Source organism: Ipomoea triloba, chromosome 15 (genome assembly GCF_003576645.1).
Source record: "Ipomoea triloba cultivar NCNSP0323 chromosome 15, ASM357664v1".
In the NCBI taxonomy this organism is placed as follows: domain Eukaryota; kingdom Viridiplantae; phylum Streptophyta; class Magnoliopsida; order Solanales; family Convolvulaceae; genus Ipomoea; species Ipomoea triloba.
In genome coordinates this window covers 26,675,547-26,747,635 of record NC_044930.1, presented here as the reverse complement: position 1 = coordinate 26,747,635, position 72,089 = coordinate 26,675,547, and the positions used below count along the sequence as shown (strand labels likewise).

Here is a 72,089-nt window from a genome sequence, read left to right as displayed (position 1 = left end):
AAATTACGCAAAATTTGTTTCCATTATTCTCAGAATTATAATGGTTTAATTATTATCAGAATTTGGTAAATATGTGAATATAGAAACAATATTACCAATTAATAGATATTAGTTAATTTCCATTTTACATTTTCTCACCAAATAAGCTTTATTAATTATTTGACCAATAAAATATTTAATTAATTGACTACAAAAGTTTGGCGGGAAAATAAAATATGAGGATTTTACTTTTATATATAGTATAGATTATGATCTTTTTATATTTTCAATCAATTAGTAATATAAGTTTTTCTTTTCCAATTTATCTTTAATATTGTTTGGGCGGGAATTTCAGAAATGATGATTTTATTTTTATTAATAGTAGTATAGATATAGAAATATAGATAAATATTTGAATTATTATTATTGGTGTAAATAATAATTAATTAATTAATTTATTTTCTTATAAAATTACGCAGAATTTATTTCCATTATTCTCATAATTATAGTGGTTTAATTATTCTCAGAATTTTGTAAATAAAATTTTATTACCAATTAAACTTCATTAATTTTTTACCAATTAATTAATAATATTAGTTTGTGCGGGAAAGTTGAAGGTGAAGATTTTACTTTTATTAACAGTATTGATAGTTGATACGTGAATATAGAAATTAAACAATATTATCAATTAATAGATATTAGTTAATTTTCATTTTTACATTTTCTTACCAAATACGCTTTATTATTTATTTGACCAATAAAATATTTAATTAATTGAATACAAAAGTTTGAGCGGGAAAATGAAATAGGAGATTTTACTTTTATATATAGTATAGATTTACTTGAAAATTATATGTTTAATTTCTTATATGGGCAGAAAAATTTATAATAAATCCCAATATAAATAAGGTCGCTTTATTATGATTAGTATATGGTAATTAAAGAGTATATATAATCTAGATAATTATGGTAATTAAGGAGTATAATTATTTTTAATAAAATAATATGTATATGTTTAATTTCATTTAATTATGGTTGTAATATATGTATGTTTAATTTCTTTTAATTATGTTCGTAGGAATATGTGTATGTTTAATTTTTTAATTATGTTTGTAATATGTGTACCATTAATTTTCTTAATTGATTAGATAAAATCTATATTACTAAAAATATAAAAAATTTAATAAAAGTATAATGTGTGAATTAATTTCTTAATTACCATAATTATTATGATTTTTTTTCAAAAGTAACTATTAGCGTAATTTTATGTGTAATAATATGTGAATTGGAATAATTTGTATAATTAATAATTGTATGGACGTACAATTTGTATAATCTATATATATATATATATATAAACAAAATCCTCCAAAACGAAATCCTATTTCCCGCCCAAAATATTGTACATTAAACATTCTAAAAATTCCTAACAATGATATATAAAATCTCTAAAGTTACAACACCGCATGCCTACATTTACACATTAGCTATTAATTTGAGCAATTATTTACTCGAATTCAAGCAATGGTAACATCAACAAACATAAATGACCCAACTCATATTTCACTTGCACTATATAATATTTGATGTTATAATTTAAATAATTGTATATCCATTCAAATATTCTTAATATATTATAACAAACCAATTCCGTGCATCGCACGGGTGTGAATACTAGTCTATATATCTATATCTATATATATAAAAACAAAATCCTCCAAAACAAAATCCTATTTCCCACCCAAAATATTGTACATTAAAACAATTAAAACAATAAAATAATATTAAAAGTACAATAATATTAAAACACGAAATCCTATAACATCAAAACATTGTTATACATTAGGATTAGTACATTGTTATAATCTTTATCTTTATATATATAAAAACAAAATCCTCCAAAATGAAATATTCCTTCCCGCCCAAAATATTGTACATTAAAACAATTAAAATAATAGAATAATATTAAAACAATAGAATACTATTAAAACAATACAATTCCTATACTACAATTCCAATACAATTCGTATAAACAATAGAATAATATTAAAACAATACAATTCCTATACTACAATTCCAATACAATTTGTATCAAATAAATCTGCTATTAAGACACGAAATCCAATACTACAAAATGAAGTCTACTATTCTACAATTCCTATACTACAATTCCAATACAATTCGTATGCTACAATTCTTCTACAATTCATATACTACAATTCCTCCGTCTATTCGTATTATAAATACATTCATCAATTAGAAATTTTATAACAAAATCCTCCAAAACGAAATCTTCCTTCCCGCCCAAAATATTGTACATTAAAACAATTAAAATAATAGAATAATATTAAAACAATAGAATAATATTAAAACAATACAATTTCTATACTACAATTCCAATACAATTCGTATCAAATAAATCTGCTATTAAAACACGAAATCCAATACTACAAATTGAAGTCTACTATTCTATAATTCCTATACTACAATTCCAATACAATTCGTATACTACAATTCCTATACTACAATTCCTCCGTCTATTCGTATTATAAATACATTCATCAATTAGAAATTTTATAACCTGCTCACACAAATCGAAATAGTAAAACAATATTGTCACGCAAATCTTTCAACAATATTGTTCTTTCACTATCTCCCAAGACGAGAAGGAGTTGTATTAGACTCCGGCTAATGCGTTGTTATTTGTCAAGAGAATATCGACATTCCATAATCAACCAACAGACACTGGAGTGCTTACTCCATGACTCCCAGGTAAATGCTATTAAGTTTATATAAATTAGAGAGAGCAGATTGTGCCTATATCGTGGCCGGATTTTGTTCTATGAATTAGATGAAAAAAGGTTGTGTAAATTTTGCGGTGGTTAGCATTTTGTAGTGAACACTGTAGTCATATTTAATATTTGCACATGGAGAGCATTACAATATTCTTTTTTTTCTTTCTTTCTTTCTTCAGGGAACTTGTATCCATTTACAAATCCCTAAAGAGTTTGTGGTTAAATTCAAGAAACTCTTGAAAAAAGGAGAAGTCTATGATATTCACAATTTCGTTGTGCAAACGTATCGCATGAGGTTTAAGTCGTGCGAGCATAAATATATGATGAAAGCGAACCACGACACTTTGATTAGCGCTTCCGATCTAGATGAATCCGTCTTTCCCAAACATATAGTTCAAATACACAAATCAAATTTAGCATGCTTTTTCTCCACTTTTTCATTCTCTATCCTCTTGCTAATTTAGCAATTTCTTTATCTTATTGCAACACACATGACATTAAATAATAATTAAAAAAAAGGAAAATGACACTTTTTCCCCCTATGTTATGTGCATATAGCACTTTTCCCCCCTGTGTTATTAAAGTGGCAGTTTCCCCCCCTAAAATATTAAATTGACATTTTTACCCTTACAAATAATATTTCATTTATTTTTCTTCTCCAACAAATTATTACTTATATGTATGGATGATCACGATTCGATTCGAACCTAACCAAACACTGTAGCAATCATACCGGAATAGTATGGACGGTTCTGGTTACGGTTCAGAACCGAAAAAATAAAATTAAATAATTGTTGAACCGTGAACCAGAACTGAATCACAGTAATATATAGTGAAAATGATCAAACACTTATTTTGATAAGTCGGTATAGTTCGGTTCTAATTTCGATTTTGAATCGCCAATCAAAACTTATATATTTATTTATTTAATTTTATAAATTTATTTCTTATTTAAAAATAGTCTAAATTCAACAATTATTTTATTTTATTTTTTTCAGTTCTGAATCATAACCATAACCGTCCATACTATTTAAGTTTAATTGCTACAGTGTTCGATTAGGTCCGTATCAAACCGTGATCTTCCATACGTATTAGTAATAATTGGTTGAAGAATAAAAATAAATGAAAAAGTTATTTTTTAAGGACAAAAATGTCAATTTAACATTACAGGGGGGAAACTACCACTTTTAAAATAACTTAGGGGAAAAAGTTGTCACTTTAATAACACAGGGGGAAAGAGTGCTATATATATGCACATAACATAGGGGGAAAAAGTGTCATTTTCCCTTAAAAAAACTATCTTTTACCGTCTTACCACGTAAATTAGAAAGGGGGATTGACTGGGCTGAGGAAAGTGATGGGTGTCGAAACCAACAAATAATAAATACTTACTCTTATGAATTGCACTAGCGATGAGTAAGGTCGTACCCACAGAGATTGGTTAGACTTATTTTTAGCAATAAATTAAATAAATAATGAGATGGAATAGAAACTTAAATAGTACCAATAAAATGGAAAATAATATCAAATAGCAAATAATTGTCAAGTAAACGTCAATGGCAAATGGTATCCAACCCAAGGAATAATATCAGTTTAATTCTAACAAGACAGATATTGATTTGCAAGCCAAACTAACTTTACTCTTTACTAGATTGGTTATGGTTATTAACAAGCTCTAACAACCTGTCTTTCCTTACTTCGTCGGTAATCAAAACAAGCTCTTTAATTACTTCCCTAGCTAATAAACAACCCTACACAAGCTCTTAGGATTTAATTTACTAACAGCATTAAAAGAATTATAAAGACTACCAATCCTAGCCAACAAACTCACAAGCTCGGTTCATTTAAGCTAGACTATATATCTTCATAACACAAACTCAAAATCAGTTATAATCAAATTGTGCTATTTGCTACTAACATCAAAACACTTAAACAATTACGGATTCAAGGTTCTGACTAGCAATTTAATAACTTGACAATTGAACAATGGGTCATATTGCAACAATTAATCAAGCAATAATTCATATATATGAATATAACAGAAGATACATAGATAATAAAGTGCAAAAAATAATTTAGGCTAAATAAAGCTTACTGGTCTTGTAGAATCAAACTTCAATAATTCTTGAATTAGAAAAATAAGAACTCAGCAGGACATCGCAGGGAGTCTTTACAAAATAAATATAAATTGATTCTATACAAACTGATGCTTTTTACTATTGAATTCCACGCCTATTTATACTAATTTAGACTTAGATTCAGTCGTTCATAAGAGTAGATTGCGTAAAAAATTTCCGGACAGCAGCCGTTCGCGGGCGTCGCTCGCAGTTTGTGGATGGAAATCGCCGTAGTCGTCGCAGACATTCGCGAAAGTTATTTAGAAGAGGTCGTCGATTGCTGTTGTCTACGTAACAACAAAAGAAAGGGAAATGGAATTATAATTATATTAAATTGGTTGGTCTTGGCTGCTGTTAATCTACGTACTAACTAAACAAAATAAAATAAAACTAATAAAATAAAGGTTAATTCTATGTTCGTTGTTGGGCTGCTGAACTAATGAAATAATTAAAATTATTAAATGGGCCAACTAATTCTATTCCACTATCAACTTAATTTAGTCTTACACTTAATAACAAAATATCAACATACAATTCTAATGGGTCAAAATAATCATTAAACTTAATTATTAAAATAATTATTTTATTAGTACCAAATATAAAATAAAGCTCAAAATAAATATAATGTAAAATAAATGAAATTAAATTATTATAAAAATTAATCTAAATTAAATATAAAAATAGTAATTATCAGAAAGCCTTATATTTTTATTAATTTTTTTTTATATTTTTGGTATCATGATTTCAAAGTACACATGTCTCGTTAAAACCTCACTAGAAAAATCTAGTGTCAAAACATTTACTTGAGGAAAAGAGTACATGATATCATGTGTACTATGATATAGTATTGTCCCAGGAAAAGTGTTGTGAATAAATATATGTGGACATTACTATAGGTATTATACTGTGTATAATACCTCTTTATCCTTTGTAGTATTGTAGTTATGCTAGCTAGAACTCTGTATATCTTCTATTTATTATACTAAAGGATTATTAATAAAAGATTGATGATTCTCGCTATATTTCTTGTCTTCTCCATACTTTACCATATCTATTACTTTCCTTTAATCGGAATGATACAGCTGGTCATGCGAGGATACATCCAATTTCACAACAAAATGTAATTTATTATGTTTGATAACTAAAGTAATTTTTTTCCTTGAAATTTCAATTTCTAAGGAGTAAATTTCACTTTCAGTCATTGATTATGTTATGGCATTGTAACATTTAGTCATGTTCTTTTAATTTTACCATATGTATTATAACCTTAACTTCCATTTGCTTGCCATAATTAGTCAATCTTTAAAAAAAAAATCAAATTATAAACCAAATAGTTTTCTTAAAGAATGATATTCTCCCTAAAGAATTTATTAGAATACATTCTCCTAAAGACAATACATTGTATTGAAAAACACAATGACAGCATGAAAGCAATAGTCATGATAAATGATGGATGATTTCTAACTTTTTTAGTGGTAGTTTGAGCTTATCTTGAAAAGTTAAGTGCATGTATGCATGTTGGAATTGCCAATCGTTGCCTCGTTGGAAGAACTCAAGAAAGAATGAGCTTTCCTTGTCGACAACATTTTAGCGTCGTTTTAAAAGCAGGAAAACGACTTCTAAAAAATATTTTCTAGAAAATAAGTCATTTTTTAGAAAATAGTTTCATTTTTAGTGTTTGGATGTATTCTGAAAACTATCTTTGGTTCTGTTTGGCAGAGCTTATTTAGAAGCTTATAGCTTATTTTAAGCTACTAATAATCTATAAGCTCTCTTTGGTAATGTCCTAAACATAAGCTAGTAGCTTAAAATAAGAGTTTATTTTAAAAAGTTACTTTAGGTAACTTTTAAAAAATAAGCTAGTAGCATTTTAACTTTTTCCCATCTTTATTCTTATTACTAGTTTTATACGCGCATAGCGCGAATGGGTTAATGCCCAATGTTTATATTTAAATAAATATTTGAAAGTATATCAATGCAAGATTATATAGGAGAAGTTTATACATGGGTAATTGAATGTCGAACTTTTTTATTTAAATATCTAACTCAAAGTATATGAATCCAATATAATATAGAAAATTCATTATAATTATTACTAAAATAAATGTTTGCAACCTTGTAAAATCGATAGTCTAAATATTTGGTCTAAAAATGATAGTCTAAATAAATACTACTTTTAATTTGAATTTTTCTAAGTGTTTTTAATTCTCTTTTGAGTAACATTGTCATTGTCTTCATCTTTACTATTTGTTCTCTTTCTTTTTGTTGGAAGTGTGTTATTTGCAATTCGGTTATTGTTGGTAGCACAGATGACAACGTCATGCAATGAGATTATGATATAGGAGCTATGAACTTTCCTTTAGGTGTTCTGCTTGGGTTCATTTGGTTCAACCATTATTGTTGAATGAGTTATTGTGGATAAAGAAATCCCTAGTTTAAGGAAAAAGATTAAATAAATTAGAAAAAATTTGAAAATTTTAAATATGATGTATTCCAAAGATATTAAAATGTAGTTTCTAGCTTCAATTTGCTGGGTAATGGGTTATTTGAGTAGTTTCACTGTCAACAAATCCCTCAAGTAGTTAATATGATTGGTTTCAAACTATTCTTTTTTATTTTTTTCATGGTATTAAAGAAATACATATGTGACATTTTTTGGTGTAACTACTAATTTATTTAATTCAATAAGAGTAAAATAGAGTGATTCCGCGTCAATTTGTTGGGTTATTATTTGAGTACCCTCTTTGTCAACCAATCCCCAAGTAGTTAATATAATTAGCTTCAAATTATATAAAAAAAAATTTCATTGTATTAATAAAATACTTAGTAAAGAAATACATATGTATCATTTTTTGTTATAGCTACTAATTTATTTAATTTAATAAGAGTAAAATAGAGTGAGAAACTTAATTATGTCAAATTTAATTGAGATGAGGTTCGAACCTAAGACCTTTATTATATAAATTAATGGGTAAGTTAAAAGTTAACGGAATATTAACGGAGAAGAGAATATTTAACAGAAAACTTAACGGATAATCATAAAAGTAAGGTTAAATTAGGTAATCTCTATTAATAATATTAATCTGAATTATCTTAACCATCTATTTGATTAAATAATTCATCTGAACCATCCATTTGATTAATAATTTGACCGCCATTTTTTCTACCCATTTTAGGCCTAACTCTCTTTGGCTCTTATTAGTATAGTAGATTTTAAATAAATGACATCCTTTACCAATCCCAATTAAAATCATTTTGGCCTTTTCTCTTCAATATGTTTGGTTATAATTTTAATTTGACATTTGTGTTTGAACATTAATTTTTGTCTAAACTAATCTTATGAATTATAAACATTTTGTTATACTTTATATATTTTAAAATTTATGTTCTTACTTTATCTTTTATTAAAATATATTGATTTCATTATTTTATATTTTAATATATAAACAAACCTATTTAAATTTAAAACTATTTAAATTGTATGAAGATGTCCTTTTTAGTCTTTTTACATTTATCAACTTATCAAAAAACTAATTTTACCAAACACTTTTAATCATAACAGCTAGTTTAAAAGCTCTCCAGATTTCAGCTTCGAGCTTATAGCTTTTCAGTTTCAGCTACTTTTCAGCTTTCAGCTACCTTTTCAGCTAGCTTTGCCAAACATAGCCTTTATGTGTTTGATTCATTTTCTGAAAAATGGGTAGAATTATATAATTAAATATTGTAATTATTTTATTTAAAATATAAAAATTATAATAATATTATTTATTAAAAAAATAGAATTAAAAACTCAAAAATTAAAAAAAAAATGCAAAACAACATGTTTCCGGCGGAAACCTATATGGTTTCCGTCGGTTTCCGGCAGTTTCCCACCTCTTAGTCCATATTCGGTCATGGGTGATATAGGATATGGGTTGGTTTTGGTCAAGAACATGCGGAACGGTCATTTTGGAGATTCTGGAAAATGACTTACGAAAAAAAAAATTTCGTAAGTCATTTTCCGGAAAAATGAACTTATTTTCCTTGATCAACAGAAAACATTTTCCGAACGTTGCCAAACACCAAAAACTCGGTAAACATTTTTCAGAAGTCATTTTACGTGTTACCAAATACACCCTCAGTGGATTGCAGTCACTGTGGACTATGGAAGTTAAGTGACCCCACTAGACCTACTACTCTAGCAAAGCACGTAAAATCTCACTCACTTTGTCCATCTATCTTTGAACTGCCACTCAACTCTAGCAGATCTCTAAGTTTGGGGATATTTATAAATGTTATAGTCTACAAAGGACACTAATACTATTTGTTATTTATCAAAACAATAAAACACAACATATAATGTGTCATTGCTAATTATACAGTGCAACTTATTTAAAATATATTGCTAACAATAAATTTTAAAAATTAAATACGATAACTAATTAAAAGAATTATAGAATTATCCGTATTAAGAATACAATTAATAACAATTGTGACAGATATTTAAAAGATTAAAAAACATAAAAGGGACACAATGCTGTATTTCTCTTTCTTCTACGCCGTGTTTCTTTTTCTTATAATAATACCACCAATTTTTTTTTTTTTTTTTTTAGTACAATACCACCAATTTGCAAAACATATAGTAAATAAATAGAATATTAAAAGAAATAAGATGTTTTCAAAAAAAAGAAAAGAAATAAGATAAAATTAAAGTAACATACAGAGTAGTTCGTATAAAGGAAAATATTGCTTACCCCTCATGAATTTTTCTTCATGATGTGAATTTCATTCATTGAATGCCTATTAATTAGGCACCACTAATTGTAAAGAAAATTTAGTAACCAATTAACTAATTAAGCAATATCATATTATCATGATGGATGGATTGGAGGGAAAAAATAGAAGGGCCGTCTAACATTACTCTAATATAAAAAGTAGAAGAAATAATTAAGTTAAAATTATCATATTAAATAAATAAAATATCAAAATTACAAAATATTAAAATAAATATATTAAAATTGAAGTATATTAAAGTTAGCATAAGCAAAAATTAAATAAAAATTTAAACTTAATATATATAAATAGAATATCAAAATAAACATAATTTTTTTTTGAAACCAATAAACATAATTATTAAAATACGCAATTTATCAAAGTTTTAGAATATTAAAATAAACAGATTACAATTACAAAATGTAAACATTAGCATAAAAATCAAATAAAAATTTGGAAAGCAAATAAAAAATATAAAAATTAGTACAAAAGGTAAATTAAAACCTAAATACAATATGAATAGAATCTAAAAAAATTAAATTAGCAAAAATATTTAATTTAAAATTTAACATAATTTAAATAGAACATCAACATTGCATAATATTGATGTGGAATGCATTGGAATTATGTATAACTGATGAATTGGACGTATAATATTATTAATCATATCGTTGGAAGAAAGAATGAGGTTTTCTTGATTAATTTCCACAGCCAGGGCCGTATCTGAGCATGTTTAACATGTGCGGCCGCACAGGGCCCCCAAAAATTGGGGGCCCCATATTTAAAATAAATATTCGTATGTACATATAATTTACAAAAATTTAGGCTAAATGTATGAAGATCGGACCAATTTGTGACAAGATGAAATTGAGCCCAATTGACAATTGCTTTAAAAATCATATATATATATATATATATATATATATATATATATATATATTTCCTAATGCAAAAAGATTGCCAATTCCGTTCCGCAATTATATTTCATAAATCGTAATCCCACATCTCAATTAAACAATTAGCAAATTCTCAATTCCCAATCCTAAAAAATACAACAATACCGTAACGAAATTCGACGATTCAACAATTTCTAATTCACAATTCGGTAATTTCGTAGATTGCAGACCGCAACTCAACTAATTCTTCAATTCTTCTTGAAATAGATGAGTTGTTTTCCAAATGTTAGTATTGCATACCGAATATTATTGACCATCCCGATTACTATTGCCTCTGCAGAAAGGAGTTTTTCAAAGTTGAAATTTTTGAAATCTTACTAACGATCAAGTATGTTGCAAGAGAGACTCAATAGGTTAGCTTTAATTTCCATTGAAAATGAGCTTTTGGAAGAAGTTGATATCAAAAGTTTGATTGATGATTTTGCGTCTAAATGTGCACGATGCATGTCACTTTTTAAATAAAATTCTATATGTAGTTTTTAATACAATATTTATATTTTGATACAACTTTTTGAACAACTATTATTTATATATAGAAATTACTCAAAAAAGGGCCCAAATTAAGATATGGCACATGACCCCAATTTTTATTGGAACGGTCATGTCAACAGCCTAAAAATTGTTACAAGAGTACAATATGTTGTTCAACTTATTCCTTTTGTCATCTTGTTAGCTTGTCAATAATATTTAGTAAAAAACAGGACAGTAGACTATGGAAGTTAAGTGACCCCACTAAATATATATCACCAAACTCATGTTAATTTTTCCATATCATTCACGTGGTAGAATTAGTGTTGTGATATGATTTTTTTTAAAATAAAAATTTGTATCATATTGACCCTTAATTCATATTTGAAATATTAATAAACTAGGTATTCTGACTAACCTCATTAAAAATTGACAAGAAACTAAATTCTTTTCCACAATAATTGTTAAGTAGTGAATTGTCTGTTGTCACTATTAGAATGTGGCTTTTAGGTGAAGTTTTCTCTTTATTGAATCACAAGAAGGTAAATCCAATTAGTTTAGGGAAAATGACACTTTTCCCCCTATGTTATGTGCATATAGCATTTTTTTCCCCTGTGTTATTAAAGTGTCAGTTTTTCCCTCTGAAATGTTAAATTGACATTTTTGCCTTTAAAAATAACTATTTTATTTATTTTTCTTCTCCAACAAATTATTACTTATATGTATGGATGATCTCGATTAGGTTCGAATCTAACCAAACATTGTAGCAATCATACCGAAATAGTATGGACGGTTCTGGTTACGATTAAGAACCGAAAAATAAAATTAAATAATTGTTGAACCGTGAACCGGAACTGAACCACAACCATATATGGTAAAAATGATCAAACACTTATTTTGATAAATCGGTATGGTCCGGTTCCAATTTCGATTTTGAACCGCCAATCAAAACTTATTTATTTATTTATTTTTATAATTTTATTTCTTATTTAAAAATAGTCTAAATTCAATAATTATTTTATTTTATTTTTTTTCGGTTCTGAATCGTAACCGTAACCGTAACCATCTATACTATTTAGGTTCAATTATTTTAAGGGCAAAAATGTCAATTTAACATTATAGGGGAGAAAACTACCACTTTTAAAATAACTGAGGGGAAAAACTACAACTTTAAACTAAAAATTGATTAATTTAAACTAAAAAAACTCAATGGATCACATTTTTTTCAGGAGAGTAATAACGTAAAACTTGGAACTCTGTTGATTACCCCTTGTTGCATTATATCTTCATCAACGCAGCGCAACAACGTGCACTTTAATTACATATTGGAATTTATGTTTTGTGGACAACTCTTTTTTTTTAAATTTCTTTAGGAAGGGGTACACCCATAGAATACAATGTAGTTAATCCGACTGAATAGACATGTAACGCCAGCTAGGAATGCCGACGCGGTCATCTTCCAGCAATCTTTCCACCACTTCAGGTGGTTCAAGTAGGATATGAGTGCCACTAGGTAGGCCTTTGGCGAGCTTAGCCAGGGTATCTGCTACCTTATTTGATTCCCGGGTCACGGCGCCAACCTTACAGGACTCGAAGGCTTTAAACTCTTTCTTGCATGCTTCTAAAATGTTGTGTGCCGCAATGGTAGGAACTCTTGCGGTGTTCAAGTAGTTTGCGATTTCCTCCGAGTCAGACTCAATTAACACCCGTTTGTAGTTTAGGTGGTCGGCTAGCTGAGTGCCTTTGAGTGTTGCCCACGCTTCTGCTTCCAACGGCGAGCAGTTCCCTATACTATAGAGAAATCCCTGAATCCAATCACCTGAACTGTTTCTTATTACGCCACCGCAGCTTGCCTTGTTGTCTTCCAATCCAACTGATCCATCAATGTTTATCTTCACATACCCTTCTGGAGGTGGGGTCTAGCATATTTTCGTCCAGTTAGTATAATCCTGGTGAGGTCGGATGCTTCTGGCTCTTGAAAAAGCCTTTGTCGCCTCCTCAGTTTGGGTTTTGATCCATGCGAGCTTCTGTCGATGTGGTCTGTTTGTTCCTTTAAACACTGCTTCGTTCCTCCATTTCCAGATCCACCATAAGGATGTAGCGAACAAAATATTCTCGTTGTATGGACGGCGACCATCTACTTTCTTAGATATTCCTTCCTCTATCCACTTAGCGAAGGGTAAGTNAGTTTAGGGAAAATGACACTTTTCCCCCTATGTTATGTGCATATAGCATTTTTTTCCCCTGTGTTATTAAAGTGTCAGTTTTTCCCTCTGAAATGTTAAATTGACATTTTTGCCTTTAAAAATAACTATTTTATTTATTTTTCTTCTCCAACAAATTATTACTTATATGTATGGATGATCTCGATTAGGTTCGAATCTAACCAAACATTGTAGCAATCATACCGAAATAGTATGGACGGTTCTGGTTACGATTAAGAACCGAAAAATAAAATTAAATAATTGTTGAACCGTGAACCGGAACTGAACCACAACCATATATGGTAAAAATGATCAAACACTTATTTTGATAAATCGGTATGGTCCGGTTCCAATTTCGATTTTGAACCGCCAATCAAAACTTATTTATTTATTTATTTTTATAATTTTATTTCTTATTTAAAAATAGTCTAAATTCAATAATTATTTTATTTTATTTTTTTTCGGTTCTGAATCGTAACCGTAACCGTAACCATCTATACTATTTAGGTTCAATTATTTTAAGGGCAAAAATGTCAATTTAACATTATAGGGGAGAAAACTACCACTTTTAAAATAACTGAGGGGAAAAACTACAACTTTAAACTAAAAATTGATTAATTTAAACTAAAAAAACTCAATGGATCACATTTTTTTCAGGAGAGTAATAACGTAAAACTTGGAACTCTGTTGATTACCCCTTGTTGCATTATATCTTCATCAACGCAGCGCAACAACGTGCACTTTAATTACATATTGGAATTTATGTTTTGTGGACAACTCTTTTTTTTTAAATTTCTTTAGGAAGGGGTACACCCATAGAATACAATGTAGTTAATCCGACTGAATAGACATGTAACGCCAGCTAGGAATGCCGACGCGGTCATCTTCCAGCAATCTTTCCACCACTTCAGGTGGTTCAAGTAGGATATGAGTGCCACTAGGTAGGCCTTTGGCGAGCTTAGCCAGGGTATCTGCTACCTTATTTGATTCCCGGGTCACGGCGCCAACCTTACAGGACTCGAAGGCTTTAAACTCTTTCTTGCATGCTTCTAAAATGTTGTGTGCCGCAATGGTAGGAACTCTTGCGGTGTTCAAGTAGTTTGCGATTTCCTCCGAGTCAGACTCAATTAACACCCGTTTGTAGTTTAGGTGGTCGGCTAGCTGAGTGCCTTTGAGTGTTGCCCACGCTTCTGCTTCCAACGGCGAGCAGTTCCCTATACTATAGAGAAATCCCTGAATCCAATCACCTGAACTGTTTCTTATTACGCCACCGCAGCTTGCCTTGTTGTCTTCCAATCCAACTGATCCATCAATGTTTATCTTCACATACCCTTCTGGAGGTGGGGTCTAGCATATTTTCGTCCAGTTAGTATAATCCTGGTGAGGTCGGATGCTTCTGGCTCTTGAAAAAGCCTTTGTCGCCTCCTCAGTTTGGGTTTTGATCCATGCGAGCTTCTGTCGATGTGGTCTGTTTGTTCCTTTAAACACTGCTTCGTTCCTCCATTTCCAGATCCACCATAAGGATGTAGCGAACAAAATATTCTCGTTGTATGGACGGCGACCATCTACTTTCTTAGATATTCCTTCCTCTATCCACTTAGCGAAGGGTACTTTCTTAGATATTCCTTCCTCTATCCACTTAGCGAAGGGTAAGTGCTTAGATATTCCTTCCTCTATCCACTTAGCGAAGGGTAAGTGCTCCCAATGTTCATCCAAGTCTGAGAAGATTGCTTTCCATATTTCAGACGCCTCTAGACATTTCCTTAGGACGTGATCTAGGTCTTCAACTTTATCCGAACACCTCCAGCATTTATCGTCTGAAGTCATTCCCCGTCTGAATCTGTTAGAGTTTGTCATAAGTCTGCCGTGCTTGACAAGCCATAGGAATGTGCAGATACGATTAGGCACTTTCAATTTCCAAATGGCATTCCATTTGCTTGCTTCGACTGGACGATCATTCCCAAGCGCCAAGTTGTAAGCTGAGCTAACCGAGAAAAGACCGGAAGGTTCATGTTTCCAGATGATAATGTCATTTATCTCCTGGTTTTCTAATAGCACAATCGCAGAGATCTTGTGCAGTGTTTGGATCGGTAGAAACATGTCGAATTGGCTCCATTGCAAGTCTTCCTGCGTGTTCCAATAGCTGGCTACAGATCTCGTCTCATCAACCAGGGGGATCTCCCCCGTGATAACTTCAATCAAAGGTTTGTCCTCGATCCAGACATCCTTCCAGAACAAGGTTCCCATACCATTTCTCACTTGCATCTTAATTCCCTTTTCCAGAATCGGGGTGGATTTGATAATTCCCCTCTAAGCATTGGACATAGTGTTTTTAGGGCGCCATTCCGCAGGATTTGCCGATTGAGCGTTATACTTGGTTCTAATGATTTGCGCCCAGAGGCCATCGTCATCCTTTAGAAGTCTCCATCCTAGTTTTGCTAGGAAAGCCTGATTCATTTGTTCCAAGCTTCTAATCCCAAGTCCTCCCTAGGCTTTGCTTTTTGTCAATGCCTCCCAGCTAATGAGATGACATTTTATATTCCCCTCACTGCTGCCCCAAAGAAAATCTCGGATCATGCGTTCAATAGTTGATAAAACACCGGAAGGCATTAGGGTTGTTTGCATGGTGTAATAGGGAATGGTCAACAGTACGTTCTGAGCCAAGACATGCCTGCCTGCAAGGGAAAGGGTCCTTGATTTCCACCCTGCAAGTCTGGACTGGACTCTTTCAATTATTCCTGCAAACGACTCGCTCTTCAATCTCCCATGAATTGAAGGGATACCGAGGTATGTTCCCATGTTCGCGACAGCTGGGATTCCTGCTGACTCTGTGATTCTCTACTTAGTTTGCTGGTCTGTGTTCTTGGAAAAAAATAATGAGGATTTTAGGTGGTTAACTTTTTGTCCAGAGGTGGAACAGAACAGCTCCAGGCACCTCTTCATCTCCGCTACTTGCTCCAAAGAGGCTTCTCCGAACAGTACCAAGTCATCTGCGAAGAAAAGGTGAGATATATAAGGGCCTTGTCTAGATATTTTGATCCCTTTCCATCGCCCAGAATTAATAGAGTGATGTATGATATGACTTAAACGTTCAATGCATAAGACAAAGAGAAGAGGGGAAATTGAGTCTCCCTGTCTAATTCCTCTCCCTGGACTGAACCATTCTGTCCTGTTCCCATTCCATGTGACTGCCAGTCTGGCTGTGGAGATACAATTCATGATGTTTCTTCTCCAGGTTTGGTTGAAGCCGGCCTCTAGAAGTGTTTCTTCATTGAAGGACCATGATAACCTGTCGTATGCCTTTTCTAGATCAACCTTCATAATCATCCAACCTGTCTTGCCTCCTTTGCTTTTCATGGAATTCAAGACTTCTTGATAGGTGAGGATGTTGTCTGAAATTTGTCTGCCAACCACAAAACTCGTTTGATGAGGTCCAATTAGCTCCCTTGTAATGCTCTTGAGTCTGGTAGTCATGACTTTGGTTAGGAGCTTGTATGAGACGTTGCATAGACCAATTGGGCGGAATTGTTTGACACTGTCCGGGTTGTGTACTTTGGGGATAAGAGAAATGAGTGTCTCATTGCAACCATGAGGGAGTGAACCTGTTTCAAAAAAATTCAATGCAAACTTTGTTAGACAATGGCCAACATAATTCCACGATTTCTGGTAGAATCCTGCAGTGTAACCGTCTAGGCCTGATGCTTTCGTAGGTGCCATTTCAAATAGTGCTGTTTTAATTTCTTCCGGTGAAAAAGGACGGTTGATCTCTGCCCAGTCTGCTTTGGTTAGGATAGGGAACTTGTTGTGTAATGATGGTTCATGGTTGATAATAGGATCTTCTGAGAATAGACTGATGAAGTACTCCCGTACATGATTCTTGATGGCTGTTTCATTATCCAGGATCACTCCATTATCATCCTTAAGTTCCTTGATCCTATTATTACTCTTCTTGGTTGCAGTAGCTATATGATAGAATCTTGTGTTCCGATCCCCCGACACGATCCACTCCTCCCTAGAACGTTGGAACCAAATGAGCTCCTCCTAGTAGAGGGTTTCCTCGAGTTCCAAGCGTAGCCTTTTCTCCAATCTTATGAGGTCTGAGCGTGGTTTATGCGATAGACATCGTTGTATACCCCCTAATCTTGCTAGCAACCAGTTCTTTCTATGAAATATATTGCCGAAAGTGCTTGTATTCCAGTCAGTCAGAGCCTTTGCCATGATCCTCTTGTTGTCTTCCAGATCTTTACTTCTATTCCAAACTGATTGTACAAAGGCATGGAAGTTGGGGTGGGATGACCACGCCATATTGAACCTGAAGCTCTTCTCTGTTCTCTGTTCTTGTCGTGGTTGCGTGTTAATTAGTAAGGGTGAGTGATCGGAACCCATGATTGGGAGATGTTCTACTGTTGCATTGGGATAGAGCAATTTCCATTCAGCGTTGCTTAATGCTCGATCGAGGCGCGCTCCTTTGAAGCTGGAAGCATCGACCCCCTGCATCCAAGTAAATGTGGAACCAGAATACCCCAAGTCTATTAAGCTTTGTCTAGCTATCCAGGTGTTGAAATCAGCGCATCTGGAGTGGCTAAATCCCTCCTTGTTACTAACCTCTTCTTGGCAAGTTACAGAGTTGTAATCGCCAGTCGAAAGCCAAGGCATGTGCACTCTGGGATTGGGAGCAGATAAGTCAGACCACAGCTTCCTTCTGAGGTGATGGTCAGGACTGCCATACACCAATGAGAGAGACCAAGGGGCTACCTCTTCGTCGTCGATCTGTAGCGTAATGAACTGAGGATGTGTTGCAGTAACCTCGATGTTGAGAACATTCTTCCAAAATACCCAGATTCCTCCAGAGAATCCCACATCTTCTACTCTGATCCACTCGTCAAAGCCCAATTTTAAACAGATCGAATTGGCTTGACTTCCTGAAACTTTTGGTTCAATTAAACATAAAATCAAAGGTTTATGAACAAACAGAAGCTGATTCAGGGTGCGCTTGAAGGATTTAGAAGCCGCACCCTGACAATTCCAAACAAGAAAAATCATAAAACAAAAAGAAAGCACGAAGGCGCTTAAGAGCGCAGCCCATTGCCGGCAAGCGACCCATTAGGGTCGAAACCTCTCTCAGCTTCATGCATGGCAATGTCCAGGGGTTCCGCATCGTCAAGGGGTCTCCTCTCAAGGTCCGGGGGGACATGTTTGTAGGAATTTCCAAACTCGGCCAACGACGGGGATGGTGAGTGCCCTCTGTCGTGATAGACAACCGTACTAGTGATATCTTTCCCTCTGTTCGAGCCCCTAACAACGATGTGCTCAGAGTCTGCTGCTGCACGATTAGGCCCTCCACCTCTGCCACCTCTGCCTCGAAACCCACTTCTGCTTTGGGGAATCTGTCCAGGGCGGTCAGATTGCGGTTCCGTTTCCAGTTGAGGTTCCGGCCTTCTTTGATTCTGGGGGCGAGGTCCTCCTCTGGCATTGGTTCTAATTCTTGGGAGTGTATCATAAGGTGGCTGGAATCCAGAAGGAGTGAGTTGATCTTCTTGGTGTTGGTCCATTGCATATTCTTCCATTGCGTCCAAGGGTGCGAATCTTGACTGCATTCCCTGACCTCCCACTGGCATTCCGTTCACCCTGTGGTTTCCTTGTTGCCTTGTCGTCGGATATCCACCCGGTGGTCTGTTACCTCTGCTATTGTTCCTTCTTGGATTACGCGAGACTAGCATCCATGTCCCGTACTTCTCTGATGGCTTGGGACCCTTTGCTGCTGTTGGCACGGTCGGCAGGGGGATGCCTTCAGTTGCATGAGTAGTTCCGCCTTCTTTGTCGTTCTTTCCACATTGGTCTTGCCTGTGGCTGTAGATGCCGCACTTGAAGCAAACCAAGTGGATTCCCTCATATTCCACCGGCCATTCTTTGAAATCCAGGACATATTTGGACAGCAGCGGTTTGGTTATGTCGATCTCAATACACATACGGGCGAACTTACCTTTTGAAACTAGGCTGGTGGTATAATCTATTTTGATCGGGCGGCCAATTTGATTACCAATCCTCATGAGGAATTCTTCTTCGAAATATTCTACAAGAAGCGAACCCATACCAGCAGCTTTTCTGTTCTGTTGCTTCTTGGATCAAAATTAGGCTCCCATTCTTGAACGGTCACGTAATGGTCAAGGATCATCCAGGGGCCCTCGTATTTTGCGAATTCGTAATCTTTGAGTGCTTCGAACCTAGCGATATAGTAGTCCTGGGAAATGGCAATAATCTCGAATGGTGATTCGGGTTTCCACATCTTTTGGATTCTCTGATAGAGATACGCGTAACTGACAGTCCTTCCCAAGACTCGAAATATTAACGAGCGTCGCCATGGTTTCCGTAGCCTTTCTTTCTCATGCTTAGTGACCAAAATCACCGGGTAATCAAACGCTGGGGCGTTCTCGTCAAGAATGTCATCATCTGATGCGTAGTCCTCCTCCGGTGGTGGTGGTGCTTCCCTGTAACCCCGTGACTGGCTCGGGGTATCGTCTGGGGTTTTCCAGTTGGCGGATTCTGGTGTCACCGCTTCAAGGAGTTCCTTCATAGACACATCTCTAGATTGAGATGTCGCTGCTTCCAGATACGTGCGCCCTCGCTTCATTTTCTTCGTGCTCATTTCCAGAAGATCAAGATCTTCTGGTGACCGTGGCGTCGCCGCCGGTGTTGTCCCTTCAGAGAGCGTCTCCGTGACGGTTTCCATTGCACTTTCGCACATTTTTCTCGTCATTTAAAAAATATTATTTTTTGTGGACAACTCTTTGGTGGCTGTAGATATATTTCAATTATTTTGACTGATTTGTGATTAGCTATGACTAGGATTTGTGGAGCTGACTAGTATAAATATTTTGTATAAAAGGTATTTATATCTTTTAAAAACATATTGAATTTATATTTCTTAAACACTGGAAATTTTTTTTCTTGAATGTACTGACTCTATCACAATATAATATCTGCTTATAACTATTTTCTTAACCTATTGAAACACAAAGAGTCAATATATTGCCTCCACTGAGGCTCGAACCAAAAAATCTTATATGAGGATGCAACTTAGTACAACTAAAACACAAGGCCCTTGGCTTAAACACTGGAATATAATTGAAGGAAAAAGTGTCAAATTAACCCCTTAAGTAGAGTGGATAGTGCAATTGAGCCCTCTAAGTGAGAAAAGCTCCATTTAAGCCCCCTAAACCTGCAAAAAAGTACAATTGAGTCTTAAATGACTTGTTTAGCAGGTTACTACTCCTTGGGTTGAAATTAAGTGCAAAATTTTATAATTTGTATCACATTTGGCCACACTATAAAAATTTTAAAATAGTATAAAATAAAAAATAAATATATAATTAAAAAAATAATTTTGATCAGGTACATAAGATAATTGTTTAGATCAGATCTTATGCATCCATATAATATTTTTTTAATGACCACACACACCCTCCGTTCGCATACATTTAATTATTAAATATATCCCCATTTCCATCTTGGTGGCTGTAGATATTTCAATTATTTTGACAAAGTTGTGATTAGCTATGACTAGGAAGTGTGGAGCTGAGTAGTATAAATACTACTGCGTTGCCCTTCATTTCTTCACCAGCCTCCATCTTATATAATTATTAAATATATCCCCATCTCCATCTCCATCTCCGATCCCGAAATGGCAATGAACTTGGAAAACCTTATCGAACGCCCCTTCGTGAAGTTCTCTCCTAGTTTATGGGGTGATTATGGCTTCCATTCATCCTCCATCGACGATCAGGTACTAATTAAATAATTGGAATATAATGGATCCAATTCAATACATTACTACTGCTTTAATTTACATGCATGCTTATATACTTAATTACTGCAGGTTGCTGAAGCATATGCAAAAGAGATTGAGATTTTGAAGGAGCAAACAAGGGCTACGCTCCTGCACACCATTGCTTCTGGAAGCAGCAGTAATGTGGCCCAGAAAATAAGATTCATCAACTTACTGGAACGCCTTGGAATTGCATATCACTTTGAGAAAGAGATTGATGATCAACTCCTACATATTTATACCCACCCCGTCCACTTGAATGACTTGGAAACTGTTGCTATTCAGTTTCGAGTGATGAGGAAACATGGTTACAACATTTCTACTGGTAATTAATATACTATAACAAGTTAAATTAACTAATTATTATTCTCCCAAGGTACCCTAATCTATATTATGAATTCTTGCAATGCAGATATTTTCAGTAACTTTGTTGACGGAAATGGGAAGTTCAAAGACACCTCTGATGTGAAGGGTCTGCTGAGCCTGTACGAAGCTTCGTACGTGAGAACACGCAGTGACGATGAGGTTTTAGAAGGCGTGACCGCTTTTGCGGAGACTCGTCTCCGATCTGCACTACCAAATCTAAAACCCAACAGCGCTTTAGAAAAGCTGGTGACGCACGCGCTGGATCAGCCATTTCACACCGGTCTGCCCAGAGTGGAAACACGCTTTTTCATTTCGGTGTACCAAGAAGAAGACGAGTCGTTGAGGAACGATGAGTTGCTCCGCTTTGCCAAATTGGATTTTAATTTGCTACAGATGTTGCACAAGCAAGAGCTTAGTGAAGTCTCCAGGTTTGATATAAATTTAATTAATTTGTTACCTACCTACCATTCATATTATATTATTGCTAATTTTGTTAGTTTACTATACACATATAGCTGGCTTTGTTGAACTAATTAAGTACATCTGGTGTAGGTGGTGGAAAGATTTGGACTTAATAGCAACACTTCCGTATGCAAGAGATAGAGCTGTTGAATGTTATTTTTGGGCACTAGGTGTATACTTTCAGCCTCAGTATTCTAAGGCTAGAATCATGCTGGCCAAAAATATTTCAATTGTTTCAATTGTGGATGACACCTTTGATGCTTATGGTACAGTAGAAGAATTAGAGGTCTACACAGAAGTCATACAAAGGTTATATATTATATTATATTAATTATTTTGAAATTAATAAAATGCTGGACTTGAGTTAATTGACAACTAATGCGCATGTCATTCATTTTAATTTTATCCCAATTTACATCTTTTATTTTCAGGTGGGACATTAAGGAAATGAATCGCCTGCCAAACTATATGAAAATTAGCTATAAAGCTATGCTAGACCTTTTTGAGAACGATGAAAAGGATCTTTTAGAGGAAGGAAGATCATATGCCATTCAACATGGAAGGGAACGGGTACGTATAGTATAATTATGATGATTTATTGGAAGCTTAATTGCTAGCTAAGGGCTAATGTGTATTTTCACTTGCATTGGTTACTCTGATCTAACCTATCTGTTTGCTAATAGATGAAGGAACTTGTGAGATGCTACTTTACTGAATCCAAATGGTTTAGTAATGAAGGACACCAGCCTGCATTTGCTGAATACCTAAAAAACGCATTCGCTACTTCCGCTTACTATTTGCTGTCCACAATATCTTGCTATACGTTGAAGTCAGCTGATGAGCAAGCATTCAATTGGTTAATGAAAAATCCTAAAATTCTTGAAGCAGGCGTCACGATATGCAGACTTATCGACGACATTGCCACCTTTGATGTAATGGAATATTCAATATGGTGCATGTGTATATTTTTATTTATATATGTTAATCTGTGTGTCCCATTTATCAACTAATTCTATTCATTCTATATATTTTAATAGGGTGAAAAAGAAAGAGGGCAAGTTACAACTGGTATTGAATGCTACGTGAAGGAATATGGCGTATCACTAGAAAAGGCAATGGAAAAGTTTCAAGAATTGGCTGATCTTGCATTGAAAGATTTGAATGAGGGACTTCTTCAACCAACGCCAGTATCTGCTGAGATTCTCTTACGCATTTTCAACCTTACTTGCATTATTTTTGTCACATATCAACACAACCAAGATGGATATACTTGTCCTGAAAAGGTTTTGAAGCCTCACATTGTTGCCCTACTCGTAGATCCGGTGCCGCTCTAATTATTATGTATTAATAGCAAGTACGGTGTGTTTTTAATAAGACGTCCTATATGAGCAACTCCTCTTAAGTTATGCTAGGGCAATTATTATGTTCTTGGTCATATACATTTTAAGAACTTGTTCTCGTCTTCATTGTAACTAGTTCTTAAATTTGGTGATAAATAAATTTCCAAATATCCTTTATCTTAAGTATGAGTTTAATTTTGTTTTTGTTTTTTTTTTTTAAAGAGTGCATGTAAATTCATAGATTAGACGAAGATTCCTATAGATATACACTCTTGTGTACCATTATCAATACTAGTATTTTCGCCCGTGCGTTGCACGGAATAGATTTGCTATAATATTTTTAGAATATTTGGATCGATATACAATTATATAAATTATAACATCAAATATTATATAGCGCAATTGATGAAATTTGTTGGACCGATTATGTTTTCTATGTTTTCCTTACTTGAATTAAAGCAAATAATTGTCCAATTACCAATGCGATGCACAGATAAATTTTTTATTATATATTTAGATAATAAAAATAAAGATAAAATTATAAAAAAAATTATATTGAACATGTACATTTATTTGATTATAAGATTAGTACAAAATTATTACTCAATTAATTGATAATATATGACTTGTTTGTCTACAATTATATATCTTAAAAAGATCAATATGTAATATGACTTATGTAATTATATTATTACTAAAATAAATATGGGAAAAATTAGAAATAATTTAATTATAATTATAATCTTTATATAAAAATAAATTAAACGACCAATGTTTAGTTAAATTATCATAATAATTATTAGACAATTATTAATAGTCAATTACACTAATATATGTGAAATTATACTTTTATAACTCACTACAAGAAAAAGCGCGAATCGCGACGGAAAATCGCGACGGAAACTATTCCGTCGCAATATAGCAACGGATATTGCGACGGAATAGTTTCCGTTGCAAATTAACGACGAAATTCGCGACGAAAATTAATTCCGTCGCGATTTTTGACACAAAGAGAAAATAAAACCCGCGAAGTATATTCATGTTCACTGTATCGCATTTAGTTTTTTCTTCCTCCTCGATAGTTGAATGAATTAATTGTAATTATTATAAATAATCTAACAATACAGGTTTAATTAATTTTTTTAAGTTTAAATAATTTAAAGTTTTCAAAAGGAAAGTGTAATTAACTTTATTAAAAGTTTTCTAAAAGTAATTTTTTAGTCAATTAGTAATGTCCTTTTACTGTCCAATTTGTCTAATTTCCATTTCTTTTTTCGTTAGAATATTTTTATATTTTCAATCAATTAGTAAAATCAGTTTTCTTTTCCATTTTATCTTTACTATTGTTTGGGCGGAAATTTCACAAAGGATTATTTTATATTTATTAATAGTAGTATAGATATAGAAGTATAGATAAGTATTTGAATTATTATTATTGATGTAAATAATAATTAATAAATTATTTTTTCTTATAAAATTAGGCCGAATTTGTTTTCATTATTCTCACAATTATAATGGTTTAATTATTGTCATAATTTGGTAAATAAAATTTTGTTACCAATTAAACTTTATTATTTTTTTTACCAATTAATTAATAATATTAGTTTGTGCAGTATAGAACACATCCAGTATAGAACAAAATTTTAAGAATAATTTACCAATTAGCTGATTGCTATCCACTCCTCTAGGAGCCTTTAACGATCCAAAATCTTTAAATTTGAACATGTGTTTGTAAATAGATGCAAGTTCCCTAAGGAAGATCATGAAATTTAAAAAACCAAGCAAAAAGGCTCTCAAAAAAAAAAAAAAACCAAGCAAAAAGCTGAAAAAACTCAAAAAAAAAAAGGCAGCATACTAACAACATAAAAAATGCATAACAATAAATACAAAATAAAGCAATATGACCAAACATGACCATGATTTTATTCCTATTAAATAAAACAATACAAAATTGAGCAATATTAAATAAAACAATACAAAATTTAGCAATATTAAATAAAACAATATCTTGACCACAACAACAGAATTTGCATATTTGAAGGTGGAGAGGTCTGGAATAATTGTGGGACTGCGTTTTGCGTTTCTCTTTTAAAGTTCACAATATAGGATTAGGAATTTATATAAGGTTGTATTAATAAATTATTTTTTCTTATAAAAATAGGAATTGTAATGTAGAATTGTGATACAATAGGAATTGTAATGTAGAATTGTACAACGAATAGGAAAATAGGAAATAATCGCATCCTAAATATTGTATGACTGTTTTGGGTGGGAAGCTTAAAGTGATGATTTAGTTTTTATATATAGTAGTCTTATTACGATAGAATTGTAGTATGATAGGAATTGTAATGTAGAATTGTACAACGAATAGGAAAATAGGAAATAATCGCATCCTAAATATTGTTTGACTGTTTTGGGTGGGAGGCTTAAAGTGATGATTTTGTTTTTATATATAGTATAGATAGATTGGAAATTGTGTTACTATATTTTAATTTATTGGGCGGGAAGTTAAAGTTGAGGATATTGTTTTTATTAATATAGTATAGATTTGAGGATACAAATTCAGAAAATAATAAAAGTATAGATAAATAGATATTATAATGTAATAGAGTCAGTAGTACTTACTCAAAAAAATTAAGAAAATAAAAATAAAAAATCTATTCATATATATCCATATCAAAAAAAAAATCCATTCATTATCTATTTTAGGATATAGTTGTGTTTATTTTTCAATCCATATACAATTATTATTATTATTACTGCACATACTTACCATAATACTCCCTGAAGTTCACATAATAGATCTAGGACTAAAATTTATTAATCTATACATACCAAAGCCTGATCTAGGACTAAAATTTATTAATCTATACATACCAAAGCCTAAGGTTTTTTCAAATTTTATTAATCTATACATACCAAAGCCTAAGGTTTTTTCAAATTTCAAAGAAAATTATATGCTGGTTAGGCTTGGCTAGAGTATTGACAAATATGCTTTTTCAAAAGCTTCAGAGCATGTTCAGCATTTGAATAGTTGAACAGCTACTTTGTTGTCATGCAGAGTAGGGCAGTGCATCGAACGGGTTCGGACGGTTCGGTTTTTCGAACCGCCAACTCGTTCGGATTTCGGATGTCTAAATCTAAACCCTATCCGATTAATTTTAATGAGTAACCCCTTCGGTTTTTTGTAGATCGGTTTCGGATGGAGTTTATCGGATTTCGGTTATTTTCGGATTTTATAACATTAAAAAAAAAATTAATCTAATATCAATTCTTCAAGTTTTCAACCTTACAAATTTACAAGTGATGAACTTAACTAAGTTACAATTTACAAAGCTATAAATTGCAAAATTAGATTACAAGTGACAAACTCCAAATAAAAAGTTACATCACATATTCATAGCTAAAAAAATATAAATTACATCAACTCCAACCACCAACAGTTCAACACTCAAAAGTAACTTACTCACTAATCAGCACTCAACCTGCTCATATTAAAAATCATTAGTCAAAGTACAAACAAAAGTTAAATAAAAGGAAATACAGTTGTGCACTTGTGCTGATTGCTTTGAGAGAAAAAAAAAAAAAAAAAAAGAAGCTCAGATTGCTATTTTTCATATCAAGGTAAGATTAGGGGGCAAATTGCTACTTGAGTTTCGGAATTGAACTCAGAACAACATACCAACCCTAAAATTCTATGATTCAGACAAACGGTGGAAGCATCATCATAGCCACAACAAACAACTTAAGTTAGTATAATTGTAATCAATATTCAGTAAAAACAAAATAGTTAAGCTTTAAGAACTAAGAACTAAATGAAAGCAAGGGAGAGTAATATACTATACCAGAAATCCAATAGAAAGATTGTGTTTCACACTTTCACAGTTTTACTTACCAAAATAATGGATGCTTAGATTGCCAAGCCAACAGTCCAAGGGGCAAGTAGATTAAAGTAGCTTAAGATTCCACCATAAAATCCATAATCAAAGCATTAACAGACATAAATTACAAATTAAAGTATATTACAAATTAAAACATTAAGAGACATATAACTAGTTGCAATAACTCAAACACTAAATCATCTTATTAATAAGATGGCACATACCATCAACACGGCTAAAGCAAGCCAATAGCATAAGACAAATGTAAAGCACAAAACTTATTTCTATACCATAAGACAAATGAACTAAGTCAACTAACACAATTAAAGCACAAAAGGGAACACATAATACAAGTAAAATTTTAGAAGCATACTTACCGCAAGTCCCAAAACTTTAAGCACTTTGACTAACAGTGATGATGACATTTTCACTCTAAGGACTACTGCAAATTTAGTAAATTTAGTGTTATATACTTATATATTCACAATAATAAGCTTAATCACATATTCACAAAATAAAACATATGAATCACCGAAAATATAAAAGAAATAAAACTAGGGTTTGAGAGTTACTTTGTTTCCCCAAATATTCTCTGGAGAACGGGTTTCAAGACTCACAATAGTTCACTAGTTCACCACCAAGCTCGCTAAGGGCTAGGGCTTCCACCGTCCACCATCCACCGGTCACCCACTCACCGGAGAGAATAAAGAGATAACAGAGTGGGCTAGGGCTTCCACCATCCACCGGTCACTGACTTACCGTAGAGAATAAAGAGATAACAGTACGGCTAGGGCTTCCACCGGTCACCATTGTCTCGTTGAGACAGAGAGTGAGAGAGAGAACTTTGAGAGAATCAGAGGAGGAACTGAGGTCGTGAGGTGAGGACTAAGGAGTGAGGAAGTAGAGAAGAGATTAACGAGAGAATCAGAGAATAGAGAAGAGCGATCTCAACGAAGTCGAGAGCATCAGAACAGAGAAGAGACTGCGCAGTTGCGCTCAAAGGGTCAAATGTGGAGAATAGCTGGAACATTGGTAAGTATGTATATATATAAACAACAAAAATGACGTCGTATTGTAGCAGCCAAACCCTAACCCTAAAAACTTTCGGATATTCGGACGGATCGGTTCTCCAAATACCCTACCCTATCCGAATATATATAAGCCGAGAAATAACGCGGAGCGGTTCGGATCTCGCATTCGGTTTCGGATTGGGTCAGTTCTCTCTTCCTCGGCTGGCGGGTCGGGTGGGTGGGTCGGGTTTCTCGGATCTTGCACAGCCCTAATGTAGAGATTTTATGTGAATTTCTTTATTTGTTTCTATTCCAACGTTTAAAAAAAAAATCGGTAGATAAAAACTTTATCCTAAAAATTAAACAAATTGAAACTGCACCATATACATTAGTCAGGTTAAACACAAGAAATACTCTTTAGTGAAGAAAAAACCTTATAAGTAGAGTTGTCAAACGGGTTTAGCCTGCTAGGCTAGTCCTGTCCCGTACGATAAAAAAAAGACAGAGTGAGTTTTGAATTTTATGACCCGTATTTTGATATATGGGCTTTTTTGCCTGCCCCACCAAAATGACGAACTAATGTGGCAAAACAGGCTAATTGGCGGGCCTTAATTATTTTTAAATTTAATTTGAGCAAATTTCACTTTTAGTCCTCGAATATTGTGGCATTGCGGGCCACATTTATCCTATTTTTTTTAAATGTATAAACTTTATATACTTTTAATGTATTTTTAAATGTATAAACTTTATATACTAATATTAAACTTAAAATAACATTAATCAAGCATTGTTAACCATACAAGACAAATAAAATGGAACGGAAAGATTAATACTTTTCTATGAACTCATAAAAAAAATAATTTAATAAATGCCAAAACCTAATAGAAAAACTAAACTTTGTGCTAACATAAAAATCAAGAGCTAGTAAGTCTAAAATCAATGACTAAATTAAAAGTGTATCTTTTCTCTCCATTTTATGACGGATAAAACTCAATCTTTAGTGGTGTTGAGTGGGTCAAAAAGCTATTGTTTCTTGCCTTCCTATCAAATCTAAAACTATAGTTTGAAGATTTTACAGAAATTTTAGTCGGAAACAAAGATCAAACTGAAGGCTCTCGTATTGATGTTGGTAAGTTCAGTTCTGACTCAAACTTGCCCAGAGGGGCAAAGAAGGATTCAACCATGTCCTTTGTAACGTCCTCCAATCGTGATGGATCCCACTGAAAATTTATTCCACGATATCAATTAGGCATTCCCTAAGTATTTATTTCTAATTCGGGAAAATGAACGACGAGAGATCAATGCTGTAAATGTTATGTAAAAAACATGACTAATTGTGGCCGAGTAACCTATTGGCATTGCCATTTTTATGGACTGAGAAAACGTTGATCATTCAATACCTTTGGACTGAAATCCTTGTCAATCAATCTAGCACGAACACCCTGCATTATATGGTGTACTGGTAACATCTATGCATCGCATGCATTTTTATTCCCAGTCCTTTATGAGCAAACCCAACGTTTATTCTTGGTACCTTAAGGGATGTTTCTCAAAATAAAATATATATGCTCAACTTAAAGGAGAAAACTATCCAAATTTGTACAAAAGAGTACACTTTATGATCTCTAAGATCCTTAATGTTAACTATGCCTTAAGTAGAGATCTCTTAATGTTAGCATTGATGAGAGATAGAATAAGGCTCGGGAATAGAAGCTCGGCATGAACGAAGGAGACGACCAATGTTGAGAAAGAGAGGGCTCGGAGGAAGATAGGAGGACGGGCGGAACTCGGACGACCATCGACCGATCGACTGGAGGACCGTAGGAAAGGTGACAAGGCAGCTGAAGATCTTAGACTCAGAGTGACTGAACATAGCTATTGGGATGATTAATTACCATGTAGGAAAGGTTGGAGCAGGAACTCATGGTGAGTATGGGTCGGACGGGACCGACCTGGTGTGGGCCGAGGCAGGAAAGGCGGTGTAAGGCAGGCGGCACGAGAAGGATGGGGCAAGATAGACGAATATGGGAATTTCCTAAAAGGAACTCGGCGGTGGAAGGAAGGCCAAGATTGATTAGGAAAGTGCCTAAGATGTAATATGGAAAGAGTGTCTACCATAGCTTAGTAGTTTCCAAAGAGAGAGATCCCCCATAACTTGTATAAATAGGGGTTCTAGGTCTAGAGAGAGACAAGAAGCAATCTAGCGCACTTACAAGCACTCATTGTACTCAAAGCAATAAAACAATCGAAAGAGGGCCGAAAGGTTACTCTACTTTTCCCGATAGTGTTAGTCAATTTCCCGGTGGTGTTGGCCTGCCGTTCGACCCTTCCGTGGGAGATAAAACCAACAAGCATGATGTTAACTATGTTTCATGACTAGTTTATAACTTAACTTAAGCACTACCTCTATCGGCCAAGAGTACGTTTGGAGTTGACACGCCTGTCACTCCCACTCATCAAAATAGCCAAAAAATAGTTTAGTCATATATAGAAGAATTCCAACAACTTAGACAATAAACTAAAATTCTAAATCCATAAATTTGGAATTTTAAAATATACACCATAACTTCTGAAATAACTTTAAGTCCACTTTATAATGAACTGAACATTATGGGTCTTATTTTTTTTGTCTCGCAAAATTGTCTTGAGCCTTACAAATCAAAATGACCCAGGATCAATTTTGAAGAGACAAAAATGCCTTTATTAAAAATATGGAAAGTTATGAGAATGACTAAAAGTGTTCAAAAAATAATAGTTTGGATGTTAAATGGCAAAAACGATAGTTTGAGATTAAATTTGAAATTGTCACCAAAGACAAAGGATCTTTGGTAGAATAAGCTATATTTCCGACCTCATTTCCGACCACCCAAAAAATGGTTGCAACAAGTGGCTTTTTTTTCACTTTTCCGTCAAATGGTAATGGTGGTAGGAAAATGGTCGGAAACCACCTTTACTAAGTGGTCGGAAATTCCGACCACTATTTACGCATTAGTAGGAAAACTTTCGTCAAATTTGTTTTTTTTTTAAATAGAGTATTTCCGACCAACCCCGTGGTCGGAACCACCGACCACCAATTGAATGTGGTCGGAAAACTACTCTTTTTTTATTTTTTATTTTTTATTTTTTATTTTATTTCAACTTGCATTTCTTCAACCTGTCGAGAGTTTACTAGTCGTATGTTGACATGTTGTGATATTCAATATAAACAACTAAATTAGCTTAGCGTAACAACCATCTTATCATTATTGTTATGAAAATAATACTGTGTTGCCTTTTCCTTATAGATATATGAAATCATTTTCTAACTTAAATCCTAAAAACATTGATTCTTGTTAGGACTCTACAGTCCTAGTTCTATTGAGAATCGTAATTCTATTGATTTTCACAATCCCACTGATATGGAATATCAAGCGGTCTACGTATCCCGTTCCCGGTCTACCGTGTTGACCGGTCAACGCCCTCTAACCGACCATCGCAGGCTAATTCGAAGGGGCGGTCTCTTGCAGGACGAGATAGTAACGAGATAATGCAGTATAGATGACTTTTGACTGTTTCTTCTACATAATAGTCAAAGAGACCGAGAACCTCTGACCCACTGTCACGTTGACCCGACTCTCGTAAGGTATTCTACCTTATACCCGATCTTAATCATTAATATAGAGTATTTGATCTATACTCTATATTTTACTCTATCACCCACGTAATGTATTGTTATAGGGAATATACCTCGGGCTTACCGACTCGTGTACTGAGCCCAAATCAGATCAAGCTCTATATATGTATATGGAGTATCATTTTCCAATCGCTTTCGACATCTCGAGGGTACTCACCCAACTCGACTTGAAACTTAGGCTCTTTCTCAACTTAGTAAGTTGCTGCTTAAACACCTTTAAACCCGGTCCCAATCCCATTGTTTGCCCTATAGCCCCGAGCCCACGGGATAAGTACTAGAAGATAAATTTAGATAATAACGTCCAAACCATCCATTAATATAAACAACCACTTTAACATACCTTTGAGCAAATTATAATCAAAGATTATTTGAAACAATCCATTAATAGTACACTACTAGTGTAGTATATAGGGTTGGTTCCGGTTACAGTCCCATCCCTTTACCTAGTTTGCTTGTTGGTTTAAGTTATAAAGCTCGAAATACGTGATTGTGGGTCATTGGTTCCCGAACATATAATTAGCATATAGGAGTAGTCAAAAGTCTCCCACTCAACAATAAATGCAGTATTTATAGGAAAGATGAGGGAACATGTCCCGTTGAAGTCTTCAATTCCATACAACATTTATTTTTAAGTCCATGTTAATTTTAATTATATATTGCAATAGTATGGTAAAAAATAATCTACAATATTTTTAAAATGAACCAATATTATATTAAAAATGAATATAATATAGTGATCTAATATATTTCTATGTTAATTTAATACATAAAAATAAAAATATCAATATAGGTGTTATTTAAAAATTTTTTATTAGAAATTCTTAATGCTATATTTTTTAGATATTAATTTTATTTGTATATAAAAAAGTTGAGTTTAAGTTGAAAAAGAATGTACTGAGTATTAGTTTAGTGCACTTTAAAAGTAGACCATGATTAATTGTATAATAAATATTTTAGGTAGTCATTACTATAAATTAAATTAACATATATATTATTTTTGTTATTATTTAATTAGGTAAAAAATATTGTAATTTCAAATTTCAAAACAGAAATATTTTCAAATTTTAAGACGCCGACGCTGCCACCGCCTCTGCCCCAGCCCTCACCGTCCACTGCCGCGTGCACGCAGGTTCGTTTTTTTATTTTTATTTTTTTTCCCTTTTTATAGTTAATAATATATGCGTGTTTTATTGTTGTCTTGAAAATATTTCTCCAGCCCAGACGACACACCGCCGGCGCCATCTCCTCCTCCCCCGATCTACAGGTTCGTTGTTTAATTTTAATTTTAATTTTAATTTTATGGTTAATAATACATGTGTGTTATATTATTAATTTGATAAATGTGGTATTTTAGGATTTGTAGAAATTTTATTTTGCCTTTTCTTGATTTTTTTCCCATTTATTTGTTGAAAGAATTCTATGACTTCTAGTTAATTGTTTGATTTATAATTTATGCCAGAGATTATGTTCCCAGTTAATATTGAATTACTCTGAATAATTGCAGTACTATATTTGGTTCTGGATTAGCAGTCACTTGCAGTATAAAGCTGGACTACATAGGATTCATAATTGCTTATAACTTCCTGCTAAAAAAATTGGATGTTTGTGTAATTGAGTATGTATAGGCATAAAACAATGATATTTCTGACATGGTAACTAAGTGTTACTGCAATTTGTGTTGTCTCTCTTGGTTAGTTGGTATCTGGGTTCGGGTGGTCCCCTTGTTGGCCTTGGGACATGCTTTGATTCTGGACTCATTTCTTTTGAGTCCCTTTGTTGCCTTGAGACGCTTGAGTTTAATGTTGGATTTAACACTGCTTTGTTAGGATCTTACTGTAGGAAGATCTTCTATTTCTTCCCAAAGTAGTGGAGGGAAATACGCATCTTCCTATACTACATCTGGTTGCATGGTGCGAAGGATCCTGCTGTTACCTTTGTATTTGTAGATGCTAGGCTTCACTGTGACATCATACTTTAGTATTTATTTTTTGCTATTACGCCCTTGTTTTTACCAGGGAATGCCCTGAGTTTTTTTATGCTGTTTTTGGGTTAATATATACATTTACATTTACCCAAAAAAATATATTTACTCCCTTCTTTATTTAATTTGATTTTTATCATCACTTTAATCTATCTCTCTTTTGGTCAGTTGTTGAAGCCACAAGAATTCACTTGGTAGATGATTACTTTATGACTGAAGTTGAAAAGGTCTTTGTATTTTCTACTAGTTAATGGTCTTTTTTAAAACATGACTTTAACTTATTTTGTCTACTTTCTTTCTCTTAATTACAAGAATATTCATCTCCATGATTTTGTAACATATAAGAATATTGTTCAATATGCAGGTTGATGAAATTGAAGTTTCAAAGTCTGTTTGCTGACTGGCTCTACCAAAGGGAAAAAAACTGTGAAAAAGGTATTGAGTATTGCTATGAACCTGAGATGGAGGAGGTGATAAGAAACTTTCCTAACGCATCTTTTTATTTGTTTGCTTTTGTCCACGTATTCCTGAAAGGAATATCTCAATTCACATTTGCATTCCATTTTTTTATTGCATCAGTAGTAGCTCTTATGAAACATTAGCCTATGCACTGCCCTCAGTTTATTCTCTCAAGGTTCACTGGAGGTTGGTTCATTTAGTTGTGCTAGATTTGTCAATTTAAAGGTTCAAAGATAGTTTAATTTTAGATTTAATGCCTTCAGTTTATTCCTCTGTTATTTTCTTAATTTCTGTAGAATTGTATTTGTATGTTTGTTTGAAGATAGGTTCTTCACTGCTGTTGAAGTTATTCGAAAAAGATTAAGCTCGTTTGTTGAAGCGTCGAATAAATGAAGAGTCGAGAGTTGTTGACCCAATATTGTATAGTATTCTGATTACTATCATAAACTTGTATTGTATTGAAATTATTACTGGGTTTACAATTGATATTTGCAAGTGGATAATATGCAATTTAAATTAAATTTACAGAGCAGTGATTTTTTTTTTATTTTTACTTAATTGATTTCCGACCACCTATGGTGGCCGGAAACTCCCTCAATAACTACTACGGTTGGAATTTCGACCACATTTCCGACCACTAGGTGGTCGGACATTCCGGATCACCCATTTTGGTTGTGGTTGGGTTCAGTCCGACCACTGGCTGAGAGTGGTCGGAATTTCCGACAACCACGCATAGCGGTCGGAATTTCCGAGAAGGGTTTTCCGTATACCCGATTTGGTCGAAAAAGTGGTCGGAAAGGGTGTTTCCGTCCACTTTTAGGGTATTTCCGACCACTCTTTGGTGGTCGGAAATATCGCGATTTCCAGCAGTGAAACAATAACTTTTTTTTCTCCTTTATTTTTTATTTCATTATTGTTGAAAAAGTAGAAGAGTAAATTAAAGTGTAATGACTTTTGTAATTAATACAGGATTTGAATCCAATAGTAGAATGAAAAAAAAGTAGGCAAACAAATATGACAATGAGTATCAAAATCCATTGCAAAATTATCCAACCAAAACCTGAATCCAAATTCGTTTATGTGCGTCTCAGAACAACATTAGATACGTATTCTCAAGTCTGATCTCAACATCAACTAGCAAACCCTACCCCACTCTAATGACTTTTAAGAGTTGATAGAAAACTAAATACTTGAAAACCAATTGGTATAAAAACACCTACGCACCCATGGCCCTGGTCATAGTCTACAGTGGCCATTTTTGACTAAACGGGCAATAAATTTGCAGCATATTCATAAATTTATTTCTGAAAATAAAAATTTGCTGAGAATATGAGATAATTTTTTATGCATTTCCAAATTTCTTTCAATATCCACTAATGTAATTTTATATGTAATCAACTAATTGAATGTACTAAAAAAAAAAAAAAAAAAAAAGTAATTGAATACTATCAACTAGTAGAAACCAGTTAATACAATCAGCTATTAGCTATAAAACATGCAGATTAATCTCAATCCTTGGTCTAGTCAAAATCAACAACCCAGATTGAAGAAAACGTTAAAAAAATGCGGTGACACTATGGTAATTTTACGTAAGTTCAAAACTTAAAGTGCGTAAACTCATCAACTAAACACACTCCGTAAACTCATCAACTAAACACACTCCGTGTATATAATGGATTTTCTTTCAAACTCTAGGATCTCATGGACTCATGATTCCTACTTTTAAAAAATCAATAAATTAGCTAGGTATCTAGTCTTACCATGATTTTGACATCATTAATTTTTTAGATTACAAGATTTTTGTTTAACTAAAGAGTATTTGTTGTTTTTAACTTGACTAATTGTATATGTTGTCTTTTTAATTTGTTATAAAAAATTTTACAATAAAAATTTTATTGACCTAACCCTTTTTAAACGTAGGAATAAAAAAAATATAATAATAAAGAAATTCACTTAAAATCTCCGCATGACAACAAAGGAGCCATTCTCCAATTCAAATAATGCTGAACATGCTACTTTTAAAATAGCATATTTGTTAATACTCTAGCCGAGCCTAAGAAGCATATAATTTTCTTTGAAATTTATTCGTAATTAAGACTAATGATTTTTTTCCAATTGCTACTGCCTACTTAATCTTACTATTCGCTACCTATATACTCGGTGCCCTCCACCTACACTTTACCACAATCCACCTACCAACTAAGCATACCGATTCTGAGCATGTCTAACATGAGCAACTGCACAGGGATCCTAATTCTTGGGGCCCCGTATTTTAAAAAAATTATGTGTATATATAGTTTATAGAATTTCAAGCTAAGTGCATGGAGATTAAGTCAATTTGTGATAAGGTGAAATTGAGTCCAATTGGCAATTGCTTTCAAACCTGAAAGCGAAAAATTCTTAGAAAATGGCAATTTGATGAGAGTGTTGGTGACACTTCATTATCACCACAAGAATCTTTTAGGGTTCATTATTTTTTATACATTATAGATCTAGCTATTATTTCATTGACTCATAGGTTTGAGCAATATGAAGTATATGAAGGAACTTTCGCTTTTTTTTTTTCTTTAGTTTTGACAAGTCACAATCGATGGCGGATATGAATTTGAAGTCTTGTTGCATTTGTTTAGAAGCAACTCTTAAGAGAGATGAACAATGTGTGATATTGATGTAAATGAATTGTATTTTGAGCTAAAATTGCTTAGAGAGATTTTATCGAAAGAAAAGATAGAGGCAGCGAGTATATTGAATTCATTGAAATAGATAAGTTGCTTTCCAAATGCTACTATTGCTACTATTGTATATCAAATAGATAAGTTGTTTTCTATTATTGTTAAAAAAAAAAAAATAGGAGAGTAAAAGTAAGTGTAATGACTTTTGTAATTACTATAAAGGATTTGAATCGAATAGTAGGATAACAAAAGTAGGCAAACAAATATGATAATGGGTATCAAAATTCATAATATGGTGCAAAACTATATATCAAACCAATTCAAACACCACCTAATTAAATTCGTTTATGTGCGTTTTTTTTTTTTTAAGGATGCATATTCTCAAGTATCAACATCAACTAGCAAACCCTACCCCACTCTAACGACTTTTAAGAGTTGATAGAAAACTAAATACTTGGAAACTAGTAGGATTACAACCAATTGGTATAAAAACACCTACGCACCCATGGCCCTGGCCATAGTCTACAGTGGCCATTTTTGACTAAACGGGCAATAAATTTGCAGCATATTAATAAATTTATTTCTGAAAAGAAAAATTTGCTGCGAATATGATGAGATAATTTTTTATGCATTTCCAAATTTCTGTCAATATCCCCTAATGTAATTTTACATGCATGCACAACGTGAAATGTTTAATTTACCTACTTAATTAATTTCTCATATTATTTCAATGTTCATATTGGCATGGTTCAATGATCTACACTGCATAGAGTTTATTTTGGAACCACAATTTTGCTTATAAGCATATTATGAATATATATTAATTGATTGAGTGGTGACTGTTAACAAAGTTCAGTGGTACCGTGATAGTGAAATAAATTAAAAAGTCTATTTTGAACCAAACCGTGTTGCTAAATTCAGCAATGGGTTCAGAAATTTCTTTCCTTGCCAGTCAAAGTAGTGTTTTTTTTTGAAACTTCAGTCAAAGTAGTTGTGCTGTAAAATGGTATGTAGCTGCCAAGAGATGTGGTACGCTGCTCTTTAATATTTGCAAAGCTTATTTTTCATTCTTGTTTTTTTTTTTTTTTTTTTTTTTTTTTTTNTTTTTTTTTTTTTTTTTTTTTTTTATCACTAAGACTATTCGAAAAACATAACTAAAGATAGAATGAGGAGGAGTTTATGTTTTATTGTTTTACTGAGAAAAGCATAAGGCGTCAATTTTTTTTTAGAGTAATAAGGATAGAAATTGAAAATATAATGAAAAGCTGAAGGCTTATTTTTGAAACAATATAGTGAGTTATGCTTCAAAATAAATTATTGTTTTAAACTTTTTATTTTTTGCCAAACAAAACTTATAATTTATTTTAATTAACTTAAAATAAGTTATAAATTCTAAAATAAATTCTATTTCTTTTATAAAATACACACACGCGCGCGCGTACACACACATATATATAAACACAAGATGGCGATATAGACCTTGCGAGGCCCATCTTATTGGATAAGTCTTGGCCCAAGTTTTGTTGGGCCAAGAAGACAAAGGCATTGTGGTACAAAAAATAAAAGAGAAGAGAGAAGTAGCCACCGAGAAGGTGGGACTGCTAGCGGGGGACCTCACCTGAATCACACCGATGGGACGTGGCCGCTAGGGGCGATGCCGGACCCATCATACTGCTGGCGCCCCACCGACGAGGTTGGTGAATGCAGTTACACACCAAATACGTCCATGGTTTCAGGGGTGGATTAAAATATTAAAGGAAGTGCGCACTGCCAGGGCGTATAATCCGTGACCTCCACAAGGCAACACATGTCCCTAACCCACTAAGCCACTACGTACTTATCTTGTTTACTAAAGGACAGAGAGCTATACTTATGCATGGGAAGTGCATTGGAAGCAAAGTAGTGGGAGGACACATGTGTGGCCAAGAATGAAGACTAGTCAATGTTGTACACTTGTCAAGTATGCAGAAGATCTTCAATACTATATAATGCACCCTTGTCTCCTCTTAAAAGGCATCTCTTGGTTCACTTAATCCCCTGATTCAGTGGCTTGTGATCCTAACCTTCAACGCTGATGTAATTTACGGGTGATGATGAAAATGAGGGTGAAATTGTCGTTCAACTGGGAATTGAAACTATGGCACGTACTTGAATGTTTAGCTAGGTTCTAGTCATTAGAGTGTTGAAATCCATAAGGATCTAAGCAAACATTGGTTGAGGGTTTGAGTAAATCAAGATGTTTTGGGGGTTTTTGGATGCTAGGGAAAGCAATTTTAAAACAAGAAACTTCAATAATGGTAAAAGATGGGTTAGACAAGGGATATTGCTCTATTGATGCATTAACAACGTAACTTGATTGTAGAAAATGAAATGAATTGTAAATTTATGTTAGTTCTAATATAATATATTTAAAGAATGCACAATAAGTATTTTACATACAAGATTAATGAATGCTGCAACGGTAGTTATTTTTCGATTTTTTTTTTAATTTGAAAGATTGATTCCAACAATGTTGTAAAATTAACATCTTTTCAATGCATCAAGTGTGTCGATCACAATGTTCTATTGTCCTACATTGAAAATTTTAATAATGATTTTTAAATCAATTTATTAGGTTATTTGAATGTCTTCTTTGTCAACAAATCCTCCATAAGTGATAAATATGATTGCCTTCAAACTGTTTTACTTTTTTATTTTTACCATGTTATTAACATAATACTTGGTAAATAAATATATAACATTATTTTTTCGTATCTTTGATATTTTTTAGTAGACATCGAATTATAAATTAAAGAAATGCATATATATTATTTTATTTGTTGTAACTACTAATTTATTTAATATAATAAAAGTAATAGAGTGGGTTACTTACTTTTGAATAATATACTCTAACATATTCGTAGTATATGTTCAACAATTATGCCAACTTTGAGTGGGAGGAGGTTCGAACCTAAGACCTTACTTATAGAAATTAATGAGTAAGTTAAAAGTTAACGAAATATTAACGGAAAAGATAAAAATATTTAATGGATAATCATATATTTAAGGATAAATTAGGAAATCACAAGTAAAAATATAAATCCAAATAATCTGAACCATCCATTTGATTTAATAATTTGACCGTCATTTTTTCTACAATTATAGGCCTAACTTTCTTTGACTCTTATATATATATATATATATATATATATATATATATATATATATATCAGAGAGAGGGAGGGATGAGTTTTGCTGCGGAAACTTGGCGAAGGTGTGAAGGTGCGGTTATATTTGAGCCGTTGATCAAATCTAGATCAACGCTCAAATCATTGAAAATAAAAAAATAAATAAATAAATAAACACACGCGTATAACAACTAGTACTCAAACCTATACTCAATATTGTACTCAATTCTGTACTCGATTCTATACTCAATCTTGTACTCTTTGTGGTGTTACTTTCTTTCACCCTTCCTTCAACAACTGATGCACTTTAAATATATAAATCACGCACCTAAAGCTTTATACCAACGCACTTAAGTTTTCGCAACTGATGCATCTTAAGCACACAAACCACGCACCTTAAGAAGTCAAACCACACACCTTAAGAAGTAAAACAACGCCCGCACATAAAACTTTAGACTGATGCACTAGCCTTAAGTTTCAACAAAATACGCAGAACTGACGCACCTTAAGCACAAACCCTACGCACCTTAGGTTTGACCCATATGAAAAATGACCAAATTGCCACCGCGTTTTTTTTAAACATTATTAATCCTAGACATTGATTTTGGCAAGATCAATGACTCTCCTCTCACCGCACAACCGCACCTGAGAAGATCAACTGCACGCGAATTGAATTCTATATATATATGAAGGCAATTGGTTACCAATTCAATCTTTGTGAATAGGAGCTCACATTTGCAACAAGAGTTTCATCTAAAGGCAAGAGAGATCTTGCAGCACGAGGGAGTCGTGTTCTCAATTCTCAAGTCGTTACCCAAAGAGCAATGACAAGTGTTCAAGTTTTGTACTTGCTTATGTCTTATGTAATTAAAAATGCATAGTAAATTAAGCTTCATTCTAGGCTAGCTAAGGCCTCATGGATTCAACCACGTTAAAATCTTAGTGTCTCAATTTTATTTATGCATTTTAACCTATATGTTTTTTTGTACTTCGTGATTAATTATAACATGTAATCAAATATTTGTGCCTACTTAATAATCGTAATTGAGATAAAGCAAACATGGGGATATGGATAATGATACTGAGAGACTGAGAGTCATCATCCTAGTCCGTTGGTAATTTAACTTGATTATTTTTAAAATAATATTTCATAATGACGCAAACAAACTGCACATACTTACCATAATACTCCCTAAATTGAAGTTCACATAATTTATCTAGGACTGAAATTTATTAATCTATAGATACCAAAGCCTAAGGTTTTTTCAAATTTCAAAGAAAATTATATGGTGGTTAGGCTTGGCTAGAGTATTGACAAATATGATTTTTCAAAAGCTTCAGAGCATGTTCAGCATTTGAATAGTTGAATAGCTCCTTTGTTGGCATGCAGAGATTTTATGTGAATTTCTTTATTTGTTTCTATTCCAACGTTTTAAAAAAATGGGTAGATAAAAACTTTATCCTAAACAAATTTAAACGAATTGAAAATGCACCATATACATTAGTCAGGTTAAACAGAAGAAATACTCTTTAGTGAAGCAAAAACCTTGTAAGTAGAGCTGTCCAACGGACTTAGCCTGCCAGGCTAGTCCTATCCCGCATGCACGACCAAAAAAGACGGAGCGGATTTAGAAGTTTATGACCCGTATATATTTTGGTATAACTACAGTTTCATTTGATAATATAAAAACAAATATGAGACAGTATCATTTGAGATGAACTGTAGTATCATTTACGGAGCTCCGTTAATACTAGACGGCACGCAACCGTTTCTTTACTTAACGAAACGGTGCCGTTTTTGGACCATGATCCACGATATAACAATTGCCCGCCTCCTCCTTCGGTTCTCCTTCGCACCGTTCTGCTTCCTAGCTCTCACCCCTCCTCTGTTGGGCCTGTCTTGCACCACCCTGATTCGTGTCTTACACCCTTCATTCATTGGGTTTAGCCGCAACAAAAAAAAAAATAATAATAATAATAAAATTGGGTCAAACTCCAATAACCCGATCGATAATAATAATTTGTTGAAAATTAAATATTTCTTAAACATTATTTAAAAAGCATGCTTTCAAGCTTTAACTATTTAAATATTATATATATATATTATAAAAATAAAAATATTAATAAAACATAACTGCCACCCGTCATGGCATCCTTGGTAGGTCCCAAAAAAAAAAAAGAAAAAAAAAAAAAAAGAAGAAGCTGTCGGTGAATTGGTTTGAGAGATTGGTCAAATCCCCTAGCTTATATAAGTGCAGTCGCCTTGGCCTTGAATAATATAATATATCTATCTTGCTTAGCTTGCTCTAATTTCAGTGATGGAGAACTTCATTTCTTTCGTCTTCTTTCTTTGTTTTATCATTTTACTCCACACACAGTGGAGGAAGAAGGCAAAAACCCGCCGGAAAGAGCCACCAGGGCCGTGGAAGCTTCCGATCATCGGAAACTTGCACCAATTGTCAGCCTCTTCACAGCAACCCACCCATCGTGTCCTGAGAGAGTTGGTAAAAAAATACGGCTCCCAGGGCATGATGAAGCTTCAAATAGGAGAAATTAATGCTGTGGTGGTATCGTCGCCGGCGGTGGCTAAAGAGTTGATAAGAAATCACGACCTAACTTTCGCGACCAAATGGCAGTCTCTGGCCAGTAAAACACTATTTTACAATGATTTCGGCGTTGTTTTTAGTCCGTACGGTGATTATTGGAGACAGTTGCGAAAGGTATACTCCACAGAGCTCCTCAACGCTAAAAATGTCCGGTCGTTCAGTTCAATCAGGCACGATGAGATCCATTCTCTATTGGCCGATCTCCATTCATCATCCGGCCAGTTGGTGAATTTCACTCACAGAATCTTCTTGCTTATGTCCTCCATTATATGTAAATCTGCATTCGGTAAGATAAGGTGGACCCTGTCCTAAATTCTGTATTTTAAATATTATAATTGTGAACATCTAGAATATACCTTTGTGGGGGGAGGGGGGGGGGGTTTACCGATCGTTATATCGTGGCTAGGGAATTATTAATATTCATAATGCACCCGAATTCATGTTTATAATAACATGAATTCTATGTATTATATACTGAGGACACATAACCCTTAACATAATACACAAAATTTATGTTCAAAATACATAGAATTCATGTTCATTAATTATATCGTGTTTGTATGTATGTGTATTATGAACACCAATTCTATATCTTATAAAATCAAATTCTATGTATTGGGCTAGGGTCCACGGTCATATAAATTGTCATATCCATGGTGATATAAATTGTCATATGAATGAGCTAAGCCCCTAACGGGCCTCCTAAAACTAGGAAAACCTTGCCTATCTAAATATTTAATATGTGAATTGTATATCTTTAGATTTTGATCCACCTATTTATTTGGATCCAAGTCCATAAAATAATGAGTTCTACTACATATACTTTCAAATCTTACTTTCTCAATTTTACTCTTTAATGTGACAGGCTTTAATAAGTTATTTATTTTCATGGAGTCTTAATACAAGTGTCTACATCAAGGTTTGGTTTTTCTATGTAATCTTAATACACGTGTCTGCATCAAAATTTTATATGAGAGTAAAACTTGATAGTAGAAATTCATATAGTCTTAATACAAGTGTCTACATTAAGGTTTTTCCATGTAATATTAACATAGGTGTCTACATCAAGATTTTACATGAGAGTAAAAATTGATAGTAGAAAATGAGAGTAAACATAGTATTTTTCTAATATAATATGATTAAATATTATTTGATAACTACTGCGCACCCGCAGGCAAGGTATTCACCGGGAGAGAAGAGTTCTTAGAGCAAATAAAGGAAATATCGGAGTTTTTGGGTGGATTTGATTTTGCCGATGTGTTTCCGTCTTGGAAGGTTCTACACGGCCTGTGCGGCAACAAGAAGAGGATCATGAAAACTCGCCGTAAAGTAGACGGAATTATTGAAAACATCATAAAAGAGCACAGAGAGAAGGTGGAAAGTGGTGATTGTTTAATTGATGTCCTCATAACACAAATGGATAGCGGTGGACTAAAACTGCCCATCACTCATGACACCATCAAAGGTGTAATTGTTGTAAGTACTACATACGTATATATCCTTAAATTCATCAAATTAAATGGGATTTTTGGGTTAACGTTAGTTGGAGCATGCAGGAAATATTTGCAGCAGGAAGTGATACATCATCAACAGCCACTGTTTGGGCAATGTCGGAAATGATGAAGAATCCCAGGGTTTTGGCCAAAGCACAGGCTGAGGTGAGAGAAGCTTTTAGAGGGAAAGAGAAGTTGGAGGAGGAAGACATGGAGGAATTAGCATACTTGAAATCAGTGGTGAAAGAAACTTTGAGGTTTCATCCTCCGCTTCCCATGTTAGTTCCCAAAGAGTGCATGGAAGAAACTATGGTGTGCGGATATACCATACCGCTAAAATCAAAGATATTGATTAATGTGTGGGCAATGGGTAGGGACCCTCAATACTGGGAAGATCCAGAGAGCTTTATACCCGAGAGATTTGAGAAGAGTTCAATTGATTTCATGGGAAATCACTTTGAATTTTTACCTTTTGGGGGCGGAAGGAGGATATGTCCAGGACTTGGGTTTGGTTTTGCCAACGCTTTGTCACCTTTGGCACACTTGCTCTTCCACTTTGATTGGAAGCTCCCTTCTGGAGTTACTGCAGATACATTGGACATGACGGAGATGAATGGAATAGCTGTAGCAAGAAAGAATGATCTTTTCTTGATTCCTACTCCCATCCATGCATCTTCTTAAGTAATAATCATATCCCACCTACCTAGCTAGCTAGCATGATGGCTGGGATAATCTTTAGTATTGTTTTACAAAACTGGTGCTGAATTTAAGCAGATTATAGATTCGCTGTTTATGACTTTATGTTCAAATAAACAAGGATGTCGCATGTTGAAAGTTCGTTGCCAATTAGCTACAATGGAGTAATAAAATACTTTCAAACAAGAATTCAATTTTATTATTATTATATATCTTATATTGAAATTAAATTAGCATAATTGATCTAGGACTAAAATTTATTAATCTATACATACCAAAGCCTAAGGTTTTTTCAAATTTCAAAGAAAATTATATGCTGGTTAGGCTTGGCTAGAGTATTGACAAATATGCTTTAGAAAACTAAATACTTGGAAACTAGTAGGATTCAACCAATTGGTATAAAAACACCTACGCACCCACGGCCCTGGTCATAGTCTACAGTGGCCATTTTTGACTAAACGGGCAATAAATTTGCAGCACATTCATAAATTTATTTCTGAAAATAAAAATTTGCTGAGAATATGATGAGATAATTTTTTATGCATTTCCAAATTTCTTTCAATATCCCCTAATGTAATTTTACATGCACGCACAACGTGAAATGTTTAATTTACCTAGTTAATTAATTTCTCATATTATTTCCGATGTTCGTATTGGCATGGTTCAATGATCTACAGTGCATAGAGTTTATTTTGGAACCACAATTTTGCTTATAAGCATATTATAAATATATATTTATTGATTGAGTGGTGACTGGTGATCATGTCGAGTTAACACAGTTCAGTGATACCGTGATAGTGAAATAAATTAAAAAGTCTATTTTGAACTAAACACGCACTCCCACTTTTCCAGCACGTGTTGCTAAATTCAGCAATGGGTTCAGGAATTTCTTTCCTTCCCAGTCAAAGTAGTTGTGCTGTAAAATGGTAGCTGCCAAGAGATGGGTACGGTGTTCTTTAATCTTTGCAAAGCTGATTTTTCATTCTTTTTTTTTTTTTTTTAATTTTATTTTATCACTAAGACTATTCGAAAAACATAACTAAAGATAGAATGAGGAGGAGTTTATGTTTTATTGTTTTACTGAGAAAAGCATAAGGTGTCAATTTTTTTGAGTAATAAGGATAGAAATTGAAAATATAATGAAAAGTTGAAGGCTTATTTTTGAAACAATATAGTGAGTCATGCTCCAAAATAAATTATTATTTTAAACGTTTTATTTTTTACCAAATAAAACTTATAACTTATTTTAATTAATTTAAAATAAGTTATAAATTCTAAAATAAATTCTATTTCTTTTATAAAATACACACACATATATAAACACAAGATGGCGATATAGACCCTACGAGGCCCATCTTATTGAATAAGTCTTGGTCCAAGTTTTGTTGGGCCAAGAAGACAAAGACATGGTGGTCCAAAAAATAAAAGAGAAGAGAGACGGGAGGATGGGACCGCTAGCGGGGGACCTCACCTGAATCTCAGCAATTGGATGTGGCCGCCAGGGGCGATGTCAGACCTATCATACTGCTGGCGCCCCATTGACGGGATTTGTGAATGCAGTTACACACCAAATACATCCATGGTTTCAGGGGTGGAATATTAACATATTAAAGGAAGTGTGCACTGCCAGGGCGTATAACCTGTGACCTCCACAAGGCAACACATGCTACTTTTAAAATAGCATATTTGTTAATACTCTAGCCGAGCTTAACAAGCATATAATTTTCTTTGAAATTTATTCGTAATTAAGACTAATGATTTTTTTCCAATTGCTACTGCCTACTTAATCTTACTATTCGCTAGCTATATACTCGGTGCCCTCCACCTACACTTTACCACAATCTACCTATCAACTAAGTATACCGGTTCTAAGCATGTCTAACATGAGCTGCACAGGGGACCTAATTCTTGGGGCCCCGTATTTTTTAAAAAATTATGTGTATATATAGTTTACAGAATTTCAGGCTAAGTGCATGGAGATTAAGTCAATTTGTGATAAGGTGAAATTGAGTCCAATTGGCAATTGCTTTAAAACCTAAAAGCGAAAAATTCGTAGAAAATGACAATTTGATTAGAGTGTTGGTGACATTTCATTATCAACACAAGAATCTTTTAGGGTTCATTATTTTTTATACATTATAGATCTAGCTATTATTTCATTGACTCATAGGTTTGAGCAATATGAAGTATATGAAGGAACTTTCGCTTTTTTTTTTCTTTTTTTTTTTTGTTTAGTTTTGACAAGTTACAATCGATGGCTGATATGAATTTGAAGTCTTGTTACATTTGTTTAGAAGCAGCTCTTAAGAGAGATGAACAATGTGTGATATTGATGTAAATGAATTGTATTTTGAGCTAAAATTGCTTAGAGAGATTTTATTGAAAGAAAAGATAGGGGCAGTGAGTATATTGAATTCATTGAAATAGATAAGTTGTTTTCCAAATGCTACTATTGCTACTATTGTATATCAAATAGATAAGTTGTTTTTCATTATTGTTAAAAAAAAATAGGAGAGTAAAAGTACGTGTAATGACTTTTGTAATTACTACAGGATTTGAATCGAATAGTAGGATGACAAAAGTAGGCAAACAAATATGATAATGGGTATCAAAATTCATAATATGGTGCAAAACTATATATCAAACCAATTCAAACACCACCTAATAATTAAATTCGTTTATGTGCGTTTTTTTTTTTTTTAAGATGCATATTCTCAAGTATCAACATCAACTAGCAAACCCTACATACCCCACTCTAACGACTTTTAAGAGTTGATAGAAGACTAAGGGTGTGTTTGGTTGGTGGGTTTAGGCATAAGGAATGGGTATAAAAGTGATTGTTTGTGTTTGGTTGATAGGTTTTGTGAATGCTACTATGGGTTTGGAATATCTCATTAATGACAAAACCCATACCCTTATTAAATAAGGGTTTCATCTCCCTTCCTCCTTTTTTCCTCAACTATTAATAATCATTCCCATTCCACCCACTTACCAAACATGTTAAATACTTTCACCAAAACCCATTACCATTACCAAGTATTTGATACCCATTCCGATTCCGATTCCTATGTGCGAACCAAACGCACCCTAAATACTTGGAAACTATTAGGATTCAACCAATTGGTATAAAAACACCTACGCACCCATGGCCCTGGCCCCTGGCCATAGTCTACAGTGGCCATTTTTGACTAAACGGGCAAATAATTTGCAGCATATTAATAAATTTATTTCTGAAAAGAAAAATTTGCTGCGAATATGATGAGATAATTTTTTATGGATTTCCAAATTTCTTTCAATATCCCCTAATGTAATTTTACATGCACGCACAACGTGAAATGTTTAATTTACCTAGTTAATTAATTTCTCATATTATTTCGATGTTCATATTGGCATGGTTCAATGATCTACACTGCATAGAGTTTATTTTGAAACCACAATTTAGCTTATAAGCATATTATAAATATATATTAACTGATTGGGTGATGACGAGTGATCATGTCGAGTTAACACAGTTCAGTCGTACGGTGATAGTGAAGTAAATTAAAAAGTCTGCTTTGTACCAAACATGCACTCCTACTTTTCCAGCAGGTGTTGCTAAATTCAGCAATGAGTTCAGGAATTTCTCTCCTTCCCAGTCAAAGTAGTTGTGCTGTAAAATGGTACCTGCCAAGAGATGGGGTACGGTGTTCTAAACACAAAATGCCGATATAGACCCTGTGAGGCTCATCTAATTGAATAAGTCTTGACCAATGTTTTGTTGGGCCAAGAAGACAAAGGCATGGTGGTCCAAAAAATAAAAGAGAAGAGAGAAGTAGCCACCGGGAGGGTGGGATTGCTGGCGGGGGACCTCACTTGAATCCCAGTGGTGGGACGTGGCCGCCAGGGGCGATGCCGGACCCATCATACAGCTGGCGCCCCACCGACAGGGTTGATGAATGCGGTTATACACCAAATACGTCCATGGTTTCAGGGGTGGATTAAAATATTAATGGAAGTGCGCGCTGCCAGGGCGTATAACTCGTGACCTGGCCTCCACAAGGCAACACATATGTCACTAACCCACTAAGCCACTATGTACTTATCTTGTTTACTAAAGGACAGAGAGCTACACTTATGCATGGGAAGTACACCGGATGCAAAGTAGTAGGTGGACTCATGTGTGGCCAACAATGAAGACTAGCTAGTCGATGTTGTACACATGTCAAGAATCCAGAAGATCTTCAACACTATATAACGCACCCTTGCCTTCTCTTAGAAGGCATCCCTTGGTTCACTTTCTTAATCCCCTGATCCAGTGGCTTGTGATCCTAACCTTCAACGCGTACATACGCCGGGGTTCAATTTCTAGCAACATCACTATTATTTATAGTCCACTATTTGTGTTATAGCTTGTATTATTTATTTATTATTTGGGTCAACATTTTAGGCTAGTATCTTGGGCCCAATGCCATGAGCAATAATACTACTCTCTCTGTCTTATTTTATTTGTCCTACTCACTATTCACCGATCAAACCAACTCTTTCTTTTATGGTTATTTCTTTATTATTTTTTCCTTATTTTTAAATTTGACTTTTTGTGTTTAATAGTACTTTTAGTGTAGTTTCTAAATATATAAATTTTGTATATTAATATGAAACTTAATATTATGAAAAATAGAATTAAAAATAACTTCAATCAAGATTCGTTAACCAAACCAGACATATAAAATGGGTCGGAGGTATAATATGATTTTTCTACCCCCATTCTGTACATTTATACCCAATCTATAGTAGACTCGGTCCCTACAAAACCATCAATTAATACACGTATTGCATTATTAAGTAATGAATCATACGAAAACATTAATTACATACCTAGATGTAAATTTCTTTGATAGAAATGTGTAATGGTGGGAGAGACCATTTTTGATGTAAATTTCTTTGATAGAAATGTGTAATGGTGGGAGAGACCATTTTTTATATTTATAAGAGAATTTTAACCTAACGCCAAAAAGAATACATACATAGTTAAATAAATTTCATAGATTTTTAGTCACCCGTAAAAAAGAATCCTATCCCCTTCCCCCTAGGTGGGATTTGCTTTCCTTGATACCATAAAATGTGATTCCCAATGATCTGAATTTTCCTAAGTCAAAGATTGCACCAAACGTGAGAATAATTTTTCTACATTTTAAATTTCCAAGAGAGTTTAAATTTTCCTTGCTACCAAACGTCCTCTAAGAGAGTTAAGTAATTAAATAACACATTATATTTATGACTTTATATGTAATTTTATATGTAATCAACAAAGAGTAAACTACTAATTCCTATAACCGGCTAATACTATCAGATCAGCTCGTAGAAACCAGCTAACACAATCAGCTATTAGCTATAAAACATGTAGATTAATCTCAACCCTTGATCTAGTCAAAATCAACAACCCATATTGAAGAAAACTTTAAAAAAAATGCAGTGATACTATGGTAATTTTGCGTAAGTTCGGCATTATGGTAATTTTGCGTAGGTTCAAAACTTAAGGTGCATAAGTTTATTGCTTAAAGGGCTTAAATTTATAGCTGTCGTACGTGCCTAAGTTTAAAGGTTAAAGTGCTAAAGTCTAAAACTTAAATGTGTAGTTTTATATCTTAAGGTGCGTCACTTTCTAGTTTAAGGTGCATCAGTTTAAAACTTAAGTGTGTATCTTTAAAGTTTAAGGTGCATTTTTTCCAACTTAAGATTCATAATTTTGAAGCTTAAGGTGCGTAAGTTTATAGCTTTAGGCCGGTTCCTAAGTTTAAAACTTAAGATGCTTAAGTTTAAAGCTTAAGGTAACATAATTTTATAGTTTAAAGTATGTATATACGTATCAAGTTTAATAAGGTGTATCACTTTTCTAGTTTAATACTACTATTTTTGTATCCACATTCTGTACATTTATACCGGCCCATTTTATAGTAGAAAGTCCCAACAAAATCATCAATGAGCCCATTTGACATAATTGCCGGAAAGCAAGCACAAATAGATGCCCTTCAAGCTAACAAAACTTGGAAACTCATAATCCTTCCCCCTCCAAGCAAGCTGTTGGCTGCAAGTGGGTTTACAAGGTAAAGCACAAAGCAGATGAGATTGTGGAGAGGTGTAAAGCTAGGCTTTTGTTAACACACTTTCACATCACCCGTGTTTTCTTGTTTATGTCGTTTTTTTTTTTTCGGTCATTGATTGGAATCCATTTCAAAAAATAGGCTCCGGCCAGGTAATGATTCAAATTTTTGAGAGTGGATGGATACTTGATTTGTGGCCTTGTTGATTGGGCTTGAAAAACTTTCCCAAGATGGGATATATATGTATGCATAGGCAATTTGGTTTGATGAATTTGAACAGATTAAATGTAGAATCTTATTATTGGAAAATAGTAGATCAGAGTAAATGTAAAACAAGACGTACTACCAAAGGTGGAGTAGGTATTTATACAATATTATTGTCCATCCAAACCGGCAATGATAGATCGGTAGGCCGGTGAGGTGAGATTTATTTATATATATAGTACATACGCTTAATTAACAACTGGAGTAGGAATCAAGAAAAGATCTTTGCTTTTTGATGCAGCTATTCCGACCATCTCTGTCATGTCCAATGTATCAGCAGTAATTCCGGGAATGAAGTTCCAATCAAAGTGGTACAGCATGTGTGCTAAAGGAGCTACTGTATTGACTAAACCAAGTGCAAGTCCTGGACACATTCTCCTTCCAGAACCAAAAGGCAAAAACTCAAAGTGGTTTCCCATGAAATCAATTGAGTTGTTGTCAAATCTCTCGGGTATAAAGCTATCTGGATTTTCCCAGTACTTGGGATCCCTAGCCATGGCCCACGCATTTATCAACACTCTTGCTTTGACCGGTATGGTGTATCCACCAACCACAGTTTCTTCCCTGCACTCCCTGGGAATTAAAAAGGGACCCGGAATATGACACCTCAAAGTTTCTTTCACCACTAATTTGAGGTATGGTAATTGGTCAACAATGCTGTCATTCTCCTCCAACTTTTCTTTCCCTCTCACCTCGGCTTGGGCTTTGGCCAACACCCCTGGATTTTTCATCATTTCCGACATTGCCCACACTACTGTCGATGATGATGTCTCTGTTGCTCCTATGAAAATATCCTGCATGCATGCATATTCAATTAGATTCCTAAACTTTAAAAATGCTATTAGACTCTTTAACATACATGTTCAATTAGGACAATGAAACTCAAAAATCGGTGGTCATTTTAATTATGGCGTGAAAATTCGGTGACCAGCGGAAGGCGACCAAATGGTCATGGTTGCCTTTTGACGGGGAAGGTGACTAGACGCCTTCCACTGGGGAAAGCGACCAACGGGTCGCCTTCGACCAAGAATGACGACCGGCCGGCGACAATTTGACTTTTTTGGGCTTTATTGCTCCAATTTAACATGTTAAAGAATGTAATTGCACTTTTTAAATGTTTAGAAACCTAGCTAATTGATTATTCAAGCAAAGTTTAGGGATTTATTTGACTCTTTTTCCTAATAAAATATAAAATAATATTTTATATATATATATATATATATATATATATATATATATATTGAGGTAGGGGTGACATACGAGGATTATGCCTTTGATGGTGTCGTGGGTGATAGGCAGTTGATAGCCTCCGTTTCTCTTAAGTTTGATGAGGGCATAAATTATATCTTCAGTTTCACCTTCACCCCCTAATAACTCGCCACTTTCTAAATTCTTTTCGTGCTCTTTTATGATGTTGTCTAGAATTGGATCTACTTTACGGTGAACTTCCAGCAACCGATTCTTGTTCCCGCAGAGGCCGTGAAGAAATTTCAAGGAGGGAAACACATCCGCAAACTCAAACGCTCCCAGCAGGTTAAACATCTCCTCGAATAACTCAATTAACTCATCTCTCCCACTGAATACTCTACCTGCATTGCACATCCATATATATATAATACAATATAATATAATAAAAACCGTCATATATATATATATACATACCCAATGCGGCTCTGCATATAAGGGAGCTGGTAATCAAGGAGATTCTCTTAGTGACATTGACTGGCTTCCCCAATGATGAACGGATATGAGTCAATAGATTATGGATCTCATCCTCCCTGATGGAGCTGAAGGAGCGGACACGTTTGGTGTTGAACAGCTCCATCATACATATTTTGCGCATTTGTCTCCAGTGATCCCCGTAGGGAGAAAACGTGAAGTCCGTACGATTGTAGAGCAGTATCTTGGTGGCCATCAGTTCTGCCCTGGAAGCGAAAACCACGTCCTGAGTTCTTAGGAACTCTTTAGCCATCTCGCGCGAGGACACCACCACAGTTGAAATTTCTCCAAGTTTAAGGTGCATCAGCCCCGATGAGGACCCGTACCTTTTCGCTAAATCTACAAGGGCGCGGTGGGGAGGCAGGGATGAGCTGCTCAAGTGGAGCAAGTTCCCAATGATAGGAAGCTTCCATGGCCCCGGAGGCAGAACTTTCCCTCTGCTTTTTGCCTTCTTCTTCCACTCTGCACGGACTAAAATAAACCAGCAAACAAACAAGGCCAAATAAATGAAGTTCATTATTATTGCGCCCTCCATTAGAATATATATAATCACACAAATATAGCAGCAAGCTAATTAAGCTAGATCAGATATATATATCGATCTTATGCCTCAGCTCCTTTAATTTGTTCAAAGCCCAATCTAAGGCTGCATCCCCTTATATAGACCACCTACCAGAAAAATAAATTATTACAGGATTTGAATGGAATAGTAGAATGACAAAACTAGACAAACAAATATGACAATGAATATCAAAATTTATAATATTCTACAAAAGTACCCAACCAAACACCGCCTAAATTCGTTTATGTGCGTCTTAGAGCACCATTATTTAGATGCATATTCTCAAGTCACAATATCAAGGCTATGTTTGGCAAACTTAGCTGAAAATGTAGCTGAAAACTGAAAAGCTATAAGCTCGAAGCTGAAATCTGAAGAGCTGTTAAGCTAGTTGTTATGCTTAAAAGTGTTTGGTAAAATTAGATTTTTGATAAGCTGATAAATGTAAAAAGACTAAAAATGACATCTTCATACAATTTAAATAGTTTTAATTAAATTTAAATAGGTTTGTTTATATATTAAAATATAAAATAGTTAAATCAATATATTTTAATAAAATATAAAGTAAGAGCTTGAAAACACATAAAGTAAAACAAAATGTCTATAATTCAAAATATTAGTTCATACAAAAATCAATGTTCAAACACAAATGTCAAATTCAAATTAAAATAAGTTATAAGCTCCTAAATAAACTCTGCGAAATAGACTCCAAGTAGTTAACAAACCCTACCACTCTATTAGACTTTTAAGAGTTGATAGAAAAAAAAATACTTGGAAACTAATAAGATTCAACCAATTGGTATAAAAAAAAAAAACACCTACACACCCATGGCCCTGGTCATATTCTTCAGTGGCCGCCATTTTTGACCAAACGGGAAATAAATTTGCAGGATATTAATAAATTTATTTCTGAAAATAAAAATTTGCTGAGAATATGAGATAATTTTTTATGCATTTCCAAATTTCTGTCAATATCCCCTAATGTAATTTTACATGAATGCACAACGTGAAATGTTTAATTTACCTACTTAATTAATTTCTCATATTATTTCAATGTTAATATTGGCATGGTTCAATGATCTACACTGCATAGAGTTTGTTTTGGAACCACAATTTTGCTTATAAGCATATTATAAATATATATTAATTGATTGAGTGGTGACTGGTAATCATGTCGAGTTAACACAGTTCAGCCGTACTGTGATAGTGAAGTAAATTAAAAGGTCTAGTTTGAACAAACACGCAGCACGTGTTGCTAAATTCAGCAATGGGTTCAGGAATTTCTTTCCTTTCCAGTCAAAGTAGTGTTTTTTTTTTTAAACTTCAGTCAAAGTAGTTGTGCTGTAAAATGGTAGCTGCCAAGAGATGCGGTACGGTGTTCTTTAATATTTGCAAAGCTGATTTTTCATTCTTTTTTTTTTTGGGTCACACACTCACACTTGTGTGAGACCGTCTCACTGATCCTTATTCGTGAGACGGGTCGGGTCGGGTCAAAGTACCATGCAAATGTCATACTTATATGTGCAAATCTCACACTTATATGCTCAAACATAACACTAATCAAAAATACAATTTTTTTTACTTATAAGAGAAAAAGTAATACATTTTTCATAATAAGTAATGTTGACAAGTGCCTCTCACTTATAAGGGCAAATATAATACTTTTGAGGAAAAATGTAACACTTTTAAATTGAAATGTAAAAGTATTGTATTTTCCCTTAAAAGTATTACATTTACCCTAATAAGTAACAAAAATTTTATTCCTGATTAGTATTACATTTGAGCATATAAGTATGACATTTGTGCATATAAGTGTTACATTTGCACTTTGATCCGACCCGACCCGACCCGTCTCATGGTGAGACGGTCGTCTCACACAAGTTTTTGCCCACAAATTTTATTTGGTACCTTCTGTTTCCAAATTTCCATCCAACATTTGTCTTTCTCATGGTAAGAATCTCCTTGAGCAACTTGGTAAGCAGATGCCACAGAAAACAACCCCGAGCCATTTTTATCCCAGAATATTTCATATTTCCCATTCGGTGAGTTATCTATCATGAAGTATTCTAGTTCCTCAAGGATTTCAACAGGGATTTTCCCATGCAACTTCTGCCGATCCCAACCTTTATTAACCTTTATTTAAAATATTGATAATACTAAATTTTAAAAATTAAATATGATAATTAATTAAAAGAATTATAGAATAATCCGTGTTTTTTTTTTAATAAAAATACCAAAAATTTAGTAACATTGCAAAACATATAGTAAATAAATATAGAGTCATCTCCATTTTTGGTCCTACTGTTATTGGGGCATTGTCAATTTTAGTCTACTTCATTAATTTTTGCCACATTGCGACTAGTCTTATTTAGTCCTTGCCACTTTTAGTCCACCGTTAAAATTTTCGTCAAATTGCCGTCCAACATAGGGGTATTTTTGGTCTTTTCATGCTTTGGTCATTTCCTTGACCCTTTGTAGTGGTTTTCCTTACACATTTTCATCCATTGAAGAGGTCCGACGAAAGCTATGTGAGCCACATTACAAAACCATGCATGACTTTTGTCGGACCTCTTCATTGGATGAAAATCTATTAGGAAAAACCACTACAAAGGGTAGAGGAGATGATTAAAGCATGAAAAGATCAAAATACACCTATTTTGGAAATGACCAAAAAAGAAAAAGATAAAATAAAAGTAGCATATGGAGTAGTATAAAGGAAAATGTTTTTTACCCCTCATGAATTTTTCCTCATGACATGACTTTCATTCATTGAATGTCTATTAATTGGCTGGAACACCACTAATTAGAGAATTTAGTAACCAATTAACTAAAGTCATATCATGAAGGATGGATTAGAGGAGAAAAATAGAAAGGCCATCTAACATTACTCTAATATAAAAAGTAGAAGAAATAATTAATTTTAAATTATCATATTAAATAAATAAAATATCAAAATTAAAAAATAGTAAAATAAATATATTAAAATTAAAGTATATTAAATTTACCATAAACAAAAATTAAATTAAAATTTAAACATAATATAAATAGAATATCAAAATAAACATAATTATTAAAACATGCAATTTATCAATGTTTTATAATATTAAAATAAACAGATTGCAATTACTAAATGTAAACATTAGCATAAAAATTAAATCAAAATTAGGAAAGCAAATAAAAAAAATATAAAATTAGTACAAAAAGTAAATTAAAACCTAAATATAATATGAAGAGACTTTTTTAAAAAAATTAAATTAGCAGAAATATTTAAATTAAAATTTAAGCATAATTTAAATAGAGCATCAACATTGCATAATATTTATGTGGAATGCATTAAAATTATGTACAACTGATGCATTGGATATATAATATTATTAATCGTTGGAAGAAAGAATGAGTAAATGTTGTTCAACTTATTCCTTATGTCATCTTGTTAGCTTGTCAATAACATTTAGTTAAAAAACAGGGGGACAATGAAATATGGAAGTAACGTGACCCCATTAAATATATATTGTATAATCAAATTCATGTCAATTTTTTTTTTTTATTCACCTGGTAGAATTATTGTTGTAATATGCATTTTCTTAATAAAAAAAAATTGTATCATATTGACCCTTAATTCATGGATGATTTCTAGCTTTTAGTGGTAGTTTGAGCTCATCTTGAAAAGTGAAATGCATGCATGTTGGAATTGTCAATCTTTGGCCTGAGTATAATATTATTAATCGTTGGAAAAAAAAAAATGAGGGGGTTTGCTTGATTTCTACAGCGCAGCCTTTTTTTTTTTTTTTTTTTTTTTTTTTTTGAACAGCGCAGCCTTAGAAGACTACAACTTCAAATTTATCCTTATATACGTCATATCGTATTGTTAATTAACTTGTCCACAACATTTTAGGTAGAACAGTTATCATTATATACGTCATATCATATGTATTGTTTAATTAGCTTGTCGGCAATATTTTAGGTAGAACATCCACTTATACTTAAATATGTTCTATATGACAAAAATTTGTGTGAGACTGTCTCACCGGTCTCAATTTATGATACGGGTAAAATCTTTAATTATTCAGGTCAAAAATCCGACCATTAATCAAATATTTGACCCATTAATCAAATATTCGGCCCGCCTCACGGAATGAAACTCATGAAATGGTCTAACATAAAAGTGTTACCCGTATATATATATATATATATATATATATATATATATATATATATATATATTTGTTAATTTAATTAGCTTGTTGTCAACATGTTAGGTAGAACAGTCACTGTGGAAGATGATTATTTTCCACTAAATATATCGTATAACCAAACTGATGTCAATTATTTTGTCCATTCACGTGCTACAATAATTGGGGAAGATGATACATTTACCAATAAATTATATATTCTTAAATTTTACTTCCATACTTATATTCTTAATAAAAAATTTTCATCAATAATTAAATTAAAATTATCATATTAAATAAATGAAATATCATTTTTACAAAATATTAAAATTAAAGTATTTTAATGTTAGCATAAACAAAAATTAAATTAAAATTTAAACATAATATAAATAGAATATCAAATAAACATAATTTTTAAAATATGAAATTTATCAAAGTTTTAGAATCTTAAAATAAACAGATTACAATTACTAAATATAAACATTAGCATATAAAAATTAAATCAAAATTAGGAAAGCAAATAAAAAAATAAAAAATTAGTATAAAAAGTAAATTAAAATTTAAATAGAATATGAGTACAATTTTTAAAAAAGGATTATTAAAATAAGCAAAAATATTTAAATTAAACTTTAAACATAATTTAAATAGAGCATCAACATTGCATAATATTGATGTGAAATGCACTGGAATTTATGTACAACGAATGCATTGGAGATAACAGAAATGGCCGGAATATAATAATATTAATCGTTGTTTTCAAAAAGGTTGAATTCTCAATCTCAAGTACGCCCCATGCCCCGAATCGATAAAACATTGGAAAGATGTAAATCATGGTAATTCAGCTGAACACAGAAGTTATTAACTAAATTACCTTGCAAGTTGGCAACATAATTCGCTTCTAAACTAAACTATCAATCTCAAGCACGCCCGTGCCCCGTGCCCTCTCACTTTGAAAATTCGCTTCTACACTACCACTAGTGATATTCAATCCTAAGACATTGTTTCTAAATTTTACCTTTGTGATTAACTAAACTACCTTGCAAGTTGGCAACATAATGTTATTAATCCTTAGGAAGAAAGAAAGAGGTTTTCTTGATTTCCACAGCCTAAAAATTGTTCCAAAAGTACATGTTGAACTTATTATGCCTTATGTCATCTTGTTAGCTTGTCAATAACCAGGGGTGGAATATAATATTATTAACTTATATATAAAAATATAATGTATATACAAATCAACAAATGTTTAAGTAGCTTTGTTTATTTCTTTTTTTAAAAAACATTAAAGTAGCTTAGTTTATTATCCTCTCTCTCTCTCTCTCTCTCTCTCTCTCTCTCTCTCTATATATATATATATATATATATATACATAAGATAATAATCTTTAAAAAATATTAATAAAATACTTACATATTATTAATTGAGAGGGATAAAGTATGTCATTTATTTAAAATAATAAAGATAAAGATGAAAAAGAAGTTAACTTATTTTGGAGACACTACCAAACAGAGCTTATAGCTTATTAGTTATTTAAAATAAGTTATAAGCTTCTAAATAAATTCTGCCAAACAGAACCAATATCATTTTACTTTATTTTCCTTTTCAAACCTCCACGAGAGAGAAGAAACTTTATTTTAGCTTTTTTATTTTTTGATTTAGTCATGACAAATTACCTTTAAAATTCTTTTTCTATGAATCATTTAGCAATGTAATCTACAAGTTTATATTATAATTCATCATAATTGAATTAGTTTAAAAAGAAAAAAACTTAAAGTTGATCTAATTAAAAGAAAGATATTTATATATATAATATAAATAGAATATTTTGTCATAAATAATATTTTTGTGGCATTTCAAAATGGTTTAAAATTTCGCCTTACTAAATTATATTTCTGACTCCGCCTTAACTATCTTATAATTACAAGCATTATATTGTAACTTATAATGTACTTTGTATTTGAACCATATTATCGATATTCGATATTTTATTATTAACATTTTTTAATTCATTTTTGGATCTGCCTTGTCAATAACATTTAGTAAAATGCAGGACTGTGGACTTCGGAAATTAAGTGACCCCACTAAATGCATGTATATTGTATAACCAAACTCATCATGTTAATTTTTCCATTCTGGTGGTAGAATTAGTGTTGTAATATGATTTTTAAAAAAAATTGTTTTTTATTAACCCTTAATTCGTGGTGAAGCGGCATAGCTGTGGCCCTTCCAAGTGAGAGGTCACAGGTTCAATCCAAACTCGATGACATATTTGCCCTTTACTATTATTACATAAGAGCATTTTAGTCTTTAAATCACTTCTTTTCTAACCAAATTATAATTATTTTTTCACTTAAATCATTTCTTCCAATCAATCATCCGGTCAATGTTTGAGTACTCAAACAAATAAGTTCAGCTAATATAATATTGGACTCCAATTTGGCAGATCAAAGCGTGGGGCCAGGTCAAATATTTATGCTATAAAGAAAATAAAAGAAAAGGGCAGACGACAGAATAAGAAACGGCAGTAATAAAAAAAAGACGGCTGGGAGGAGAAGCAGACGACATAACGGAACCGTTCGGGTTATCCTCCCGACCAGTTTTCTTTTCTAAATTCATATTCCAATTCCTCTAATTCTTAATTTTTTATTTTTTTTTGTCAATTTCCTTATTATGAATAGTTAGAGTTCTTGATTTCCAACTCCAAGTTAAAACTCTATGATTGGATTTGTGAGACTTTAAACTTAATTATTTATTTGTTATAGTATTTTATATTTTTGTGGTTTAATTTCTATTGAATTCATGAGTTTAATTAATCTGGATGTATACTTATTAGTTATTCTTGTGATTCATTGTTATATGATTTATTGCTCGTTTGACTAGAATTTTATTTCAGTAGTAATTAGGTGTTAACGAATCATCTAGAAAAATATAGGTACAAATTGAATGTTCGCCTGTTCTAGAAATGTTAATTGTGTTAGTTAAGAACTCACAGAACCTAATGCTATTGATCCTTGAATCCGAGATGTTTGTTATAAGTTTAGGTTGCCCAATCATTATTCAATGGACCATGGTCTACAGAGCTGTGTAGACCATAAATAAAAAGTACATTTTTAATACACTAAGAGTACATTATTTTTGTACATAAAATACATTATTTAAGTACTGAAAATACATTATTTTATACATACTATGAAATAATGTACCTTCAGTACAAAAATAATATAATTTTAGTATAATAAAAATGTACCTTATATTCATAGTCCACACAGCTATGTGGACCATGGTCCACACAATAATTTGCCTAGGTTGCCTATCTAGGCTATCAATTAGGCTTAATTGGTTGCGTTTGTCACTATTAAGTAATTTAGGTGAGTTAGGCGTTAATGAGCGTTTGCGCTTAACTTGCGCTAACTATTATTATGAATACATATCTTTTGTGTCAATAATCGTGTCAAATTAATTAGAGTTAATAAATAATTATGTATATAAATTAAAGAAAATCTATAAATCAATACATTATATAATTTCATTGCATAACTCTTTAATTACTTTTTGTCAGGATTAGTAAGGTCATTATAGACTTGCCACTTTCAACAAAAAATAAATTAACTTACTGACTCACCCATGGCCAAAATTATATTAAGAATACTTAATTTATTTTAATATAAAATTGTTAGTAGATGATTTCTTTTTTTTTGGTTTAATTAAAGAGTATTTGTTGTGATTAACTTGACTACATACTTGTATATGATGTCTTTTTAATTTGTTAAAAAAATTAGAATATTTTTTAGAATAAAACTAATAATTACTAGACTTGCTCCAATATTTCACACTAAGTAACACATTAAACTTCTTTTCAATATAATATATTGCTTTAATAGGCTTGTATCCAGATAATAACTCATGCCAATTTCTCCCATTCACGTACGTTGATGGTACCTTGGCCCCAGGAGACTATTTTATTGGGAATATTTTGACTCAAGAGGAATTTATTTTATTGGTGAGATTTTGACAAAAAGAATAAAAATCATGGTTGCCCAAAAGAAGAGAACAAAATGGTGAACAATGCTGATTAAAGTAGTAGCTAGGTGATGGGTTGTAGTTTTCGTGGTGGATGGAAAGAAAGAGGTGGTAAAACGGGAAGAAGTTCCCGAGTATCGTTCTCAAAGGACGGCAAGGAGGGAATTTGAGCGGTAAGGGGATTAAGCACAAGAGTGTTTAGTGTTTGAAAGCTAACCCAAACATAGTAAGGTATGCGCATGAAACATCATGAAAACAAGGAACAAACATTGGAAACAATCAAGTGGAAAAGAGGATTTGGATCTTGCAACTCATATAGGTATCCTTGATTTCCTAAGATATTAGGCTAGCAACACTTAGATAATGAAAATGAGACAAGCTCACCAACACCACCGCCACTCTCGTGGTCAATGGACTCACTCCTTAGGCCGTAATGTCATCCTTGTGATCACTAGGCTAGGAGAGGCATTTTGTCAAACACGTTATGTGCCTCTTATCTTCCACTTCTCCCTTTTCTCAAAGGTGAGAGGGAAATGTGCTAGGCTAGGCTAAGGAGTAACTCTACTCTCGTAGATGAGACTCCTTCTCCAAACACTATTAGAGGGTATGAAAGGCAGTTTAGAAGAAGGGCATTAACGCCAATTCACGCTTCTTGAAGTTGTTGTAACCGCCACCTTTACCTTCATTCCCAGTATATAAACAAATGCTCCCGTCATGCAGAATGTAACAAACACTACCATCAATGATAGCTCTCTGTTTTCCCTCTCTCTCTCTCGTAGTATGCATGTAGCGCTATTCCAATATGGTATCAGACGCCGCACCACGCCGCACCACTTATGCAGCCGCCGTCTCTGGAGTCGGCAACGCCACACCAACCACACGATCGCCGATCCGTGCGTTTCCAGAAACAATTCCGCAGCGGAATCAGAATTCTCAGTCACAGAGAGTCTGTGATGAAGAAGAAGAGGAGAATCCTCTTATCTTGGGCGCGAATGACAATCCTTGCACCATTCTAGTGAGTCCGCCGCTCAACGGGAGCTCAAACTACAATACGTGGTCCGTATCCATGCGGATCGCACTTGAAGTGAAGAACAAGTGGAGCTTGGTGAACGGAACAATCACACCGCCGAACATAGGTCAAAATCAGTATAACGCATGGAGACGATGCAACTTGATCATATGCTCCTGGATCTTCAAGTCACTGCATCCCTCAATTGCGCAAAGCGTGATGCATTTTGAGCACGCTAAAGACATATGGGAGGACCTAAGGAGGAGGTTCGCTCAACGTGATGCTCAACGCATTTCGATCCTATAGACCGACATCTATGGCTTGAAGCAAGGATCGATGTCCGTCAATGATTACTACACCAAGAGCCGAACACTGTGGGAAGAAATGAACACCTTGAGGCCTCTTCCCCTATGCAAATGTAATCCACGTTGCTCTTGTGATCTAGTTGACGCGATCAGAGAAGAAAAAGAAATTGATAAGGTAATACGCTTCCTACAAGGTCTTAATGATGACTACACTACCTTGAAACAGAATGTTCTTGTAATGGATCCCCTTCCTGAGGTTTATAAAGTTTTTGTAATAGCCGAGAAAATGGAAAAACAGATCAGCCTTACCAATCTAAATCTAGGAAACCTGGATATCATTCAGTCTAATTCTGTTAATCACACCAATGCTGTTCAAAGCCTTGATAACAATGAGATTGCTGCTGCGACAGTAAATGCTTTCAATAACAGACGGAATAATTTGAGTGTGAGACTGAAATGTTCATATTGTGGCATGAATGGACACACCGTGGAGAAGTGTTATAAGAAACACGGATATCCTCCCGGTTAGGTGCAAGGATATAAAAACAAAGGCAAACAGCAGGCAAATACATCAATGACGGATAATGCAGGGGATTTGGGAGTCACCTCTGAACAATTGAGCAGAATTATTTCAATTCTACAAAATGGGAAGGCATCTGGTTCATATGCCTCAAGCACTACTGCTGCAGTTTCCTTATCACCAAAGTTTGATGAACAGCAGACAAATGAGGAAGGCAAGTGCTCTCTACTTAATATTAATTCTATTGCCTTATGCTCTTCTACCTCTCTACTTAATATTAATTCTATTGCCTTATGCTCTTCTACGTGGATTCTTGATTCAGGTGCTACGAACCACATAGTGTGTTCCATGGACTTCCTCTCAGGTGCTACGAACCACATAGTGTGTTCCATGGACTTCCTCATCAATGCTACGAACCACATAGTGTGTTCCATGGACTTCCTCATCAATCATCACAATGTTAATGAGGTTGAAGTGAATTTACCCACTGGACAACGCATTTCTATCCAGAATGTAGGGGATGTCAAACTCAGCAATAACTTGTGGCTGAGAAATGCTATGCACATTCCAGATTTCCAGTTCAATATTATCTTCGTGAGCAAACTAATTCAAGATTCTTCTTATAAACTGATTTTCATTCCCGGACAATGTTTAATTCAGGAGAACAGTGGAGCGATAGTTGGTACAGCTAGAGAGGATAGAGGACTGTACTTACTGGATTCTCAGAGAACACAAGACAAACCCCTTAACATGCTGTGCACCAGTGCTGATGTTTGGCACCAAAGGTCGGGGCATTTCCCAACTAATAAGCTCCACCTTTTTAGTAATATTGATGCTTCCAATAACACAGATATAGCCTGTGATGTATTCCATATGGCCAAACATAAACGATTACCGTTTCCTTTAAGTGTTTCACACTCTAATGCTTGTTTCGATTTGTTGCACATTGATATTTGGGGACCATTCCCTGTTTCCTCTTTAAAGGGTGAATACTACTTTCTTACCATAGTGGATGATCACTCCAGATACACATGGATACACTTAATGAAGGATAAATCTGAAACAAGGAGATTTGTAAGAAATTTTCATGCCTTTGTATTTACACAATTTGGAGTATTGATCAAAACCATCCGAAGTGACAATGGTCCAGAATTCAAAATGGACGAGTTCTTTGCAGAAAAAGGCATAATCCATCAAAGATCTTGCGTTAACACGCCACAACAGAATGCCATAGTCAAAAGGAAACACCAGCATATTCTGAACGTTGCTCGATCTCTTCGATTCCAAGCCCACCTCCCCTTAGAGTTTTGGGGTCATTGCGTAATGCATGCAGTATTCTTGATTAACAGGTTACCCTCTCCTGTGATTGAATGGTCGAGCCCTTATCAAAAGTTGTATGGTAACACTCCGGACATCAGTGGACTTAAAGTCTTTGGATGCTTGTGTTTTGCTGCTACACTACCTCATGCAAGGAATAAAATGGCTCCCAGAGGAAGGAAGTGTATGTATATTGGAGTTCCAGCTGGTATTAAAGGGCATTTATTATATGATATGGATGATGGCTCTATATTCATATCAAGAGATGTCAAGTTCTATGAGAACCAATTTCCCATGAAAGACAAGGATAATCTACAACATGATCAATCAGTGTGTGAGCCGTCTCTTCCCAACATCCCTATTTCTATAAACATTGAGCCACCAGACTCCTTGGACATCACTCCACAGCATAATGATGAACAACCAGTATGTGAGTCAGGCAGCATGAATGATCACCCTCAAGAGGGCAGTCCCATGCCACAAATACCCACTGATCAGTCAAGTGAGCCTCCTGCAATTCCTGTTACTAGGCCCAAGAGAAACTATCGAGTTCCCAGCCGATTGCAGGACTATTATTGTGAATCTGTTACAACAGCAGGCTCGTCTCCTCACACCTTGTCTAAAGTTGTTTCATATGACACTTTGCCTCCAAATCACAGGACATTCTCTATGGCTGTGACTAATGTTGATGAGCCAAAATCATATAACCAAGCAATCAAATATGAATGTTGGAGGAATGCCATGGCAGCCGAGATCAAGGCCTTGCAAGATAACAACACATGGACACTGGTTGATCTACCTCCCGGCAAAACACCCATAGGTTGCAAATGGGTGTACAAGGTTAAGCTCAAGGCTGACGGATCAGTGGAGAGACATAAAGCTAGATTGGTAGCCAAAGGCTACACACAACAACTTGGAATTGACTACATTGAAACTTTCTCACCAGTTGCACGAATCACAACCATAAGAACATTCCTAGATGTGGCCTCTTCTAAAGCTTGGTTCATTCACCAACTTGACATCAATAACGCGTTCCTACATGGGGATTTGGACGAAGAAGTCTACATGGTTTTACCACCGGGTTTTCAAGGTCAGAAACCAAGGCAAGCTTGCAAACTTCTCCGATCCTTATATGGGCTGAAACAAGCTAGCCGACAGTGGAACGCGAAGTAAAACAGTGCGTTGGCCAGTAGAGGATTCGAACAATCGAAATCAGACCCTTCATTACTCACCAAAGGAAGTGGTAAGGATTTCATTGCAATTCTCATATATGTTGATGACATCCTAGTTGGAAGTCCCAATCTACATCAAATACAAATACTCAAGGCATTTCTTGATGATACTTTCAAAATCAAAGATCTGGGCAGCTTGGGTTTCTTTCTGGGAATTGAGGCACATGTTGGGGACTCAGGACTGAACCTCTGCCAACGAAAGTATGCCTTAGATATTCTGAATGAGTCTGGTTTCATAAATTGCAAGCCGGTGAATACTCCGATGGTTCCAGGTCATCAACTAAGCAAAGAAGAAGGCACTGCTCTGGCTGATATCAGTAGCTACAGACGGCTGATTGGAAGATTGCTATATCTCACCGCTACAAGGCCTGATATTGCATATGCGGTACAGCAACTCAGTCAGTTCGTTGACACTCCAACTGATGAACATTTAACTGCTGCACACAGGGTCCTCCGGTACATAAAGAAAGCCCCTGGTCAGGGCTTGTTCTATCCCAAGAATGGTGCTCTACAACTCAACGCATTTTCTGATTCAGACTGGGCATCTTGTTCGGAGACACGAAAGTCTGTCACTGGCTTCTGTGTCTTCCTTGGATCCTCCCTTATCTCATGGCGCTCAAAGAAGCAGGCTACGGTTTCTCGTTCATCATCCGAAGCTGAGTATCGTGCCCTGGCCGCCACAGTCTGTGAATTACAATGGCTCAACCTGCTTCTTCACGACCTGCAAGCTAAGCCTAGCAAACCTGCAGTGGTGTTTTGCGATAGTAAATCTGCCATCGCAATTGCTGAAAACCACGTGTTTCACGAGAGGACCAAGCATATAGACATAGACTGTCATGTTATGCGAGAGAAAGTCAGTCAAGGCCTCATCAAGCTTCTATCTGTCACCTCGACATCCCAAGCTGCAGACGGGTTCACCAAAGCTCTGCCTACCTCTATGTTTCAATGGTTTGTATCTAAACTGGGCATCCAAAATTTGCATGCGCCAGTTTACGGGGGTATTAGAGGGTATGAAAGGCAGTTTAGAAGAAGGGCATTAACGCCAATTCACGCTTCTTGAAGTTGTTGTAACCGCCACCTTTACCTTCATTCCCAGTATATAAACAAATGCTCCCGTCATGCAGAATGTAACAAACACTACCATCAATGATAGCTCTCTGTTTTCCCTCTCTCTCTCTCGTAGTATGCATGTAGCGCTATTCCAATATCAGGAGCTGGCTTATTAAGAAGCTAACAAAAATTTAGACAATTCATTTCTACACTAACATGCCGCCAACCAAATTATCATATTTGATAACTAAAGTAATTTTTTTTTCTTGAAATTTCAATTTCTAAACAGTAATTTTCACTTTTAGTCATTGACTATATTGTGACATTATCACATCTAATCTATTCTTTTAATTTTCTACAATCATTCTTGTAAAAAATAATAAATAAAATTATAAATCAACTATTTTTCTTAAAGAATGATACTAAAGACAATATATTGTATTGGAGTTTTCAATATATATATATATATATATATATATTGTATTGGAAAACACAATGACAGCATGAAAGCAACAGTCATGATAGGTGATGGACGATTTGCAGCTTTTAGTGGTAGTTTACGCTTATGTTGGAATTGTCAATCTTTGGCCTGATTTATAATATTATTAATGGTTGGAAGAAAGAATGAGCTTTCCTTGATTTCTACAGCGCAGCCTTTTTATATTGTCAATCTTAAAAAAAGTTTTCCTCAATAATTGTTTGGGTACTGAAATGTGAATTCTCATGTTTGACAAGCTTGTTCTATACTTTACAAATATTTTTAACTCAAAAGAATTTAAGCTTTTATGATCGAAATTCAAACTTATGACCATTCATTTAATTCAAATGGTAACTGAAATGTCATCACATTACATGATAGTTGTCTCACTTTAAAATTTTAATTTTTAAAATATAACAAATTTAAAATCTTTTGGATACTTAGATTTTTACAATTGATTATGAATTGAAGTCCTTATTAAAGAATAGAATATGAATTATTCCTATATTCATTTTCATTCTATAGAATTTAAATTATATATATATATATATATATATATATATATATATATATATGTATATGTATATGTATATATATATATATATATATATATATATATATATATATGTATATATATATAGAGAGAGATTCATAAACTAATTTTCTATGAAAATAATTATTGAAAATGTATTTGATGAGAATAATTTTATTGTGACAATTAATTAGTATATTTTGTGATATCCTAAAAATATGACAACGCCTATTATATATATTTAGTTTTATACGTGCATTGCGCGAATAGACTAATGCCCAATATTTATATTTAAATTAGTAATTCAAAGTATATATCAATGCAAGATTATGTATGATAAGTTCATATATAGATAATTGAATGTCGAATTTGTTTATTTAAATAGGTAATTTAAAGTATATGAATGAAAGACAATATAGAAGATTCATTATAATTGTCACTAAGGTAAATGTTTGCAACTTTGTAAAATCGATAGTCTAAATACTGTCTAAACACGATAGTCTAAATAAATATTACTTTTGGTTTAAATTTCTCTAAATCTTCTTAATTTTCTTTTGGGTTGCATTGTCATTGTATCCATCTTCACTATTTGTCATCTTCTTTTTTTTGTTGATAGTATATCATTTGCAATTGGGTTACGGGTTGTGGCATAGACGATGACAACGTCATGCAATGAGATTATGGTGTAGGAAGCTGTGGATTTGCTTTGTTGTGTATATGACTGGTATCTTAATTAGTTGTATTACGAATTCTTGATCTTGTAAGCGCCTATTAATATTTTGCAATGGTCATTTTTTCCCCTACATGTTTCATGTGGAAGTATTGAATAAAATATTAATATTTATTATAGTTGTAGAAGGTCCATGAGTAGTACCTCTTGTTCTATTTTCATAACTTGTTTACTTGATAGTACAACAATAACTCTGCAGGTAGTCCGAATACTGATGTCGCAACATGTTCAATTTCATCAACAATTTCCACATCCATTTTACACATGTTCATTTTCAAGTTCATATTTTTGGAACCAGTATGAATGAGTGTAGTAATTGATTTTGTGTGTGAGCATGTGTGTGTTTTTTAAAATATTTTTTTTATCGAATTGATACTAATCTTGAAGTTTAATTGTTTATCACTTTGTGCATAAACCTTTTTTAATCAGTGGCTACATCCTATATACCAAGTGTTTTTGTTGTTAAGGTCGATACTAATTTTCCCTTTGATCTAAGCAGGTTGAGTCTAGAAGATGAAATGAATTGTAAATTTATATTAGTTCTAATGTATTTAATGAATGCATAATAAGTATTTTACATACAAGATCAATGAAAGCAGCAACGGTGACTATTTTGAAATTTTTTTCATTTTCTAGATTTGCCAAATTGATTGCATCATTGTTGTAGTCTCGGCATATTTTTAATGTGTCAAGTGTGTCGCGATGTTCTATTGCGCTACATTGACACTTTTAATAATGAGTTTTAAATGTAGCTATGTAAGATAATGATCAAGTTAACATTTACATATTATTATTAACATAAAAACATATCAGTCATTTAGGTGTTCTGTTCAGGGTTCATTTGGTTCAACTATTATTGTTGAATGAGTTCTTATGGGTAGAGAAATCCCTAGTTTAAAGAATAGGATTAGATAAGGTAGTAAATATTTAAACATTTCAAATCATCTTAATAAAAAATACAATTTACCTTTAAAGTGACGGCTTTGATGTAACAAAGACAATATAACTAATGAAATTATTTCTCTTATTTAATTTATCGATAATGAGTTTTTTTTTTTAATAAAGGTATTGTAGACGCCTAATTCTAAATTAAAGAAATGCATATGTATTATTTTTGTTTTTAGCTACTAATTTATTTAATTTAATAAGAGTAATAGAGTGAGGAACTTACTTTTCATCAACAACAATGGCGTCATTGATTTTTTTTCCATTCGTTGTTAAGACAAACTATTTTGGGAGTTTGTCAATAACAATTGCTAGAATGGCTGTATGTCATTAGATGATGAGGATAATTAATTTAAAATATATGGTTACAATCAATATTGTTATAATGATATAGTAAAAATTAACTTTACAAATTTCTTTAAAAGATTTCAAGCTTTGATAAAATTATGAGAATGATGTGTAAACTTGTTCAATTAGAGCTAGTGGAGTGTCATCATTATCAATTGTTTGGACAATAGTCCTACAATTTAAAGTCCAGGTGTACTTATATTTCTGATCAACAATTTTGTAGTTAGGTCGCGCAAGTTTGACAATATCATTTATAGTATATATACTAGCTAGGAGTTAGTTTGTAGAGTGATATCATACATTCCAATGTCGTGATCAAACACTATTGACTATTGTCAGTTAAAATATAACATTATTAATACCATAATGACCTAAATCATTCCCAATAGTGCAAAAGCATAATTAAAATATTGAGTCTTGTTCTAAATAATCAAAAGTAGATTAATTAAACGAAAAAAAAAAGAAAGAAAAAACTTAACATAGATTTGTTTTTTTAAATAAAAAAAATTGTAAGAACATGATTTTCAAGATTTCTTATTTGTAATATTTGATGCTCAACTTTTAATGCTATGTATATAATTTAGCTAATTATTTAACTAAAGTTCATGTTAAATTTTATATTCTATGTTTTTTAATACACTAAAATATATTCATAGTATATGTTCAACAATTATGCCAAATTTAATTGGAATGAGGTTCGAAGCTAACACCTTCCTTATGACATTCAATGAGTAAGTTAAGAAATATAAATAATAAATAATTAATAGAATATTCCGTTAATAAAGTTTACAGTAATGGAGTTGCAAGGGTATTTAAGGAAAGTAAATGACATAATAGAGATTAAAATAGAAAAATAAAAAATTACTAAAATCAAAATAATCTAAACTATTCATTTCATCAAATAATAACATCAACATTTTTTAGTTCCTATTAAAGGCCTAACTTTATTGACTCTTATTAGATTTGTAGATAGTCTACAAAGGAAACTAATTATTAGTTTGTTATTTATTAAAACAATAAAACACAACATATAATGTGTTATTGCTAATTATACAATGCAACTTATTTAAAATATTAATAATACTAAATTTTACCTTTCCGCATTACAAAGAATGCGTTGATATTTTAGCAGCCACAAAAAAAACACAAATTTGGGTCACACTTGTGTGAGACCGTCTCACGGATCCTTATTCGTGAGACGGGTCGGGTCGGGTCAAAGCACCATACAAATGTCCTACTTATATGTGCAAATCTCACACTTATATGCTCAAACAACACTAATCAAAAATACAATTTTGTTTACTTATAAGAGAAAAAGTAATACATTTTTCATAATAAGTAATGTTGACAAGTGTCTCTCACTTATAAGTGCAAATATAATACTTTTGAGGAAAAATATAACACTTTTTAATTGAAATGTAAAAGTATTGTATTTTCCCTTAAAAGTATTACATTTACCCTAATAGGTAACAAAAATTTTATTCCTGATTAGTATTACATTTGAGCATATAAGTATGACATTTGTGCATATAAGTGTTACATTTGCACTTTGATCCGACCCGACCCGACCCGTCTCATGGTGAGACGGTCTCACACAAGTTTTTGCCTTATTATTATTGTTATTATTATTATTATTATTATTATTATTATTATTATTATTATATTATTATTATTATTATTATTATTATTATTATTATTAAAACTTGCGTGAGACTGTCTCACCATGAGATGAGTCGGGTCGGGTCGGGTCAAGATGTAAATGTAACACTTATATGCACAAATGTCATACTTATATGCTCAAATGTAATACTAATCTGGAATAAAAATTTTGTTACTTATAAGGGTAAATGTAATACTTTTAAAGGAAAATACAGTAATTTTACATTTCGATTTAAAAGTATTACATTTTT

The 72,089-nt window shown here is 33.3% G+C and overlaps 3 protein-coding genes and 2 long non-coding RNA genes across 6 annotated transcripts; 3 read left to right on the top strand and 2 right to left on the bottom strand.

Moving 5' to 3' along the window:
* The first annotated feature begins 20,952 nt into the window (after nt 1–20,952).
* On the top strand, nt 20,953–23,424 carry LOC116007085 (vetispiradiene synthase 3-like). The gene is made up of 7 exons (XM_031247672.1): nt 20,953–21,054; nt 21,148–21,421; nt 21,509–21,890; nt 22,015–22,233; nt 22,356–22,494; nt 22,608–22,856; nt 22,962–23,424. Exons 1-7 carry the CDS (start codon nt 20,953–20,955, stop codon nt 23,256–23,258), a joined length of 1,662 nt encoding a protein of 553 aa, XP_031103532.1. The 3' UTR covers nt 23,259–23,424.
* A 5,725-nt stretch (nt 23,425–29,149) lies between these two features.
* LOC116005982 lies at nt 29,150–29,605 on the bottom strand. The gene is made up of 2 exons (XR_004095013.1): nt 29,556–29,605; nt 29,150–29,375 (listed from the first exon to the last, which is right to left on the bottom strand). It is a non-coding gene; the product is annotated as an uncharacterized LOC116005982 (long non-coding RNA).
* Nucleotides 29,606–32,894: 3,289 nt separating this feature from the next.
* Nucleotides 32,895–34,819, top strand: LOC116007374. Of its 2 annotated transcripts, none has more exons than XR_004095240.1 (5): nt 32,895–32,957; nt 33,045–33,092; nt 33,978–34,036; nt 34,174–34,279; nt 34,595–34,819. It is a non-coding gene; the product is annotated as an uncharacterized LOC116007374 (long non-coding RNA). The 2 variants fall into 2 exon arrangements; XR_004095241.1 differs by having other exon boundaries at nt 34,591–34,819.
* Nucleotides 34,820–42,407: 7,588 nt separating this feature from the next.
* On the top strand, nt 42,408–45,101 carry LOC116005998 (premnaspirodiene oxygenase-like). The gene is made up of 3 exons (XM_031246243.1): nt 42,408–42,999; nt 43,888–44,189; nt 44,270–45,101. The coding sequence occupies exons 1-3, from the start codon at nt 42,426–42,428 to the stop codon at nt 44,885–44,887; spliced, it is 1,494 nt and encodes a 497-aa protein (XP_031102103.1). The 5' UTR covers nt 42,408–42,425; the 3' UTR covers nt 44,888–45,101.
* Nucleotides 45,102–51,253: 6,152 nt separating this feature from the next.
* LOC116006057 (premnaspirodiene oxygenase-like) lies at nt 51,254–53,570 on the bottom strand. Its single transcript, XM_031246315.1, has 3 exons — nt 52,909–53,570; nt 52,507–52,835; nt 51,254–52,040 (listed from the first exon to the last, which is right to left on the bottom strand). The coding sequence occupies exons 1-3, from the start codon at nt 53,498–53,500 to the stop codon at nt 51,435–51,437; spliced, it is 1,527 nt and encodes a 508-aa protein (XP_031102175.1). The 5' UTR covers nt 53,501–53,570; the 3' UTR covers nt 51,254–51,434.
* Nucleotides 53,571–72,089: the final 18,519 nt, after the last annotated feature.

What these genes read in the sequence shown, in the direction of transcription:
- LOC116006057 (XM_031246315.1), bottom strand. Translation starts at nt 53,500, where the DNA reads ATGGAGGGCGCAATAATAATGAACTTCATTTATTTGGCCTTGTTTGTT. An exon ending in TATATGCAGAGCCGCATTGG is followed by an intron (nt 52,836 to 52,908) that starts GTATGTATATAT and finishes TGTGCAATGCAG; the next exon opens with GTAGAGTATTCAGTGGGAGA. An exon ending in CCATCAAAGGCATAATCCTC is followed by an intron (nt 52,041 to 52,506) that starts GTATGTCACCCC and finishes GCATGCATGCAG; the next exon opens with GATATTTTCATAGGAGCAAC.
- LOC116007085 (XM_031247672.1), top strand. Translation starts at nt 20,953, where the DNA reads ATGGCAATGAACTTGGAAAACCTTATCGAACGCCCCTTCGTGAAGTTC. An exon ending in CATCCTCCATCGACGATCAG is followed by an intron (nt 21,055 to 21,147) that starts GTACTAATTAAA and finishes TAATTACTGCAG; the next exon opens with GTTGCTGAAGCATATGCAAA. An exon ending in TGGTTACAACATTTCTACTG is followed by an intron (nt 21,422 to 21,508) that starts GTAATTAATATA and finishes CTTGCAATGCAG; the next exon opens with ATATTTTCAGTAACTTTGTT.
- LOC116005998 (XM_031246243.1), top strand. Translation starts at nt 42,426, where the DNA reads ATGGAGAACTTCATTTCTTTCGTCTTCTTTCTTTGTTTTATCATTTTA. An exon ending in TATATGTAAATCTGCATTCG is followed by an intron (nt 43,000 to 43,887) that starts GTAAGATAAGGT and finishes GCGCACCCGCAG; the next exon opens with GCAAGGTATTCACCGGGAGA. An exon ending in CCATCAAAGGTGTAATTGTT is followed by an intron (nt 44,190 to 44,269) that starts GTAAGTACTACA and finishes TGGAGCATGCAG; the next exon opens with GAAATATTTGCAGCAGGAAG.